Raw genomic sequence first — 72,089 nt, forward strand, 5'->3', positions numbered from 1 at the left:
ACTGTGTGTGGCACTGATGATATGGGCACTGTGTGGTACTGATGATATGGGCACTGTGTGTGGCACTGATGATATGGGTACTGTGTGGGTACTGATGATATGAGCACTGTGTGTGGCACTGATGATATGGGCACTGTGTGGTACTGATGATATGGGCACTGTGTGTGGCACTGATGATATGGGCACTGTCGTGGTACTGATGATATGGGCACTGTGTTGTGGCACTGATGATATGGGCACTGTAGTGGCACTGATGATACGGGCACTGTGTGGTACTGATGATATGAGCACTATGTGTGGCACTGATGATATGGGCACTGTGTGTGGCACTGAAGATATGGGCACTGTGTGTGGCACTGATGATATGGGCACTGTGTGGTACTGATGATATGAGCACTGTGTGGCGCTGATGATATGGGCACTGTGTGGCACTGATGATATGGGCACTGGTGGTACTGATGATATGAGCACTGTGTGGCACTGATGATATGGGCACTGTGTGTGGCACTGATGATATGGGCACTGTGTGTGGCACTGATGATATGGGCACTGTGTGTGGCACTGATGATATGGGCACTGTGTGTGGCACTGATGATATGGGCACTGTGTGGTACTGATGATATGGGCACTGTGTGGTACTGATGATATGGGCACTGTGTGGTACTGATGATATGTGCACTGTGTGGTACTGATGATATGGGCACTGTGTGGTACTGATGATATGGGCACTGTGTGGTACTGATGATATGGGCACTGTGTGTGGCACTGATGATATGGGCACTGTGTGGCACTGATGATATGGGCACTGTGTGTGTGGTACTGATGATATGGGCACTGTGTGTGGCACTGATGATATGGGCACTGTGTGGTACTGATGATATGGCACTGTGTGGCACTGATGATATGGGCACTGTGTGGTACTGATAATATGTGCACTGTGTGGTACTGATGATATGGGCACTGTGTGGCACTGATGATATGAGCACTGTGTGGTACTGATGATATGGGCACTGTGTGGCACTGATGATATGGGCACTGTGTGGCACTGATGATATGGGCACTGTGTAGCACTGATGATATAGGCACTGTGTAGTACTGATGATATGGGCACTGTGTAGTACTTATGATATGGGCACTGTGTGGCACTGATGATATGGGCACTGATGGCACTGATAATATGGGCACTGTGTAGTACTGATGATATGGGCACTGTGTGGCACTGATGATATGGGCACTGTGTGGCACTGATGATATGGGCACTGTGTAGCACTGATGATATGGGCACTGTGTAGTACTGATGATATGGGCACTTTTGGCACTGATGATATGGGCACTGGGTAGCACTGATGATATGGGCACTGTGTAGTACTTATGATATGGGCACTGTGTGGCACTGATGATATGGGCACTGTGTAGTACTGATGATATGGGCACTTTTGGCACTGATGATATGGGCACTGGGTAGCACTGATGATATGGGCACTGTGTAGTACTTATGATATGGGCACTGTGTGGCACTGATGATATGGGCACTGTGTAGTACTGATGATATGGGCACTGTGTAGCACTGATGATATGGGCACTGTGTGGCACTGATGATATGGGCACTGTGTGGCATTGATGATATGGGCACTGTGTGTGGCACTGAAGATATGGGCACTGTGTGTGGCACTGATGATATGGCCACTGTGTGGCACTGATGATATGGGCACTGTGTGGTACTGATGATATGAGCACTGTGTGGCACTGATGATATGGGCACTGTGTGGCACTGATGATATGGGCACTGTGTGGTACTGATGATATGGTCACTGTGTGGCACTGATGATATGGGCACTGTGTGTGGTACTGATGATATGGGCACTGTGTGTGGCACTGATGATATGGGCACTGTGTGGCACTGATGATATGGGCACTGTGTAGCACTGATGATATGGGCACTGTGTAGTACTGATGATATGGGCACTTTTGGCACTGATGATATGGGCACTGTGTAGCACTGATGATATGGGCACTGTGTAGTACTTATGATATGGGCACTGTGTGGCACTGATGATATGGGCACTGTGTAGTACTGATGATATGGGCACTGTGTAGCACTGATGATATGGGCACTGTGTGGCACTGATGATATGGGCACTGTGTGGTACTGATGATATGGGCACTGTGTGGCACTGATGATATGGGCACTGTGTGGCACTGATGATATGGGCACTGTGTAGTACTGATGATATGGGCACTGTGTGGCACTGATGATATGGGCACTGTGTGTGGCACTGATGATATGGGCACTGTGTGGTACTGATGATATGGGCACTGTGTGGCACTGATGATATGGGCACTGTGTGGCACTGATGATATGGGCACTGTGTGGCATTGATGATATGGGCACTGTGTGTGGCACTGAAGATATGGGCACTGTGTGTGGCACTGATGATATGGCCACTGTGTGGCACTGATGATATGGGCACTGTGTGGTACTGATGATATGAGCACTGTGTGGCACTGATGATATGGGCACTGTGTGGCACTGATGATATGGGCACTGTGTGGCATTCTGTGGTCACTTTGTAGCCCTCTCCACCCATGCACTATATGGCGCTATTACCTGCACAGTACACTATATACCATATATGTATATGTACCATATGGCAGCATTATGGGGCCAGATCAGATGAAAGGTCTGGAGAGTATTTTGGGGTCTCTATAAATAGGGGGTCCGGAATGAGGTGAGGACACAACCTGCTGCGAATAACAGAAGAAGGGGGGGGGCAGTCAGGAGCCCCCGATCTGCAGGGCTCGGGGCTGGATTACTGCTGTCTGCGGCATCTAAAGCTCCGCTCGTGACGTCACAGCGTGCAGAGTCCAGAGCCTCGGATTCCAGAGCCCCTCCCCCACCCGCACACGTGACCCCGGCGCTGCAGGGGTTAACTGGTCACCCCGAGAACTCAGATTATCAATAACGATCTATGGAGAGACGGAACCAACCCGCGCCCGAGCTCCTGCCCGGGGGGCTCATTGCCACAGACCCCTTATTACCACTCCTGTCAGATTCAGGGTATTTCTGTCACCAGTGCGGGGTCTCTGTCATTAACCGATGGGTGAGGGGCAGGAGAGGGACGAGGGGTGAGAGAGGGACGAGGGGTGAGAGAGGGACGAGGGGTGAGAGAGGGACGAGGGGTGAGAGAGGGACGAGGGGTGAGGAAGAGGGACGAGGGATGAGGAAGAGGGACGAGGGGTGAGAGAGGGACGAGGGTCAAGGGAGGGACGAGGGGTGAGGAAGAGGGACGAGGGGTGAGAGAGGGATGAGGAAGAGGGACGAGGGGTGAGAGAGGGACGAGGGGTGAGGGGCAAGAAAGGGACGAGGGGCAAGGGAGGGACGAGGGGTGAGGGGCAAGAGAGGGACGAGGGGAGAGGGATGAGGGAGAGGGACAAGGGGTGAGGGGCGAGAGAGGGACGAGGGGTGAGGGGCAGGAGAGGGACGAGGGGTGAGGGGTGAGGAAGAGGGACAAGGGGCAAGGGAGGGACGAAGGGTGAGGGGCAGGAGAGGGGACAAGGGGGTGAGGGGCAAGAGAGGGGAGAGAGAGGGACGATGTAGAGGGGAGAGGGGCGGGAGAGGGACGAGGGGCGGGAGAGGGGCGGGAGAGGGGCGAGGGGAGGGAGAGGGGCGAGGGGAGGGAGACGGGTGAGGGGCGGGAGAGAGACGAGGGGCGGGAGAGGGACGAGGGGCGGGAGAGGGACGAGGGGTGAGGGGCGCGAGAAGGACGAGGAAGAGGGGTGAGGGGCGAGAGAGGGACGAAGGGTGAGAGGTGAGAGAGGGGTGAAGGAAAAGGACGAGGGACAAGGAAGAGGGGACAGGGACGAGGGAGTAGGCAAAGGAACAAGGGGTGAGGGGCGAGTGACGAGAGACAAGAGGTGAGGGGCAACAGACGATGGGCAAGGGAGGGACAAGGGGCGAGGGAGAGGTACAAGCAACGAGGGAGAGGGACGAGTGGCAAGGGACGAGTGACGAATGACGAGGAGCAAGAGACGAGGGCAAGTGGCAAGGGGGATGGGGACGAGGGAGATGGACAAGGGGCGAATGACAAGGGTCGAGGGACAAAGACGACGAGGGGAGAGGGACAGGGATGAGTGACAAAAGGCGAAGGGACGAGGGTCGAGAGACGAGAGTGAGGGACAGGGGCGAGTGACGAGGGGCATGGGGAGGAGGGACAAAGGGAGAGGGAAAAGGGGCAAGTGACGAGGGGCGAGGACAAGAGGTGAGGGAGACGAGGGGCGAGTGACGAGGGGAAAGGATGAGGACGAGGATAGAGGGACAAGGGGTGGCGAGGGCTGAGGGACGAGGGGGGAGGAGCAAGTAACGAGGGGCGATGGGAGAGGAGGGAAGAGGGGCGAGTGACGAAGGTCGGCGAGGGATAAGGGGCAAGGGGAGAGGGACGAGGGTCGGCGAGGGCTGAGGGAAGCGGGATGAGAGACGAGAGGAGAGGGACGGGGCGAGTGACGATGGGCGAGGGATGAGGGTCGGCGAGGTACAAGGGATGAGGGATCAGGAGCGATGGGCGAGGGGAGAAGGGCGAGTGACGAGGGGTGAGTGACGAGGGGCGAGTGACGAGGGGCGAGGGGAATCAACAATTATGACCAGTTTTGAAAGTTTCTGACTCTGCAGCAGTTTTTATCCTTCTCTCTTTCTCTCTTTTTCTCTCGCTCTCTGTCTCTTGTGCTCTTTCTCACGCTCTTTCTCTCTCTCGCTTTCTGTCTCACGCTCTCGCTCTCTCTCTTGCTCTTGCTCTCTTTCTCATTTTTCTCTTTTTTCTCTCGCTCTGTCTTGCTCTTTCTGCCTCACGCTCTCTCACACTCTGTTTTTTTCTCTCTCTTTCACATTTTCTTTCTCTTTTTCTCTCTCTGTCTCGTGCTCTCTCGCTCGTGCTCTCTTTTTTTTCTATTCTTCTCTCTTGCTTGCTTTCTCGCTTTTTCTCTTTCTCTCTCACACGCTCTCTGTTTCTGTCACTTTCTTTCTCGTGTTCTCTTTCTCATTTTCTTTCTCTTTTTCTCTCGCTCTCTTCCTCCTCTCTTCCTCCTCTCTTCCTCCTCTCTTCCTCCTCTCTTCCTCCTCTCTTCCTCCTCTCTTCCTCCTCTCTTCCTCCTCTCTTCCTCCTCTCTTCCTCCTCTCTTCCTCCTCTCTTCCTCCTCTCTTCCTCCTCTCTTCCTCCTCTCTTCCTCCTCTCTTCCTCCTCTCTTCTCCTCTCTCTTCCTCCTCTCTTCCTCCTCTCTTCCTCCTCTCTTCCTCCTCTCTTCCTCCTCTCTTCCTCCTCTCTTCCTCCTCTCTTCCTCCTCTCTTCCATCCTCTCTTCCTCCTCTCTCTCTTTTTCCTTCTCTCGCTCTCTTCTCTCACTTTCTCTTACTCTTTCTTCCTTTCTCTTCCGCTCTCTTCCTCATTTTTTTCTCTCTTCCTCACTTTTTCTCTCTTCCTATTTCTTTTTCCCTCGCTCTCTTTCTCTTTCCTCCCTTGCTCTCTCTCGCTCTTTCCTTCTCTTCCTCTCTCGCTCTTTCCTTCTCTTCCTCTCTCTCGCTCTTTCCTTCTCTTCCTCTCTCTCGCTCTTTCCTTCTCTTCCGCTCTTTTTCTCTTTCCCTCTCTCTTTCTTCCTTTCTCTTCCTCTCCTCTTTTTAGTCTCTTGCTCTTTTTACCTCTCTTTTTCTCTCTTTCCCTCTCTCCATATTTCCAGCCCTGGAGCTTCTCCTGCGCCCCCCTCCCCCGGCTGCTGTTCTTCAGGTTACAGTCGCTGTCTTCTGACCTTCTCCTTCGCTCTGGAGACTGATCCGAGAGGCGGAGAATTCCCAGCTACACCCGGCGCTGGTGTATATATATATACACTGTGTGTGACCACGAGGATCAGCATCAGCTCCTCCTGCTCCAACCGCAGACGACTGCCCCAAATGTGTGACCCTGGGGTGTAGCACCCAACACATCACACAGCACCCAACACATCACACACACTGCCCAAATATCACATCACACAGCACCCAACACATCACACACTGCCAAATACCACCTCACACTCTGCCCAAACACCACCTCACACACTGCCCAAATATCACATCACACACTGCCCAAATACCACCTCACACTCTGCCCAAATACCACCTCACACTCTGCCCAAATACCACATCACACACTGCCCAAATACCACCTCACACACTGCCCAAATACCACATCACACACTGCCCAAATACCACATCACACACTGCCCAAATACCACATCACACACTGCCCAAATACCACCTCACACTCTGCCCAAATACCACCTCACACTCTGCCCAAATACCACATCACACACTGCCCAAATACCACCTCACACTCTGCCCAAATACCACATCACACTCTGCCCAAATACCACATCAGACACTGCCCAAATACCACATCACACACTGCCCAAATACCACATCACACACTGCCCAAATACCACCTCACACTCTGCCCAAATACCACCTCACACTCTGCCCAAATACCACATCACACACTGCCCAAATACCACATCACACACTGCCCAAATACCACATCACACACTGCCCAAATACCACCTCACACTCTGCCCAAATACCTCATCACACACTGCCCAAATACCACATCACACACTGCCCAAATACCACATCACACACTGCCCAAATACCACATCACACACTGCCCAAATACCACATCACACACTGCCCAAATATCACATCACACACTGCCCAAATACCACATCACACACTGCCCAAATACCACATCACACACTGCCCAAATACCACCTCACACTCTGCCCAAATACCACATCACACACTGCCCAAATACCACATCACACACTGCCCAAATACCACATCACACACTGCCCAAATACCACATCACACTCTGCCCAAATACCACCTCACACTCTGCCCAAATACCACCTCACACTCTGCCCAAATACCACCTCACACACTGCCCAAATACCACATCACACACTGCCCAAATACCACCTCACACTCTGCCCAAATACCACATCACACACTGCCCAAATACCACCTCACACTCTGCCCAAATACCACATCACACTCTGCCCAAATACCACCTCATACTCTGCCCAAATACCACATCACACACTGCCCAAATACCACCTCACACACTGCCCAAATACCACATCACACACTGCCCAAATACCACATCACACACTGCCCAAATACCACATCACACACTGCCCAAATACCACATCACACACTGCCCAAATACCACATCACACACTGCCCAAATACCACATCACACTCTGCCCAAATACCACATCACACTCTGCCCAAATACCACATCACACACTGCCCAAATACCACATCACACACTGCCCAAATACCACCTCACACTCTGCCCAAATACCACCTCACACTCTGCCCAAATACCACCTCACACTCTGCCCAAATACCACATCACACACTGCCCAAATACCACCTCACACTCTGCCCAAATACCACCTCACACTCTGCCCAAATACCACCTCACACTCTGCCCAAATACCACATCACACACTGCCCAAATATCACATCACACACTGCCCAAATATCACATCACACACTGCCCAAATACCACCTCACACTCTGCCCAAATACCACCTCACACTCTGCCCAAATACCACCTCACACTCTGCCCAAATACCACATCACACACTGCCCAAATATCACATCACACACTGCCCAAATATCACATCACACACTGCCCAAATACCACATCACACACTGCCCAAATACCACCTCACACACTGCCCAAATACCACCTCACACACTGCCCAAATACCACCTCACACACTGCCCAAATACCACCTCACACACTGCCCAAATACCACCTCACACTCTGCCCAAATACCACCTCACACACTGCCCAAATACCACCTCACACACCGCCCAAATACCACCTCACACACCGCCCAAATACCACCTCACACACTGCCCAAATACCACCTCACACTCTGCCCAAATATCACATCACACACTGCCCAAATACCACATCACACTCTGCCCAAATACCACATCACACTCTGCCCAAATACCACCTCACACTCTGCCCAAATACCACCTCACACACTGCCCAAATACCACATCACACACTGCCCAAATACCACCTCACACACTGCCCAAATACCACCTCACACTCTGCCCAAATACCACCTCACACACTGCCCAAATACCACCTCACACACCGCCCAAATACCACCTCACACACCGCCCAAATACCACCTCACACACCGCCCAAATACCACCTCACACACTGCCCAAATACCACCTCACACTCTGCCCAAATATCACATCACACACTGCCCAAATACCACATCACACTCTGCCCAAATACCACCTCACACTCTGCCCAAATACCACCTCACACTCTGCCCAAATACCACCTCACACACTGCCCAAATATCACATCACACACTGCCCAAATATCACATCACACACCGCCCAAATATCACATCACACACTGCCCAAATACCACCTCACACACTGCCCAAATACCACCTCACACACTGCCCAAATACCACCTCACACACTGCCCAAATACCACCTCACACTCTGCCCAAATACCACCTCACACTCTGCCCAAATACCACCTCACACACTGCCCAAATACCACCTCACACTCTGCCCAAATACCACCTCACACACTGCCCAAATACCACCTCACACACTGCCCAAATACCACCTCACACACTGCCCAAATACCACCTCACACTCTGCCCAAATACCACCTCACACACTGCCCAAATATCACCTCACACACTGCCCAAATATCACCTCACACACTGCCCAAATACCACCTCACACACTGCCCAAATATCACATCACACACTGCCCAAATACCACCTCACACACCGCCCAAATATCACATCACACACTGCCCAAATACCACCTCACACACCGCCCAAATATCACATCACACACCGCCCAAATATCACATCACACACTGCCCAAATACCACCTCACACTCTGCCCAAATACCACCTCACACTCTGCCCAAATACCACCTCACACTCTGCCCAAATACCACATCACACACTGCCCAAATATCACATCACACACTGCCCAAATATCACATCACACACTGCCCAAATACCACATCACACACTGCCCAAATACCACCTCACACACTGCCCAAATACCACCTCACACACTGCCCAAATACCACATCACACACTGCCCAAATACCACATCACACACTGCCCAAATACCACATCACACACTGCCCAAATATCACATCACACACTGCCCAAATATCACATCACACACTGCCCAAATACCACCTCACACTCTGCCCAAATACCACCTCACACTCTGCCCAAATACCACCTCACACTCTGCCCAAATACCACATCACACACTGCCCAAATATCACATCACACACTGCCCAAATATCACATCACACACTGCCCAAATACCACCTCACACACTGCCCAAATACCACCTCACACACTGCCCAAATACCACCTCACACACTGCCCAAATACCACATCACACACTGCCCAAATACCACATCACACACTGCCCAAATACCACCTCACACACTGCCCAAATACCACATCACACACTGCCCAAATACCACATCACACTCTGCCCAAATACCACCTCACACACCGCCCAAATACCACCTCACACACCGCCCAAATACCACCTCACACACCGCCCAAATACCACCTCACACACTGCCCAAATACCACCTCACACTCTGCCCAAATATCACATCACACACTGCCCAAATACCACATCACACTCTGCCCAAATACCACCTCACACTCTGCCCAAATACCACCTCACACTCTGCCCAAATACCACCTCACACACTGCCCAAATACCACATCACACACTGCCCAAATACCACCTCACACACTGCCCAAATACCACCTCACACTCTGCCCAAATACCACCTCACACACTGCCCAAATACCACCTCACACACCGCCCAAATACCACCTCACACACCGCCCAAATACCACCTCACACACCGCCCAAATACCACCTCACACACTGCCCAAATACCACCTCACACTCTGCCCAAATATCACATCACACACTGCCCAAATACCACATCACACTCTGCCCAAATACCACCTCACACTCTGCCCAAATACCACCTCACACTCTGCCCAAATACCACCTCACACACCGCCCAAATATCACATCACACACTGCCCAAATACCACCTCACACTCTGCCCAAATACCACATCACACACTGCCCAAATACCACATCACACACTGCCCAAATACCACATCACACACTGCCCAAATATCACATCACACACTGCCCAAATACCACCTCACACTCTGCCCAAATACCACCTCACACTCTGCCCAAATACCACCTCACACTCTGCCCAAATACCACCTCACACTCTGCCCAAATACCACATCACACACTGCCCAAATACCACATCACACACTGCCCAAATATTACATCACACACTGCCCAAATACCACCTCACACACTGCCCAAATACCACCTCACACACTGCCCAAATACCACCTCACACACTGCCCAAATACCACCTCACACACCGCCCAAATACCACATCACACACTGCCCAAATACCACATCACACACTGCCCAAATACCACATCACACACTGCCCAAATACCACATCACACACTGCCCAAATACCACATCACACACTGCCCAAATACCACCTCACACACTGCCCAAATACCACCTCACACACTGCCCAAATACCACCTCACACACTGCCCAAATACCACCTCACACTCTGCCCAAATACCACCTCACACACTGCGCAAATACCACATCACACACTGCCCAAATATTACATCACACACTGCCCAAATACCACATCACACACTGCCCAAATACCACCTCACACACTGCCCAAATATCACCTCACACACTGCCCAAATACCACATCACACACTGCCCAAGTTTCAGACGTTTTGTCTGACGTCTCCGGCTTTGTCGCCAGCAGGCGGAGGGTGATGTGCCAGTATTTAGGATGGAGCGCCCCTTCAGCCATGTTGCTTTTTCCACCAGAAATCCTCCATCAGCACCGAGATCTGCACCTGAGGAAGGGTATGCTCACTTCACCGAAACAGCACCAGATCTACACCTGAGGAGGGGTATGCTCACTGCACCAAGAATCAGCACCGAGATCTGCACCTGAGGAAGGGTATGCTCACTGCTCCAAAACAGCACCAGATCTACACCTGAGGAGAGGTATGCTCACTGCACCAAGAATCAGCACCGAGATCTGCACCTGAGGAAGGGTATGCTCACTGCACCAAGAATCAGCACCAGATCTACACCTGAGGAAGGGTATGCTCACTGCACCAAGAATCAGCACCAGATCTACACCTGAGGAAGGGTATGCTCACTGCACCAAGAATCAGCACCGAGATCTGCACCTGAGGAAGGGTATGCTCACTGCTCCAAAACAGCACCAGATCTACACCTGAGGAGAGGTATGCTCACTGCACCAAGAATCAGCACCGAGATCTGCACCTGAGGAAGGGTATGCTCACTGCACCAAGAATCAGCACCAGATCTACACCTGAGGAAGGGTATGCTCACTGCACCAAGAATCAGCACCAGATCTACACCTGAGGAAGGGTATGCTCACTGCTCCAAAACAGCACCAGATCTACACCTGAGGAGGGGTATGCTCACTGCACCAAGAATCAGCACCAGATCTACACCTGAGGAAGGGTATGCTCACTGCTCCAAAACAGCACCAGATCTACACCTGAGGAGGGGTATGCTCATAGTTACATAGTTACTTAGGTTGAAAAAAGACCTAGGTCCATCTAGTTCAACCTTCCTCCACCAGTTCTCACTCCAAAAAGCAGCACTGAGATCTGCACCTGAGGAAGGGTATGCTCACTGCACCAAAACAGCACCAGATCTGCACCTGAGGAAGGGTATGCTCACTGCTCCAAAACAGCACCAGATCTACACCTGAGGAGGGGTATGCTCACTGCTCCAAAACAGCACCAGATCTACACCTGAGGAGGGGTATGCTCACTGCTCCAAAACAGCACCAGATCTACACCTGAGGAGGGGTATGCTCACTGTTCCAAAACAGCACCAGATCTACACCTGAGGAGGGGTATGCTCACTGCTCCAAAACAGCACCAGATCTACACCTGAGGAGGGGTATGCTCACTGCTCCAAAACAGCACCAGATCTACACCTGAGGAGGGGTATGCTCACTGCACTACAAATCGCATACATTTCAATAGCAGGAATTGCTTTATTAGCAGTCCAAGGCGTAGAAACAGTCAGTAAGCAGGATGCCGGATGGATTTGGAGACAATACAATGATAAAGGATTGCTCCTGCTTTATCGTGGGAGGGCATGGAGGGGTTAATAAGAGGTCATTATTCTTCTGTCAACCAACTTGCTAATTGTTTCCAAGAGTGACACATACAGGCTGCACAGATGGAGAGTACAGATCAGGACACAGTGTAGAGCGGTCAGTGCAGTCTCTGCTGTCAGCGCTGACTGTGTGGTGACTGCGCCCCCTGGTGGTGGAGCGCAGGATAGCAGCAGAACACCGAACCGCTCATACACCGCCATACACTGCCATATACCGCCATACACTGCCATATACTGCCATACACTGCCATATACCGCCATACACTGCCATATACCGCCATATCGCGCCATACACTGCCATATACCGCCATATCGCGCCATACACTGCCATATACCGCCATACACTGCCATATACCGCCGTACACTGCCATATACCGCCATACACCGCCATATCGCGCCATACACTGCCATATACCGCCATATCGCGCCATACACTGCCATATACCGCCATACACTGCCATATACCGCCATACACCGCTCACTTACAAGAAAACCGTCTCTTTTGTTTTTTGTCTTTTTTTTCCACTTCCAGCTTGTTCTAGCAGCGACATTTTTTCCATAAGCTTTATAAAATAAATGCTTGGTGTTTTTTTAACACCTAAAAAAAAAATCTACTAATAGGAAGGAAGCATGAAAAACCTAAAAAAGCATGAAAAACACACGGAATGAATGCAGCATTTTTTATGCAGAAAGAAAAAAAAAAGCGGTGTGTGAACAGTGTGTGAGATTAGAGCGCAAGCTCCTGGGGCCAGAGTCTGATGTAAGTGGTGACGACCTTTGTGCTGCGCTGCTGAATGTGTCAGCGCTATATAAGACCTGTGTGCTGCGCTGCAGAGTGTGTCAGCGCAATATAAGACCTGTGTGCTGCGCTGGAGAGTGTGTCAGCGCTATATAAGACCTGTGTGCTGCGCTGCTGAGTGTGTCAGCGCTATATAAGACCTGTGTGCTGCGCTGCTGAGTGTGTCAGCGCAATATAAGACCTGTGTGCTGCGCTGCTGAATGTGTCAGTGCTATATAAGACCTGTGTGCTGCGCTGCTGAATGTGTCAGCGCTATATAAGACCTGTGTGCTGCGCTGCTGAATGTGTCAGTGCTATATAAGACCTGTGTGCTGCGCTGCTGAATGTGTCAGCGCTATATAAGACCTGTGTGCTGCGCTGCTGAATGTGTCAGTGCTATATAAGACCTGTGTGCTGCGCTGCTGAATGTGTCAGTGCTATATAAGACCTGTGTGCTGCGCTGCTGAATGTGTCAGCGCTATATAAGACCTCTGTGCTGCGCTGCTGAATGTGTCAGTGCTATATAAGACCTGTGTGCTGCGCTGCTGAATGTGTCAGTGCTATATAAGACCTGTGTGCTGCGCTGCTGAATGTGTCAGAGCTATATAAGACCTCTGTGCTGCGCTACTGAATGTGTCAGCGCTATGTAAGACCTGTGTGCTGCGCTGCTGAATGTGTCAGCGCTATGTAAGACCTGTGTGCTGCGCTACTGAATGTGTCAGCGCTATATAAGACCTGTGTGCTGCGCTGCTGAATGTGTCAGTGCTATATAAGACCTCTGTGCTGCGCTACTGAATGTGTCAGCGCTATATAAGACCTGTGTGCTGCGCTACTGAATGTGTCAGCGCTATATAAGATGTGTGCTGCGCTGCTGAATGTGTCAGCGCTATGTAAGACCTCTGTGCTGCGCTGCTGAATGTGTCAGCACTATATAAGACCTCTGTGCTGCGCTGCTGAATGTGTCAGCGCTATATAAGACCTGTGTGCTGCGCTGCTGAGTGTGTCAGCGCAATATAAGACCTGTGTGCTGCGCTGCTGAATGTGTCAGTGCTATATAAGACCTGTGTGCTGCGCTGCTGAATATGTCAGCGCTATATAAGACCTGTGTGCTGCGCTGCTGAATGTGTCAGTGCTATATAAGACCTGTGTGCTGCGCTGCTGAATGTGTCAGCGCTATATAAGACCTGTGTGCTGCGCTGCTGAATGTGTCAGTGCTATATAAGACCTGTGTGCTGCGCTGCTGAATGTGTCAGTGCTATATAAGACCTGTGTGCTGCGCTGCTGAATGTGTCAGCGCTATATAAGACCTCTGTGCTGCGCTGCTGAATGTGTCAGTGCTATATAAGACCTGTGTGCTGCGCTGCTGAATGTGTCAGTGCTATATAAGACCTGTGTGCTGCGCTGCTGAATGTGTCAGAGCTATATAAGACCTCTGTGCTGCGCTGCTGAATGTGTCAGTGCTATATAAGACCTCTGTGCTGCGCTGCTGAATGTGTCAGTGCTATATAAGACCTCTGTGCTGCGCTGCTGAATGTGTCAGCACTATATAAGACCTCTGTGCTGCGCTGCTGAATGTGTCGGCGCTATATAAGACCTGTGTGCTGCGCTGCTGAATGTGTCGGCGCTATATAAGATCTGTGTGCTGCGCTGCTGAATGTGTCAGCGCTATATAAGACCTCTGTGCTGCGCTGCTGAATGTGTCAGCACTATATAAGACCTCTGTGCTGCGCTGCTGAATGTGTCAGAGCTATATAAGACCTCTGTGCTGCGCTGCTGAATGTGTCAGTGCTATATAAGACCTTTGTGCTGCGCTGCTGAATGTGTCGGCGCTATATAAGACCTCTGTGCTGCGCTGCTGAATGTGTCAGCACTATATAAGACCTCTGTGCTGCGCTGCTGAATGTGTCAGCGCTATATAAGATCTGTGTGCTGCGCTGCTGAATGTGTCAGTGCTATATAAGACCTCTGTGCTGCGCTGCTGAATGTGTCGGCGCTATATAAGACCTCTGTGCTGCGCTGCTGAATGTGTCAGCGCTATGTAAGACCTGTGTGCTGCGCTGCTGAATGTGTCAGCGCTATATAAGATCTGTGTGCTGCGCTACTGAATGTGTCAGCGCTATGTAAGACCTGTGTGCTGCGCTGCTGAATGTGTCAGTGCTATATAAGACCTTTGTGCTGCGCTGCTGAATGTGTCGGCGCTATATAAGACCTCTGTGCTGCGCTGCTGAATGTGTCAGCACTATATAAGACCTCTGTGCTGCGCTGCTGAATGTGTCAGCGCTATATAAGATCTGTGTGCTGCGCTGCTGAATGTGTCAGTGCTATATAAGACCTCTGTGCTGCGCTGCTGAATGTGTCGGCGCTATATAAGACCTCTGTGCTGCGCTGCTGAATGTGTCAGCGCTATGTAAGACCTGTGTGCTGCGCTGCTGAATGTGTCAGCGCTATATAAGATCTGTGTGCTGCGCTACTGAATGTGTCAGCGCTATGTAAGACCTGTGTGCTGCGCTGCTGAATGTGTCAGTGCTATATAAGACCTTTGTGCTGCGCTGCTGAATGTGTCGGCGCTATATAAGACCTCTGTGCTGCGCTGCTGAATGTGTCAGCACTATATAAGACCTCTGTGCTGCGCTGCTGAATGTGTCAGCGCTATATAAGATCTGTGTGCTGCGCTGCTGAATGTGTCAGTGCTATATAAGACCTCTGTGCTGCGCTGCTGAATGTGTCGGCGCTATATAAGACCTCTGTGCTGCGCTGCTGAATGTGTCAGCGCTATGTAAGACCTGTGTGCTGCGCTGCTGAATGTGTCAGTGCTATATAAGACCTGTGTGCTGCGCTGCTGAATGTGTCAGTGCTATGTAAGACCTCTGTGCTGCGCTACTGAATGTGTCAGCGCTATGTAAGACCTGTGTGCTGCGCTGCTGAATGTGTCAGCGCTATGTAAGACCTGTGTGCTGCGCTACTGAATGTGTCAGCGCTATATAAGACCTGTGTGCTGCGCTGCTGAATGTGTCAGTGCTATATAAGACCTCTGTGCTGCGCTACTGAATGTGTCAGCGCTATATAAGACCTGTGTGCTGCGCTACTGAATGTGTCAGCGCTATATAAGATGTGTGCTGCGCTGCTGAATGTGTCAGCGCTATGTAAGACCTCTGTGCTGCGCTGCTGAATGTGTCAGCGCTATGTAAGATCTGTGTGCTGCGCTGCTGAATGTGTCAGCGCTATGTAAGACCTCTGTGCTGCGCTGCTGAATGTGTCAGCGCTATATAAGACCTCTGTGCTGCGCTGCTGAATGTGTCAGCGCTATAAGAGCAACAAGAAATAAATATATACGTCTGCTGGAAAGATACAGAATAATGGAGACAGAGGACACAATGTATCCATGTATTTGTGAATATTGTAACATGAGTGATAGAAGTGTCATGGCGTCCCCCTTCCCCCTCCATGTACTACAACCCCCAGCGACTTCCTCCTGGGATTCTGCGGGATGCTGGGAGTTGTAGTCTTCTCTATGAGCCGCACTCAGAACTACATTTCCCAGTGTCCACAGTTTGGAGCTTGGCTGCCTCCTGGTGGCCACGATGGTGTATTGCAGCGCTGCGCTCTTCATTCAAACGGTGACAGGTGAGTGTAGGGGGCTCTGTCCTGGGGGCTCCATCCTGGTGTCCTAGGGGCTCTGTCCTGGGGGGCTCCATCCTGGTGTCCTAGGGGCTCTGTCCTGGGGGGCTCTGTCCTGGGGGGCCGTGCGCTCTTGAAATGATAGAGCACTGTCATTGTGCTCCGTAACCTCATTCTTAGGCAGATTTAACTGTTTACTTTCCTGGTGGCTCAGCGTGGTGAGGTTGCTGGTTGTCAGCGGAGGGGTCAGGTCGCTGGGTGTCAGCGGAGGTGTCAGGTCGCTGGGTGTCAGCGGAGGTGTCAGGTCGCTGGGTGTCAGCGGAGGTGTCAGGTCGCTGGTTGTCAGCGGAGGCGTCAGGTCGCTGGTTGTCAGCGGAGGCGTCTGGTCGCTGGTTGTCAGCGGAGGCGTCAGGTCGCTGGTTGTCAGCGGAGGGGTCAGGTCGCTGGTTGTCAGCGGAGGCGTCGGGTCGCTGGTTGTCAGCGGAGGCGTCGGGTCGCTGGGTGTCAGCGGAGGTGTCAGGGAGCTGGTTGTCAGCGGAGGTGTCAGGTCGCTGGGTGTCAGCGGAGGGGTCAGGTCGCTGGTTGTCAGCGGAGGCGTCAGGTCGCTGCTGGTTGTCAGCGGAGGGGTCAGGTCGCTGGTTGTCAGCGGAGGGGTCAGGTCGCTGGTTGTCAGCGGAGGGGTCAGGTCGCTGGGTGTCAGCGGAGGTGTCAGGGAGCTGGTTGTCAGCGGAGGTGTCAGGTCACTGGGTGTCAGCGGAGACGTCAGGTCGCTGGGTGTCAGCGGAGGCGTCAGGTCGCTGGTTGTCAGCGGAGGGGTCAGGTCGCTGGTTGTCAGCGGAGGCGTCAGGTCGCTGGTTGTCAGCGGAGGGGTCAGGTCGCTGGTTGTCAGCGGAGGGGTCAGGTCGCTGGTTGTCAGCGGAGATGTCAGGGAGCTGGGTGTCAGCGGAGGCGTCAGGGAGCTGGGTGTCAGCGGAGGCGTCAGGTCGCTGGGTGTCAGCGGAGGTGTCAGGTCGCTGGTTGTCAGCGGAGGCGTCAGGTCGCTGGTTGTCAGCGGAGGCGTCTGGTCGCTGGTTGTCAGCGGAGGCGTCAGGTCGCTGGTTGTCAGCGGAGGGGTCAGGTCGCTGGTTGTCAGCGGAGGCGTCGGGTCGCTGGTTGTCAGCGGAGGCGTCGGGTCGCTGGGTGTCAGCGGAGGTGTCAGGGAGCTGGTTGTCAGCGGAGGTGTCAGGTCGCTGGGTGTCAGCGGAGGGGTCAGGTCGCTGGTTGTCAGCGGAGGCGTCAGGTCGCTGCTGGTTGTCAGCGGAGGGGTCAGGTCGCTGGTTGTCAGCGGAGGGGTCAGGTCACTGGTTGTCAGCGGAGGGGTCAGGTCGCTGGGTGTCAGCGGAGGTGTCAGGGAGCTGGTTGTCAGCGGAGGTGTCAGGTCGCTGGTTGTCAGCGGAGGCGTCAGGTCGCTGGTTGTCAGCGGAGGTGTCAGGGAGCTGGTTGTCAGCGGAGGCGTCAGGTCGCTGGTTGTCAGCGGAGGTGTCAGGTCACTGGGTGTCAGCGGAGACGTCAGGTCGCTGGGTGTCAGCGGAGGCGTCAGGTCGCTGGTTGTCAGCGGAGGGGTCAGGTCGCTGGTTGTCAGCGGAGGCGTCAGGTCGCTGGTTGTCAGCGGAGGGGTCAGGTCGCTGGTTGTCAGCGGAGGGGTCAGGTCGCTGGTTGTCAGCGGAGATGTCAGGGAGCTGGGTGTCAGCGGAGGCGTCAGGTCGCTGGGTGTCAGCGGAGGCGTCAGGTCGCTGGTTGTCAGCGGAGGCGTCAGGTCGCTGGTTGTCAGCGGAGGCGTCAGGTCGCTGGTTGTCAGCGGAGGCGTCAGGTCGCTGGTTGTCAGCGGAGGCGTCAGGTCGCTGGTTGTCAGCGGAGGCGTCAGGGAGCTGGTTGTCAGCGGAGGGGTCAGGTCGCTGGTTGTCAGTGGAGGTGTCAGGGAGCTGGTTGTCAGCGGAGGGGTCAGGTCTCTGGTTGTCAGCGGCGGTGTCAGGGAGCTGGTTGTCAGCGGAGGCGTCAGGGAGCTGGTTGTCAGCGGAGGGGTCAGGTCGCTGGTTGTCAGTGGAGGTGTCAGGGAGCTGGTTGTCAGCGGAGGGGTCAGGTCTCTGGTTGTCAGCGGCGGTGTCAGGGAGCTGGTTGTCAGTGGAGGTGTCAGGGAGCTGGTTGTCAGTGCTGAAAAAATAATCCTAATTTCTGACAAAGGTTGACCCTCTCCAATAAGTCCTGGCTGTGCTGAAATCCTCTGTGCTGCAGTGGCATATCCCCTAGTTTTGTCCCTGGGCATGTGCCGTCCCTCCGCGCGTTTCGCTGCATTTTCGGTTCCTCTCCACTTCCCACGTTCTGGTCTTGTCGCATCGTGTTCGGGTCATGGCCACATTCCTCACATTCTCTGCCGCCTGAAACCAAAATGGAGACGTCACCAAAACTTCCCAGCCGGAGATCCCCCATTATCACCACTGCCCCCAGAGCAGCAAAACACAGGAAGCATCCACATGTCTCCGAAACAGTCGACGTTTCCATTCACTGACAGCAATAAAAAAAAACGGGAAAATCGGGAGAAATTAGAACACAAAGAAAATGAAAAATATAAAGGAAAATAAAAGGTGAAAAGGAAATTAACGAGACGAAGAGTCAAAAACTGATCAAAGGTAAGACGGTGAATAAGGAGGACGAGGAAGACGAGGAGGACGAGGAGGAGGAAGACAACGAGGAGGAAGACGAGGAGGACGAGGAGGAGGACGATGAGTACGAGAAGGACGAGGAGGAGGAGGACGACGAGGAGGAAGACGAGGAGGAGGACGAGGAGGAGGACGATGAGTATGAGAAGGACGAGGACAAGGAGCGGCAGAAGAAGCAGAGGAAGAAACTCAGGAGAAAGACAAGACGTACACCCCTGCAAACTGCAGGTCCAGACAAGACAGAAGAACGGACTGATTAATCCCTACAGTGAGGAAACCAACATATAATGCTTCAATACACACTGCATCTGATACTATAATACCGCCCTACAGTGAAGGAAATAAGTATTTGATCTCTTGCTGATTTTTGTAAGTTTTGTAAGAAGACCCATGTGCAGCCGGCCCGTCTGAAGAAGACCCACGTGTAGCCGGCCCGTCTGATGAAGGCCCATGTGCAGCCGGCCCGTCTGAAGAAGACCCACGTGTAGCCGGCCCGTCTGATGAAGGCCCATGTGCGGCCGGCCCGTCTGATGAAGGCCCACGTGCGGCCGGCCCGTCTGATGAAGGCCCATGTGCAGCCGGCCCGTCTGATGAAGGCCCATGTGCAGCCGGCCCATCTGATGAAAGCCCATGTGCAGCCGGCCCGTCTGATGAAGGCCCATGTGCGGCCGGCCCGTCTGATGAAGGCCCATGTGCAGCCGGCCCGTCTGATGAAGGCCCATGTGCAGCCGGCCCGTCTGATGAAGGCCCATGTGCAGCCGGCCCGTCTGATGAAGGCCCATGTGCAGCCGGCCCGTCTGAAGAAGGCCCATGTGCAGCCGGCCCGTCTGAAGAAGGCCCACGTGCAGCCGGCCCGTCTGATGAAGGCCCATGTGCAGCCGGCCCGTCTGAAGAAGGCCCATGTGCGGCCGGCCCATCTGATGAAGGCCCATGTGCAGCCGGCCCGTCTGAAGAAGGCCCATGTGCGGCTGTCCCGTCTGATGAAGGCCCATGTGCGGCCGGCCCATCTGATGAAGGCCCATGTGCAGCCGGCCCATCTGATGAAGGCCCATGTGCAGCCGGCCCATCTGATGAAGGCCCATGTGCAGCCGGCCCATCTGATGAAGGCCCATGTGCAGCCGGCCCATCTGATGAAGGCCCATGTGCAGCCGGCCCATCTGATGAAGGCCCACGTGCAGCCGGCCCGTCTGAAGAAGGCCCACGTGCGGCCGGCCCGTCTGATGAAGGCCCACGTGCAGCCGGCCCGTCTGAAGAAGGCCCACGTGCGGCCGGCCCGTCTGAAGAAGGCCCACGTGCGGCCGGCCCGTCTGAAGAAGGCTTATGTGCAGCCGGCCCATCTGATGAATGCCCATGTGCAGCCGGCCCTTCTGATGAAGGCCCATGTGCAGCCGGCCCATCTGATGAAGGCCCATGTGCAGCCGGCCCATCTGATGAAGGCCCATGTGCGGCCGGCCCATCTGATGAATGCCCATGTGCAGCCGGCCCTTCTGATGAATGCCCATGTGCAGCCGGCCCATCTGAAGTTTGCCAATGAACACCTGGATGATTCTGAGAGTGATTGGGAGACGTTGCTGAGGGTCAGAGGAGACAAAAATTCAGCTCTTTGGCCTTAACTCAACTCGCCGTGTTTGGAGGAAGAGAAATGCTGCCTATGACCCAAAGAACACCATCCCCACTGTCATGTGTGGAGGGGGAAACATTATGTTTTGTGGGTATTTCTCTAAGGGCACAGGACTACGTCACCGCATCAATGGGACAATGGATGGAGCCATGTACTGTAAAATCCTGAGTGACCACCTCCTTCCCTTCACCAGGACATTTAAAAATGGGTTGTGGCTGGGTCTTCCAGCACAACAATGACCCAAAACATACAGCCAAGGCAACAAAGGAGTGGCTCAAGAAGAAGCACATTAAGGTCATGGAGTGGCCTAGCCAGTCTCCAGACCTTGATCCCATAAAAAACTGATGGAGGAGCTGAAGCTCCGAGCTGCCAAGCGACAGCCTTAAAATCTTAATGATTTAGAGATGATCTCCACAGAGGAGAGGAGCAAAATCCTCATCATCAACTACAAAAACGCCTGACTGCTGGGCGGCCACCAAGTATTAAATCTTGTTTGCCAGAGGGATCCAATACTTATTCCTCTCTGTAAAATGCAAATACATGTATATAATTTATATAATGTGATTTTTTGGATTTCATATTGGATGTTCTCTCACTGTTACAATTAACTGACCCTTAATATTGTAGACTGTCCATGTCTGTGTCAGTGAGCGAACTTACAAGATCAGCAAGGGATCAAATAATTATTTCCCCACTTTATGTACAAAAATATACCTACTATAATGCTGTCACTATGTACAGGAATATAACTTTTAAAACCACCACTGTGGGGTGTTCCCTGTTGTGAATACATTAGAATTAGATTCCAGTTTGGGGCTCCCTCTTGTGGTCAGTGCTGGTAATGCAGCTGACTTGCTGAGTGGGAACTGGACAGCTGAGGAGGATTGGCAATCAGGCCATTTAGTTTGGGCCTATATAACTGTGTAGCTTCCTTTTATTCCTTGCCAGTGCTCAATATTATTTCCTGTGTTTTAAGGACTTCCTGAAACCAGCCCTTTTTTTTCTGTGTCTACCAGAACTCCTCTCAGATAAGTTGGTCTTTGTACCTCTGCTTATGGTTTTCACTTTCTTGTGATTTTGCCTGTGTGGAGTTTTTGGTGGAGTTGGATCATTCCCTGCTGGGAGTATCTGTACCTTGCTCCATGTTCTGTTATGTATTGTGTTTTGTCATGCTTGGTACAATATTCAGTCCCCTCTCTATATCAATGTTTTTCTTGGATCCCAGTAACACCAGAGTACTGATATAGCAGGGAAGAGCCTGTGTAGGCTCAGTATTTTTCCATGTCAGGCGTGCTGGTATTTATTAGGGTTTTTACGGCTGCAGTCAGTGCTCCTTCCTATCCTTTTCTATGCAGATAGTTTGGGCCTCATCTTTGCTGTATCTGTTCTCTAGCTATGTATTGTGTTTTCCTATATCACTGTAATTTTTACATGTGGGGGGCTATCTATATCTTTGGGGACTACTCCGAGGCAGATTATCTTTTCTACATTTCTCTCTGTTAGAGTATTTAGTTCTCTGGCTGTGTCGAGACGACTAGGTCATCGTAGGCTCATCCTACGGCTACTTCTAGTTGTGTGTCAGGATTAGGTCTGCAGTCCGTTAAGGTTCCAGCCACTCTGGTTATTTTCTGGGTTTCCGAGTTATTGCTCTTTTTCTGATCCTCCTCGGTCACTGGATCATAACCGTTCCCTACATCATCATGTATCTCTATACAGGGAGCTCCCCCTAGTGGTGACTGCAGACAGGATCTTATCATGTATCTCTGTATACAGGGAGCTCCCCCTAGTGGTTGCAGACAGGATCTTATAATGTATCTCTGTATACAGGGAGCTCCCCCTAGTGGTGACTGCAGACAGGATCTTATCATGTATCTCTGTATACAGGGAGCTCCCCCTAGTGGTGGCTGCAGACAGGATCTTATCATGTATCTCTGTATACAGGGAGCTCCCCCTAGTGGTGGCTGCAGACAGGATCTTATCATGTATCTCTGTATACAGGGAGCTCCCCCTAGTGGTGGCTGCAGACAGGATCTTATGTATCTCTGTATACAGGGAGCTCCCCCTAGTGGTGGCTGCAGACAGGATCTTATCATGTATCTCTGTATACAGGGAGCTCCCCCTAGTGGTGGCTGCAGACAGGATCTTATCATGTATCTCTGTATACAGGGAGCTCCCCCTAGTGGTGGCTGCAGACAGGATCTTATCATGTATCTCTGTATACAGGGAGCTCACCCTAGTGGTGGCTGCAGACAGGCTCTTATCATGTATCTCTGTATACAGGGAGCTCCCCCTAGTGGTGGCTGCAGACAGGATCTTACCATGCATCTCTGTATACAGGGAGCTCCCCCTAGTGGTGGCTGCAGACAGGATCTTATCAGGTATCTCTGTATACAGGGAGCTCCCCCTAGTGGTGGCTGCAGACAGGATCTTATCATGTATCTCTGTATACAGGGAGCTCCCCCTAGTGGTGGCTGCAGACAGGATCTTATCATGTATCTCTGTATACAGGGAGCTCCCCCTAGTGGTGGCTACAGACAGGATCTTATCATGTATCTGTATACAGGGAGCTCCCCCTAGTGGTGACTGCAGACAGGATCTTATCATGTATCTCTGTATACAGGGAGCACCCCTAGTGGTGGCTGCAGACAGGATCTTATCATGTATCTCTGTATACAGGGAGCTCCCCCTAGTGGTGACTGCAGACAGGATCTTATCATGTATCTCTGTATACAGGGAGCTCCCCCTAGTGGTGACTGCAGACAGGAGCTTATCATTTATCTCTGTATACAGGGAGCTCCCCCTAGTGGTGGCTGCAGACAGGATCTTATCATGTATCTCTGTATACAGGGAGCTCCCCCTAGTGGTGGCTGCAGACAGGATCTTATCATTTATCTCTGTATACAGGGAGCTCCCCCTAGTGGTGGCTGCAGACAGGATCTTATCATGTATCTCTGTATACAGGGAGCTCCCCCTAGTGGTGGCTGCAGACAGGATCTTATCATGTATCTCTGTATACAGGGAGCTCCCCCTAGTGGTGACTGCAGACAGGATCTTATCATGTATCTCTGTATACAGGGAGCTCCCCCTAGTGGTGGCTGCAGACAGGATCTTATCATGTATCTCTGTATACAGGGAGCTCCCCTAGTGGTGGCTGCAGACAGGATCTTATCATGTATCTCTGTATACAGGGAGCTCCCCCTAGTGGTGACTACAGTCAGGATCTTATCATGTATCTCTGTATACAGAGAGCTCCCCCTAGTGGTGGCTTCAGACAGGATCTTATCATGTATCTCTGTATACAGGGAGCTCCCCCTAGTGGTGGCTGCAGACAGGATCTTATCATGTATCTCTGTATACAGGGAGCTCCCCCTAGTGGTGGCTGCAGACAGGAGCTTATCATTTATCTCTGTATACAGGGAGCTCCCCCTAGTGGTGGCTGCAGACAGGATCTTATCATGTATCTCTGTATACAGGGAGCTCCCCCTAGTGGTGGCTGCAGACAGGATCTTATCATGTATCTCTGTATACAGGGAGCTCCCCCTAGTGGTGGCTGCAGACAGGATCTTATCATGTATCTCTGTATACAGGGAGCTCCCCCTAGTGGTGGCTGCAGACAGATTTAGGTAATTAGGAGAGTGTGGGTGTAATAGTTCATAAGAGAAGACCATGTGGTGGTTATAGTTCATTATAAATAATTAGTGTGCAGTTATAGCTAAGTAGGTGGTAAGTGTGATGATTATAGTTAGAAATGGTTGGTTAGTGTGGTAGTTTTAGTTTATAAGGGAGGACAGTGTAGCAATTTTAGCTAATTAGAGCAAATCTTGTGGTGTTTAAAAATCAGAATTGAGGACCATGTGATGGTTATAGTTCATAAGGGAGGATAGTGTGTGTTTATAGCTATTTTGGGCGGTCAATGTGGTGGTTTTAGTTCTTAAAGTTGGACAGTGTGGTGACTATAGTTCATAAAGGAGGACAATGAAATTGTTATGGTTCATAAGGAAGGACAGCATGGCTGTTATAGCTAATTAGGGTGGATGTGGTGATGAGGACAGTGGTGATTATAGATATTTAGGGAGGTCAGTTTGGTGGCTATAATTATTAAAATTGGTCAGTTTGGCAGGTATAGTCTATAAGGTTGGACAGTGAGGTAGTTATAGTTTATAAGGGAGGACAGTGTGGTGGTTATATTTCATAAGGTTGGACAGTGTGGTGGTTATATTTCATAAGGGAGGACAGTGTGGTGGTTATATTTCGGAAGGGAGGACAGTGTGGTGGTTATATTTCATAAGGGAGGACAGTGTGGTGGTTATATTTCATAAGGGAGGACGGTGTGGTGGTTATATTTCATAAGGGAGGACAGTGTGGTGGTTATATTTCATAAGGTTGGACAGTGTGATGGTTATATTTCATAAGGTTGGACAGTGTGGTGGTTATATTTCATAAGGGAGGACAGTGTGGTGGTTATATTTCATAAGGGAGGACAGTGTGGTGGTTATATTTCATAAGGGAGGACAGTGTGGTGGTTATATTTCATAAGGGAGGACAGTGTGGTGGGTATATATCATAAGGGAGGACAGTGTGGTGGTTATATTTCATAAGGTTGGACAGTGTGGTGGTTATATTTCATAAGGGAGGACAGTGTGGTGGTTATATTTCATAAGGGAGGACGGTGTGGTGGTTATATTTCATAAGGGAGGACAGTGTGGTGGTTATATTTCATAAGGGAGGACAGTGTGGTGGGTATATATCATAAGGGAGGACAGTGTGGTGGTTATATTTCATAAGGGAGGACGGTGTGGTGGTTATATTTCAGAAGGGAGGACAGTGTGGTGGGTATATATCATAAGGGAGGACAGTGTGGTGGTTATATTTCATAAGGGAGGACAGTGTGGTGGTTATATTTCAGAAGGGAGGACAGTGTGGTGGTTTATATTTCATAAGGGAGGACAGTGTGGTGGTTATATTTCATAAGGGAGGACAGTGTGGTGGTTATATTTCATAAGGGAGGACAGTGTGGTGGTTATATTTCATAAGGTTGGACAGTGTGGTGGTTATATTTCATAAGGTTGGACAGTGTGGTGGTTATATTTCATAAGGGAGGACAGTGTGGTGGTTATATTTCATAAGGGAGGACGGTGTGGTGGTTTATATTTCATAAGGGAGGACAGTGTGGTGGTTATATTTCATAAGGGAGGACAGTGTGGTGGTTATATTTCATAAGGGAGGACGGTGTGGTGGTTATATTTCATAAGGGAGGACGGTGTGGTGGTTATATTTCAGAAGGGAGGACAGTGTGGTGATTATATATCATAAGGGAGGACAGTGTGGTGATTATATATCATAAGGGAGGATGGTGTGGTGGTTATATTTCATAAGGGAGGACGGTGTGGTGATTATATTTCATAAGGGAGGACGGTGTGGTGGTTATATTTCAGAAGGGAGGACAGTGTGGTGGTTATATTTCAGAAGGGAGGACAGTGTGGTGATTATATTTCATAAGGGAGGACGGTGTGGTGATTATATTTCATAAGGGAGGACGGTGTGGTGGTTATATTTCATAAGGGAGGACGGTGTGGTGGTTATATTTCATAAGGGAGGACAGTGTGGTGGTTATATATCATAAGGGAGGACAGTGCGATGGTTATATATCATAAGGGAGGACAGTGTGGTGGTTATATTTCATAAGGGAGGACAGTGTGGTGGTTATATTTCATAAGGGAGGACAGCGCGATGGTTATATTTCATAAGGGAGGACAGTGTGGTGGTTATATTTCATAAGGGAGGACAGTGCGATGGTTATATTTCATAAGGGAGGACAGTGTGGTGGTTATATTTCATAAGGGAGGACAGTGCGATGGTTATATTTCATAAGGGAGGACAGTGTGGTGGTTATATTTCATAAGGGAGGACAGTGTGGTGGTTATATTTCATAAGGGAGGACAGTGCGATGGTTATATTTCATAAGGGAGGACAGTGTGGTGGTTATATTTCATAAGGGAGGACAGTGTGGTGGTTATATTTCATAAGGGAGGACAGTGTGGTGGTTATATTTCATAAGGGAGGACAGTGTGGTGGTTATATTTCATAAGGGAGGACAGTGCGATGGTTATATTTCATAAGGGAGGACAGTGTGGTGGTTATATTTCATAAGGGAGGACAGTGTGGTGGTTATATTTCATAAGGGAGGACAGTGTGGTGGTTATATATCATAAGGGAGGACGGTGCGATGGTTATATTTCATAAGGGAGGACAGTGCGATGGTTATATTTCATAAGGGAGGACGGTGCGATGGTTATATTTCATAAGGGAGGACAGTGCGATGGTTATATTTCATAAGGGAGGACGGTGCAATGGTTATATTTCATAAGGGAGGACAGTGCGATGGTTATATATAATAAGGGAGGACAGTGTGGTGGTTATATTTCATAAGGGAGGACCGTGCGATGGTTATAGCGCATAATGATGTACAGTGCAGCAGCTGAAATTCATAAGGGCTTGTCACTTGTAGTTAATAAGGGTGGATATGATATCCATATAGGGTGGGCTGCTATAGTACATAATGTGGATGGGCACAGTATTGCAGCACTGCACTATAAGAGGGACAATGTGATGCACGGGGCTCAATGTGAACAGATATTTTAATTCAGGGGGAACTACAATGACACCATCATTTTAAGGGAACCATGTCCAGATGTGCTGCAGTAGGCTCGAGAGATGGGAGGTCTGCGACGCTGCCTATGTCCCATCAGTGCTGTGGTTCCTGTATGGTCATGAATGGTAACAACAAGCGTCTACTGACCATTGTTATGAACAAACTAAAAGTTATAGGTTTGTGCTATACAAATGTATTTGGAACTGATCTGACACTGTAATGGATCGATGTACTAAGCTTAGTGACATACTCATGTGCTGATTATGGTTCTGCTGCTGTTTATATGTATTAATGCTGATTTTGATGCTGTACTCATGTACTTATGGTGGTTCTGGTGCTGTGTTTATGATGGTTCTTGTGTTAAATTCATATATTAATAAATATTCTGGTGCTCTATCTCTGTATGGATTGTGGATCTACTGCCGTGTTCATGTACTGATGATAAATTTGGTGCCGTATTTTTCTTTTTTCTGATGATAGTGTTGCATTCATGTACTCATTGCAATTTTGGTTATGTATTTATGTACTGTTGATGATTCTGGTGATGTATTCATATACTAATGGTGGTTTTGGTACTGTTTTCTGTACTGATGTTGGTTCTGGTTATATATTCAGGTACTGATGATTGTTCTATTATTGCATTCATGATGGTGGTCCTTGAGGTATATTCATGTGTGGATGGTGGTTCTGGGCTGTATTAATTTCCTGATAGTGGTTTTGGTAAAGTAGTCATGAATTGATGGTGATTTTAGTGCTGTGTTCCTGTACTGATGGTGGATCTAGTGCTGTAATGATTTACTAATGATGGTTTTTGTTCTGTATTGATGAAACTGATAATAGGTCTGGTAATGTATTCATGTAGTTAAACGGGTTCAGGTGCTTTACTCACTTACTGATTGTGGTTCTGGTTCTGTATTCCTGCAGTAATGGTGCTGTATTTATGTACTGATCGTGGTTCTAGCATAGTATTAATAAACTGTTGGTGATCTTGGTGCTCTATTATTTACTTATGGTGGTTCTGGTCTTGAATTTATGTAGTAAGGGTATTTCTGTTGCAACATTCATATAATGATGGTGATTCTGGTGCCATATTCATGTACTGATGATGGCCCTAATGCTTTATTCATTTACTGATTGTGGTTCTGGTCCTGTATTCCTGCACTAATGGTGCTTCTGGTGCTGTATTAATGTACTGATATTTATTTTAGTGCCCTCTCTCTTCATATACTAATCATGGTTTTGGCATTGTATTCATAAAGTGTTGGTGATTCTGGTGCTCTGTTTATTTACTTATGGTGGTTCTGGTGCTGTATTCATGCACTCATGGTGCTTCTGGTGCTGTATTCATGTAATGATGGTTGGTCCGGTGCTGGTTACATTTGCCATTGGTGGTTCTGATGCTGTATTCATGCATTCCACTGTCACACATTTCTCTGGCAGCCCTGGGATTTTTCATTATGATACATCTGCTCTATCAGTTGAGACACCGTTCTCAGGAGCTGTTTTTCTTCAAACTGCAGTCATGTGACTAAGAGGTCTGGAAGTGACTGAAGGATAAGACATGATGTAATTGCCAAATAGAGACTGCAGCTCTGGAGCTGACTGGAGGATAAGACACGATGTAACAGCAGAATAGTGACTACAGCTCTGGAGATGACTGGAGGATAAGACATGATGTAACAGCAAAATACAGAGGTGACTGCAGGATAAGACACGATGTAACAGCAGAATAGTGACTGCAGCTCTGGAGGATAAGACACGATGTAACAGCAGAATAGTGACTGCAGCTCTGGAGGATAAGACATGATGTAATGGCAGAATAGTGACTGCAGCTCTGGAGGTGACTGGAGGATAAGACACGATGTAACAGCAGAATAGTGACTGCAGCTCTGGAGGTGACTGGAGGATAAGACATGATGTAACAGCAAAATACAGTAGTGACTGCAGCTCTGGAGGTGACTGCAGGATAAGACACGATGTAACAGCAGAATAGTGACTGCAGCTCTGGAGGTGACTGCAGGATAAGACACGATGTAACAGCAGAATAGTGACTGCAGCTCTGGAGGATAAGACATGATGTAACAGCAGAATAGTGACTGCAGCTCTGGAGGTGACTGGAGGATAAGACATGATGTAACAGCAGAATAGTGAGTGCAGCTCTGGAGGTGACTGGAGGATAAGACACAATGTAACAGCAGAACAGTGACTGCAGCTCTGGAGGTGATTTAAGTACAACGTATAAATGGGAAAAGTAAACGTGTTACAACTTTGCATGTGTAGTGACTATGCTGGAATATCTGATTGGACTTCTTCATGTTTATCTGATTTTTTGGCTAAAAATTAGTTTATAAGAAGGAGACGTCTCTGGTCTAGAGAGGACGATCCCCCTGACGGGGAGATAAAGGTGTGATCGATGGGGGCAGCTCCTGGGCAGGTGCGCTGTGTGCAACAGTGTCTGGGGGTGTAAATCGCCCCCATAATCCAGACCCCACCCCACCCCCAGAGCTCATGTGGATAAAGGATGAAATATACAACAATCCCCAATTATTTCTCAAAGTGTGCGCGATTCACCCCACAATGGAGGAGACAGAGGACAGGGCATAGAGAAGTCTGCACCAATAGGAACAGAGGACAAAAGACACAATAAGAGGAGAGATAAGAAATCTCTAAATAATCCCTAAACTCTGGATCTACAGAACAGAGGACAACCTGCAAGATACAATCCCCAGGTGTCTGCAAGATCCGCCCGCCCCAGAAGACGCCCCCAGAAGACGCCCCCAGATTCCTGCCGGGAAGAAGAGGTGTATATACAAGAAGAGGTGTATATACTGTACACGGCAACTGAACACTACCACTAACAGTAAGTGACCCAGGGATATATCCAACATACAGGAGTAATCCTCAGTATCTGTATTATTCTGTATATATACACTGCACAGTACCACTTCTCCTGTCCTGTATACTGGGTGTAATCCTCAGTATCTGTATTATTCTGTCTATATACACTGCACAGTACCACTCCTCCTGTCCTGTATACTGGGTGTAATCCTCAGTATCTGTATTATTCTGTATATATACACTGCACAGTACCACTTCTCCTGTCCTGTATACTGGGTGTAATCCTCAGTATCTGTATTATTCTGTATATATACACTGCACAGTACCACTTCTCCTGTCCTGTATACTGGGAGTAATCCTCAGTATCTGTATTATCCTGTATATACACTGTACAGTACCACTTCTCCTGTCCTTTATACTGGGTGTAATCCTCAGTATCTGTATTATTCTGTATATATACACTGCACAGTACCACTTCTCCTGTCCTGTATACTGGGTGTAATCCTCAGTATCTGTATTATTCTGTATATATACACTGCACAGTACCACTTCTCCTGTCCTGTATACTGGGTGTAATCCTCAGTATCTGTATTATTCTGTATATATACACTGCACAGTACCACTTCTCCTGTCCTGTATACTGGGTGTAATCCTCAGTATCTGTCTGCACAGTACCACTTCTCCTGTCCTGTATACTGGGTGTAATCCTCAGTGTCTGTATTATTCTGTATATATGCACTGCACAGTACCACTTCTCCTGTCCTGTATACTGGGTGTAATCCTCAGTATCTGTATTATTCTGTATATATACACTGCACAGTACCACTTCTCCTGTCCTGTATACTGGGTGTAATCCTCAGTATCTGTAATATTCTGTATATATGCACTGCACAGTACCACTTCTCCTGTCCTGTATACTGGGTGTAATCCTCAGTATCTGTATTATTCTGTATATATACACTGCACACTACTACTTCTCCTGTCCTGTATACTGGGTGTAATCCTCAGTACCTGTATTATTCTGTATATATACACTGCACAGTACCACTTCTCCTGTCCTGTATACTGGGTGTAATCCTCAGTATCTGTATTATTCTGTATATACACTGCACAGTACCACTTCTCCTGTCCTGTATACTGGGTGTAATCCTCAGTATCTGTATTATTCTGTATATATACACTGCACAGTACCACTTCTCCTGTCCTGTATACTGGGTGTAATCCTCAGTATCTGTATTATTCTGTATATACACTGCACAGTACCACTTCTCCTGACCTGTATACTGGGTGTAATCCTCAGTATCTGTATATATACACTGCACAGTACCACTTCTCCTGTCCTGTATACTGGGTGTAATCCTCAGTATCTGTATTATTCTGTATATACACTGCACAGTACCACTTCTCCTGTCCTGTATACTGGGTATATTCCTCAGTATCTGTATTATTCTGTATATATACACTGCACAGTACCACTCCTCCTGTCCTGTATACTGGGTGTAATCCTCAGTGTCTGTATTATTCTGTATATACACACTGCACAGTACCACTCCTCCTGTCCTGTATACTGGGTGTAATCCTCAGTATCTGTATTATTCTGTATATATACACTGCACAGTACCATTTCTCCTGTCCTGTATACTGGGTATAATCCTCAGTATCTGTATTATTCTGTATATATACACTGCACAGTACCACTTCTCCTGTCCTGTATACTGGGTGTAATCTTCAGTATCTGTATTATTCTGTATATATACACTGCACAGTACCACTTCTCCTGTCCTGTATACTGGGTGTAATCCTCAGTATCTGTATTATTCTGTATATATACACTGCACAGTACCACTTCTCCTGACCTGTATACTGGGTGTAATCCTCAGTACCTGTATTATTCTGTATATATACACTGCACAGTACCACTTCTCCTGTCCTGTATACTGGGTGTAATCCTCAGTATCTGTATTATTCTGTATATATACACTGCACAGTACCACTTCTCCTGTCCTGTATACTGGGTGTAATCCTCAGTATCTGTATTATTCTGTATATATACACTGCACAGTACCACTTCTCCTGTCCTGTATACTGGGTGTAATCCTCAATATCTGTATTATTCTGTATATATACACTGCACAGTACCACTTCTCCTGACCTGTATACTGGGTGTAATCCTCAGTACCTGTATTATTCTGTATATATACACTGCACAGTACCACTTCTCCTGTCCTGTATACTGGGTGTAATCCTCAGTATCTGTATTATTCTGTATATATACACTGCACAGTACCACTTCTCCTGTCCTGTATACTGGGTGTAATCTTCAGTATCTGTATTATTCTGTATATATACACTGCACAGTACCACTTCTCCTGTCCTGTATACTGGGTGTAATCCTCAATATCTGTATTATTCTGTATATATACACTGCACAGTACCACTTCTCCTGTCCTGTATACTGGGAGTAATCCTCAGTGTCTGTGTTATTCTGTATATATACACTGCACAGTACCACTTCTCCTGTCCTGTATACTGGGTGTAATCCTCAGTATCTGTATTATTCTGTATATATACACTGCACAGTACCACTTCTCCTGTCCTGTATACTGGGTGTAATCCTTAGTATCTGTATTATTCTGTATATATACACCGCACAGTACCACTTCTCCTGTCCTGTATACTGGGTGTACTCCTCAGTATCTGTATTATTCTGTATATATACACTGCACAGTACCGCTTCTCTTGTCCTGTATACTGGGTGTAATCCTCAGTGTCTGTATTATTCTGTATATATACACTGCACAGTACCACTCCTCCTGTCCTGTATACTGGGTGTAATCCTCAGTATCTGTATTATTATGTATATATACACTGCACAGTACCACTTCTCCTGTCCTGTATACTGGGTGTAATCCTCAGTGTCTGTATTATTCTGTATATATACACTGCACAGTACCACTTCTCCTGTCCTGTATACTGGGTGTAATCCTCAGTATCTGTATTATTCTGTATATATACACTGCGCAGTACCACTTCTCCTGTCCTGTATACTGGGTGTAATCCTCAGTATCTGTATTATTCTGTATATATATACACTGCACAGTACTACTTCTCCTGTCCTGTATACTGGGTGTAATCCTCAGTGTCTGTATTATTCTGTATATATACACTGCACAGTACCACTTCTCCTGTCCTGTATACTGGGTGTAATCCTCAGTATCTGTATTATTCTGTATATATACACTGCACAGTACCACTTCTCCTGTCCTGTATACTGGGTGTAATCCTCAGTATCTGTATTATTCTGTATATATACACTGCACAGTACCTCTTCTCCTGTCCTGTATACTGGGTGTAATGCTCAGTATCTGTATTATTCTGTATATATACACTGCACAGTACCACTTCTCCTGTCCTGTATACTGGGTGTAATCCTCAGTACCTGTATTATTCTGTATATATACACTGCACAGTACCACTTCTCCTGTCCTGTATACTGGGTGTAATCCTCAGTACCTGTATTATTCTGTATATATACACTGCACAGTACCACTTCTCCTGTCCTGTATACTGGGTGTAATCCTCAGTACCTGTATTATTCTCTATATATACACTGCACAGTACCACTTCTCCTGTCCTGTATACTGGGTGTAATCCTCAGTATCTGTATTATTCTGTATATATACACTGCACAGTACCACTTCTCCTGTCCTGTATACTGGGTGTAATCCTCAGTACCTGTATTATTCTGTATATATACACTGCACAGTACCACTTCTCCTGTCCTGTATACTGGGTGTAATCCTCAGTACCTGTATTATTCTGTATATATACACTGCACAGTACCACTTCTCCTGTCCTGTATACTGGGTGTAATCCTCAGTACCTGTATTATTCTGTATATATACACTGCACAGAACCACTTCTCCTGTCCTGTATACTGGGTGTAATCCTCAGTATCTGTATTATTCTGTATATATGCACTGCACAGTACCACTTCTCCTGTCCTGTATACTGGGTGTAATCCTCAGTATCTGTATTATTCTGTATATATACACTGCAAAGTACCACTTCTCCTGTCCTGTATACTGGGTGTAATCCGCAGTATCTGTATTATTCTGTATATATACACTGCAAAGTACCACTTCTCCTGTCCTGTATACTGGGTGTAATCCTCAGTACCTGTATTATTCTGTATATATACACTGCACAGTACCACTTCTCCTGTCCTGTATACTGGGTGTAATCCTCAGTACCTGTATTATTCTGTATATATACACTGCACAGTACCACTTCTCCTGTCCTGTATACTGGGTGTAATCCTCAGTACCTGTATTATTCTCTATATATACACTGCACAGTACCACTTCTCCTGTCCTGTATACTGGGTGTAATCCTCAGTATCTGTATTATTCTGTATATATACACTGCACAGTACCACTTCTCCTGTCCTGTATACTGGGTGTAATCCTCAGTACCTGTATTATTCTGTATATATACACTGCACAGTACCACTTCTCCTGTCCTGTATACTGGGTGTAATCCTCAGTACCTGTATTATTCTGTATATATACACTGCACAGTACCACTTCTCCTGTCCTGTATACTGGGTGTAATCCTCAGTACCTGTATTATTCTGTATATATACACTGCACAGAACCACTTCTCCTGTCCTGTATACTGGGTGTAATCCTCAGTATCTGTATTATTCTGTATATATGCACTGCACAGTACCACTTCTCCTGTCCTGTATACTGGGTGTAATCCTCAGTATCTGTATTATTCTGTATATATACACTGCACAGTACCACTTCTCCTGTCCTGTATGCTGGGTGTAATCCTCAGTATCTGTATTATTCTGTATATACACTGCACAGTACCACTTCTCCTGTCCTGTATACTGGGTGTAATCCTCAGTATCTGTATTATTCTGTATATACACTGCACAGTAGCACTTCTCCTGACCTGTATACTGGGTGTAATCCTCAGTATCTGTATATATACACTGCACAGTACCACTTCTCCTGTCCTGTATACTGGGTGTAATCCTCAGTATCTGTATTATTCTGTATATACACTGCACAGTACCACTTCTCCTGTCCTGTATACTGGGTGTATTCCTCAGTATCTGTATTATTCTGTATATATACACTGCACAGTACCACTCCTCCTGTCCTGTATACTGGGTGTAATCCTCAGTGTCTGTATTATTCTGTATATACACACTGCACAGTACCACTTCTCCTGTCCTGTATACTGGGTGTAATCCTCAGTATCTGTATTATTCTGTATATACACTGCACAGTACCACTTCTCCTGTCCTGTATACTGGGTGTAATCCTCAGTATCTGTATTATTCTGTATATATACACTGCACAGTACCATTTCTCCTGTCCTGTATACTGGGTATAATCCTCAGTATCTGTATTATTCTGTATATATACACTGCACAGTACCACTTCTCCTGTCCTGTATACTGGGTGTAATCTTCAGTATCTGTATTATTCTGTATATATACACTGCACAGTACCACTTCTCCTGTCCTGTATACTGGGTGTAATCCTCAGTACCTGTATTATTCTGTATATATACACTGCACAGTACCACTTCTCCTGTCCTGTATACTGGGTGTAATCCTCAGTACCTGTATTATTCTGTATATATACACTGCACAGTACCACTTCTCCTGTCCTGTATACTGGGTGTAATCCTCAGTATCTGTATTATTCTGTATATACACTGCACAGTACCACTTCTCCTGTCCTGTATACTGGGTGTAATCCTCAGTATCTGTATTATTCTGTATATACACTGCACAGTACCTCTTCTCCTGTCCTGTATACTGGGTGTAATCCTCAGTATCTGTATTATTCTGTATATATACACTGCACAGTACCACTTCTCCTGTCCTGTATACTGGGTGTAATCCTCAGTATCTGTATTATTCTGTATATATACACTGCACAGTACCACTTCTCCTGTCCTGTATACAGAGTGTAATCCTCAGTATCTGTATTATTCTGTATATATACACTGCACAGTACCACTTCTCCTGTCCTGTATACTGGGTGTAATCCTCAGTATCTGTATTATTCTGTATATATACACTGCACAGTACCACTTCTCCTGTCCTGTATACTGGGTGTAATCCTCAGTACCTGTATTATTCTGTATATATACACTGCACAGTACCACTTCTCCTGTCCTGTATACTGGGTGTAATCCTCAGTATCTGTATTATTCTGTATATACACTGCACAGTACCACTTCTCCTGTCCTGTATACTGGGTGTAATCCTCAGTATCTGTATTATTCTGTATATACACTGCACAGTACCTCTTCTCCTGTCCTGTATACTGGGTGTAATCCTCAGTATCTGTATTATTCTGTATATATACACTGCACAGTGCCGCTTTCCCTGTATACTGGGTGCCCTCCTCAGTCTCTGTATATACACTGCACAGTACCGCTTCCCCTGTATACTGGGTGCCCTCCTCAGTCTCTGTATATACACTGCACAGTACCGCTTCCCCTGTATACATGGTGCTGGCTCCTCGCGGTCCCCTGTGGTTTCTATGTATAGGCGGTGGAGGTTGTGGCACTGTGCGGTGAGGTCGGGCGGATGATGATAACGTTTTCCGTGTTTATGGAGACGAGGATGATGATAAATATTTACGGGATGCGCGGCCTCGTCCTCGGCTCTGACTTCTGCTTCCTCGTCCTCAGGGACTTTGCGCTCAGTGACAAGCCATGGAGGAGTCCCGGGAGTCCGGACCGGAGCGCGCCGCCGTCTCCATCGCCCTGCTGGCCGGATTGCTGGGATTGCTGTACTGGTGAGCGGCTCCGTGCGTCTGTATACCACACACAGTTATATGTATATATGTAACCACCGTGTAATCCTCTCTATTACCTCCATATCGTGTATTAGTAATACTGCTACACGGTGTTCAAAGATGACCTAATACCACCCCATAGTGACTCAGGAAAAAGCTGCTATACAACGTCCAAATAATATCATTACACAATGCTACATAATACCACCAGATGGTTTACTAATAATGCTGTAATACAGCGCCCATGTAATACCGCACATAAAATCCACATAAAATAAACAGTACTGAGATACTATCACCATAAAGGAAGAACCATATAGTGCCGCCACATAGTGTCCAAATATTACTGCCCTCAAAATACACTTACAAACAGATCAGTGGCCAAAGATTTCAGCCATAAAGCAGCTGTGACGCTAGATATGGGAACGGCGAAAAGGGAGGAGGGGGAAGATGGACACCCCGTGTCTAGGGGAGGGGGAGATGGTGACCCCTGACCAAACCTTCCACTGGCCCCTGCCTCCCCTGATGTCTATAGATAGGGTCTGCACCTATGCGCCGAGCAGGATACCTGAGCCTGAACAGGGCTCTAGGTAATGAATGGGAGGGATGAGCGCTAGTCAACCCCACGAAGCTCTGAGGAGCACACACAGGGGGAAGCAGATAAACAGCAGCAGCTGAAAGGAAAAGATCTCAGCAGGGTCCTAAAGGGGAAAAGAGTAAACCCTAACAGAGGAGACTCACAAACCTCCGTTCACACCACAGATGAAAGGATGGAAAATCAAGGAGCTGTTTGTGCAGCAAAACGCAGCGACCATCTGCAGCCGGGCACCAAAGGGCTGTCTGTCAACCGTGACAGCAGCTACATGATACCCCCATAGCATGTCTAAATAACAGCACTATACAGCGCCTACATAATAGTGACTGCGTCATATTATTAGCAGCATACAGAGGCCACTGCCCACACAAAAAAGACTCCAAAAATACTGTTATACAGCGCCCACATGATATTGCCATGGAGTGTCTAAAGGTTACTACCAAAAACTTTACATAAGTCACATAGTGTAACATACATCCAATTTTTTACCTCTACATAATACCGCGCAAATGCAAATAATAACATTCAGAATGCACATAATACTGCCACATGGTGTAACATATAGCACAATAATACTGCCACATAGTGTAACATAAAGCACAATAATACTGCTACGTACTGTACTTCAATATATAACACAATAATAACAGAATAATACTGCCACATAGTGTAACAAAGAACACAGTAATACAGCCACATAGTATTACATATCGCACAGTAATACTGCCACATAGTGTAATATATAACAAAATAATACTGTCCCATAGTGTAACATATTGCACAATAATACTGCCTGATAGTGTAATGTATAGCACAAAAATACTGCCACATAGTGTAACATATAACACAATAATACTGCCACACAGTGTAACATATAGCACAATAGTACACACTAATACTGTCTCATAATGTAACGTATAGCACAATAATACTGCCCGATAATGTAACGTATAGCACAATAATACTGCCCGATAGTGTAACGTATAGCACAAAAATACTGCCACATAGTGTAACATATAACACAATAATGTGTATGTATATCCCAATCATGGCCCTATCCTGGTATATTGCTATATATGGCCCGATCCTGTCCCCATCCTGGTATATTTGGCCCGGTCATGTCCCCATCCTGGTATATATGGCCCCATCATGTCCCCATCCTGGTATATAGCCCCATCCTAGTATATGTTCCCATCCTGGTCACATACTGGTATATAGCCTCATCCTGGTATATATCCCATTCATGTCCCCATCCTGATATATAGCTTCATCATGTCCCCATCCTGGTATAGATGGCCCCATCATGTCTCCATCCTGAAATATAGCCTCATCCTAGTATATGTCCCCATTCTGGCTGCATACTGGTATATAGCCCCATTTTGGTATATGTTCTCATCATGGCCGCATCCTGGTATTTAGCACCATCCTGGTATATATCCTCATCATAGCCCCATCCTGGTATATAGCCCCATTATGCCCCATCCTGATATATGTTCCAATAATGTCACAATCCTAGTTTATAGCCTCATCCTGGTGTATGTCCCCATCCTGGCTGCATCCTGGTATATAGCCTCATCCTGGTGTATGTCCCCATCCTGGCTGCATCCTGGTATATAGCCTCATCCTGGTAATTATGATCCCCAGCATGCAGTGGCTGCAATGTATTTCAGCTGGAAGCACACCCACATCCAGCTAAAGCAAGTGCTGGGGTCGATGGGCTCCCTGCACCCCCGGGCCTGTTTGTGGTCGCAATCCCTGTGACCATGATTGTTACACCCCTGCTGATGTGGTAGCCTTGTTGGGACACGGTGGTCGTCCACCAACCATCCATTACTCCATCCATCTGAACCATCCAGGGTAGCCGACACTCATCAGTAAAGACTGTAGAATTAGTCCTCATGTCTGTCTGGGCACATGGCCACCGTTTCTGCTTATGATCCCTTTTAGGAGCGGCCGTATAGTAGGTTCATGCACATCTGCAGCCTCTGGACGTTCCTTCACCTTGAGATTCGTGGATTTGAGGCGCCAGCCACTTCAGATACCTGTTTGCTGCTTTGTAATGAGATTTTAGCTGCTGCTCTCTTAATCCGATTAATTTGTCTGGTAGAAACCTTCCTCATTATACTTTTATCTGCACTGTCTTCACAGTACTATAAGGCTCACTCTGAAGTTTTTGTGAAATATGTAATGTTTTCATACCTTTAAGGGGCACCCCATTGTTACAGGGATTGATTCTGTCTCTCATCACTGTGTCTGGATAAAATCTTTCGCATCTATCTTACATCTCCATCTTATATCCAAAATACTGGGCATCTCTAACATAAACTTGAGGGGATCACACTAGAGGAGCGGGTTATTATGGCCTCCATTGATGGATATAGCAGTTTCCCTTATGATTTTCTTAATACCAGAAGTGTTCATATCAGGAGACTTGATTATTGAATCACTTGAATAAATCTTGAAACCTAGTTACGTTAATAGGAAGTATTACCTCCAGCTCTGGGGTACGTCAATGGGGACCCACGGTGCCCTCACTCATGTGAGTTTGCTCCTGAGCTGGTAGGAAATATTACCTCCAGCTCTGGGGTACCGCAATGGGGACCCACGGTGCCCTCACTCATGTGAGTTTGCTCCTGAGCTGGTAGAAAATATTACCTCCAGCTCTGGGGTACCGCAATGGGGACCCACGGTGCCCCCACTTATTTGAGTTTGCTTCTGAGCTGGTAGGAAGTATTACCTCTAGCTCTGGGGTACCGCAATGGGGACCCACGGTGCCCCCACTTATTCGAGTTTGCTTCTGAGCTGGTAGGAAGTATTACCTCCAGCCCTGGGGTACTGCAATGGGGACCCATGGTGCCCCCACTTATTCGATTTTGCTTCTGAGCTGGTAGGAAGTATTACCTCCAGCCCTGGGGTACCGCAATGGGGACCCACGCTGCCCCCACTTATTTGAGTTTGCTTCTGAGCTGGTAGGAAGTATTACCTCCAGCCCTGGGGTACCGCAATGGGGACCCACGTTGCCCCCACTTATGCGAGTTTGCTCCTGAGCTGGTGGGAAGACATCTGATTGTTCCTTGAGGATGACCATGAATGGTTCCCCCATGTAACCTTCTGGGGGCGAGACATTGATGATATCTTTATCTTATAGTCAGAAACTCCTGATAGTTTTATTGACTTTGAGTCCAATGGGTTAAGAGTCACTTGTGAATTGGGAGGTGACAGATTACCCTTCCAGGAGATTCTTTTCCAAAGAGGAACAAATGATCAATTATTAACTAACACTTTCTGAAAAACAAGCTGGACTAATGACTAAGTTGTTGAGATTGAAAAGTTATCACCCTCCAAATTTAAAGAAAGGGATCGCAAAAGGCCAATTTAACACGATGTAAGATGTAAATGTTCTACGCTATCTGCTTTACAAAAACACAAGAAAAAGACTTGAGAAATAGATTTCTTAAGAGAGGACACCGTACCCCATAATCGGGGCTTATAGACATGCGCTTGGTCCATGGAGACTCTGAATGGTCACAGCTTTTTCTCCAGCGGCCACATAGGGGCAGTTACCCCAATCTGTGCTGATAATATCCCCATATACATTATTGTGCTATATGTAGAGATGTTCGGGGCCAGGGAGCGTTTTTAAATGTTTGTGATAAAGTTTTTTTTAGGTTATTTTCTATTCTATTTTTTACATTAAGTTCCCACTAGCTATATTTTTCAGCCATTTCTTCTTCTAAAAATACTGCCATACAGCATCCACATAGTGTAACATCAATTCATATTTCAACTCTACATAATACCGCCACATGAAATACAAATATCGCTATACAGCATGCATGTAATACTGCACATAGTGTTTTAATAGCGCCACAAAGTGTAGAAATAATACCACCGTACAGCACATATATAATACCGCCACAAAGTGTAGAAATAATACCACCGTACAGCACCTATGTAATACCGCCACATAGTGTAGACATAATACCACCGTACAGCACATATATAATACTGCCACATAGTGTAGAAATAATACCACCGTACAGCACATACATAATACTGCCACATAATGTAGAAATAATACCATACATGTAGCACGATACAGCATTCACGTAATACTGCTGCATAGTGTAATATATGTACACTAAGTAATAATTCTATAGAGTATAGCAATGCAAGTATACTTCACTGTGTAATAACACCATATTGTACAAATAAGACCGTTATACAGCACCAATGTAATACCGCCACATAGTATACAAATAATACCATTATACAGCACCTATGTAATACTGCCACATAGTGTACAAATAATACTGTTATACAACAACTATGTAATACCACCACATAATGTACAAATAATTCCGCGATACAGCGCCTATGTAATACTGCCACATAGTGTACAAATAATACCGTTATACAACACCTATGTAATACCGCCACAAAGTGTAGAAATAATACCACCGTACAGCACATATATAATACCGCCACATAGTGTTGAAATAATACCATACATATAGCACCATACAGCATTCATGTAATACCGCCACCTAGTGTAATATATAGTACTCCGGTCAGATGGGTAATGGCGGCTTCTCCTGCAGGTATTCTATCTCGGCTTTCTCCCAGCTGCAGAGGATGGGGATCAGACACCCGCGGCCGGCGCCGTTTATCGGGAATGTGCTGCTGTTTCAGAAGGTGGGATGTTGCGATGGTGGGATGCTGCGATGGTGGGATGCTGCGATGGTGGGATTCTGAGATGGTGGGATTCTGAGATGGTGGGATGCTGGGAGTTGTAGTTGTTGCCGTCGGGATGCTGGGAGTTGTAGTTGTTGCCGTCGGGATGCTGGGAGTTGTAGTTGTTGCCGTCGGGATGCTGGGAGTTGCAGTTGTTGCCGTCGGGATGCTGGGAGTTGTAGTTGTTGCCGTCGGAATGCTGGGAGTTGTAGTTGTTGCCGTTGTCCGTCCTTCGCTGTGAGCGGTAATTTTTATTTGCATTGTCAGGGATTCTGGGAAGGAGCCGATCGGATCCTGAAGACGTACGGGCCGATCTCGGGGTGAGTGGTTTCTTCTCTCAGCTGTCGCCCCCTGCTGGGGCATTGTGGGAGATGTAGTGCTCTCACCTGGCGGTGCCTCTCCCATCATGCACTGCAGCTGGTCTATCACATGCAGGTATTACATGGGGCGCCGGCCGATGGTTCTCCTGGCCGATCCCGAGGCCGTGAAGCAGGTTCTGCAGAAAGACTTCTCCAACTTCACCAACAGGCTGGTACGTGCAGCGCCCGAGACCGCACAGACCTCGTCCAGCTCACAGCTGAGGGTTTGCTACAATTGTATCCAGTAATCGCCCCATAGATGGGCATCCCGGGAGGCGCCGCTTATCATCTACCCTCATCTCTGCAGAAAATGAACCTGGTGACCAAGCCGATGAGTGACAGCCTCCTGTGCCTCCGCGACGAGCAGTGGAAGCGCGTGCGCAGCGTCCTGACCCCGTCCTTCAGCGCGGCGCGCATGAAAGAGGTGAATCCATCAGCGGGGGCTACCCAGGGGGAGGATGCCCGCCGCCAAAGTCTATGGGGGTCAAGATTTCTTCCGTCTGTCCAATGATTGGCGCTTCTGAATATCACTTTGCACCCGCATGTTTTGTAGAACATAATAGGCTGCTGTCCTCTGCATAGGCAGCAACTAGAATGACAGAAGAACTTAGAAAATGTTAGGCTCCGTCCCTAATTCTAAGCTAGGATTCGGTTTTGGGTGTGAACTAGTGCTTCTGTTAGGGCTAGGGTGAGGGTCTCAGTTAGGTTTATGACTAGGCTTAGAGTTATGGCTAGTGCAAAGATTAGGGCTACTTTTAGGACTAAAGCTAGGCTTATGGCTATGCTTAGCGTTAAGGTTACGGCTAGTGTTAGGATTTGGGTTAGGTTGTGGAAGGTTTATGGCTAGGCTTAGAGTTCTGGTTAGGGCTATTTTCCAGACTAGGGTTAGGGTCTCAGATAGGTTTATGGCTATGGTTAAACTTAGCGCTAAGGTTAGAGCTAGTCTTAGAACTACAGTTTGACTCGCTAATGTTAGGCTTAGTGTTAGGATTTGGATTAGGCTAAGGGATATGGCTAGAGTTAGGATCTGGATTAGCTTTATCTTTACACTTAAAGTTATGGTTAAAGCTAATGTTAGGGCTAGTTTAGGAGTTGGTTTAGTCTTATGACTATGGTTAGGCTAAGTGCTTCGGTTAGAGCTACTCTTAGGTCTTGAGTTAGAATTAGTGCTAATTTTAGGTTTAGTGTTAGCGTTTAAGTTAGGCTTAGTGTTAAGGTTAGCGTTGGGACTTGGGTTAAGCTTAGGGATATGGCTAGAGTTAGGATTTGGCCAAGGAATGATGTTATGATGTTAGGGCTAGGATCTGAGTTAGTCTTATGCTTAGGCTTAAGACTAAGGTTAGGGCTAGTAATGGGACTAGGGTTAGGATTTGGTTTAGGGCTATAGCTATGGTTAGGCTTAGTGTTAAGCTTAGGGTTAGTGTTAGGATCTGGTCTAGATATATGTCTAGGCTGAGTTATGGTTAATTCTAAGGTTAGGGAAAGTTATAGGGCTAGGCTTAGTTTTAAGGTTAGAGTTAGGGCTAAAGTTAGACTTGGTGCTAGTGGTAGGTTTGGTCTTAAGATTTGGATTAGGCTTCGTGATAGGGCTAGAATTAGGATTTGGGTTAGGCTTAGGGCTAGAGTTAGGATTTGGGCTAGGGATGGTGTTAAGGCTAGGATCTAGGTTAGCTTTATGCTTAGGCTTAGTTATGGGACTTGGGTTAGGATTTGGTTTAAGCTTATGTCTGTGGTTAGGGTTAAGGTTAGTGTTAGGTATATGGCTAGGCTTATGGTTAGTTCTAAGGTTAGAGCTAGTGTTAGGATTAGGGTTAGACTTAGTGCTAGCGGCAGGCTTAGTGTTAGAACTATATAAGGGCTAGGATATTATACAGCTGCGGTGCAATCCTGGGCTGACAGCGGGGTCTCCGCAGCGCTGGCGGTCCTTGGGGTAAGGGGCAGCAGTCATGCGTCTTGCCCCGCCCACTGGACTTGTTCTGGGTGCAGCATTCGGTCACAGAGCTGCACAGTAATAGTGATTGGAGCTGACAACCTGCGGCGTCGTCCTGTTGGTTGTCGCAGCCCCTCCCCCATATTTCTGTCTCTGTCCCCTAGATGTGCCCCCTCATACACCAGGGATGCGATGTGCTGATCAGAAACTTACAGAGATTCGCAGACTCCGGAGAATCCTGCAACATCCAAAGGTAACAACACATACACAACGCTTTGCTGATAACAGAGAGCAGCAGCTTATCTTTGGTTTTGGTAACTCCGGTTTCTCGCCACCGCAGATGTTACGCCTGTTACACCATGGACATCGTGGCCAGCGTGGCGTTTGGCACCAACGTGGATTCCCAGAAAGATCCGGATCATCCGATGGTGCAGAACAGCAAGAAGTTTCTGGAACTGTTCACCCCCCTGAAGCCCCTCGTTCTGCTGACGTGTAAGGAGGGGGGGGGGGCGGCCGGAGGGGGATGGGTGGGGCAGGACCTCAGTTTACCTGCCTGGCATCCAATCAGAATGACAATGAGCCAAGATGTGCTCATTAACATGGGTTCATTATTATTCAGGATGGATCATTAATATGCAATTAGCTCATTAATATGCAGGGTTCATTACTATGCATGTGAGCTCATTATTATTCAGGAGGGGAAGCTCATTAATATGCATATATGCTCATTAGTATTAAGGATGAATCATTAATATGCAGTTATCTCATTAATATGCATATGGAATCATTATTATTCAGAAGAGGTAATAATATGCATATATGCTCATTATTATTCACAATGATCATTATTATGTAATGGCTCATTAATATGCATAATGGATCATTATTATTCAGGGTGGATAATTAATATGCAGTTAGCTCATTAATATGCAAATGAGCTCACTATTATTCAGGCAGACTCATTAATATGTAGCACAGATTCATTAATAAGTGGAAAGGTTGTTATAAGGGGAGCATTTTAGTATGCGGGGAGCTCACTAATGTCCACAAGCTCATTAATAATCAGCAGGGCTCTTTAAAATGTGGGCGGGATTATCAATGTTCAAGACTCATTATTATGCATGAAGTCATTAATATTAATTAGGGCTCATTAATATTCAGAAGGGTCGATATCTAGCACTTGCTGATATTTAGCTGCAGATCTGTCACTCAGGACTGTGGGAAAGTTGGGTGACCTCCTGGGGTGACAGTCGCCACTTTACTTTTCGTGTCTTTTCCCGCCAGTGGCTTTTCCATCCATCGTGGTCCCCATCGCTCGTCGCCTTCCCAATAAGAACCGCGACCAGATAAACCGCTTCTTCCGCAAAGTCATCAAGGAGATGATCGGTCATCGCGATGAGCAGCCGGCCAGCGAGGTAGACCGCGCCTCCACTGCCTCCGCCGCTCCCGGTAATACCAGTCCATTCGGGGTTAATCATGTATTTTGTCACAGCGGCGCCGGGATTTCCTGCAGCTCATGCTGGACGCCAGGACGACGACCGCCAACGTCTCCGTGGAGCATTTCGATATTGTGAACCAGGCGGATCTGGCGGCCCCCGTGAGGGAGGAACCTAGAAAGAAGACCACCAAGACGCTGAATGAGGACGAGATCCTGGGCCAGGCCTTCATCTTCCTCATCGCCGGCTACGAGACCACCAGCAGCCTCCTGTCATTCACCACCTACCTGCTGGCCACTCACCCTGAGTGCCAAGAGGAGCTACTGAGGGAGGTGGACGGGTTTGCCGAGGACCATGTGAGTGACTCGGGGAGGAGGTAGATGAGGGGTGCTGGTCAGGAACCCCAATCCCCGCTGAGGGGAGCAGGACATAATGGTGGTGAATGTCTCTCATTGTAGGACGGCGCCAACTACAACACGGTGCACGACCTGCCCTACATGGACATGGTGATCTCCGAGTCCCTGCGCATGTACCCGCCCGCCTTCCGGTAGGTGCCATCCTCCAGTATCGTGTGTATGACTCTAGTCACCTCCAGAGCTGCACTGACCTGTGTGTGCATCGTCGTATACAGTCACCGCCAAAACCTCTGAGACCGACACGAGGCTTTGGCTCTCAACTTTGCTTTGTGACCGGGTCTCCATCATGGGGGAACAAGGTCTTCCAGGAGGATTAGATCCCATTATTTATTCACTACCATGCTCTTAGGTAAAATAGTGAGTGACCCCTCCATGGATGAGAAGCCCCCACACATTGTGAGTGACCCCCTCCATGGATGAGAAGCCACCACACATTGTGAGTGACCCCCTCCATGGATAAGAAGCCCCCACACATTGTGAGTGACCCCCTCCATGGATGAGAAGCCCCCACACATTGTGAGTGACCCCCTCCATGGATGAGAAGCCCCCACACATTGTGAGTGACCCCCTCCATGGATGAGAAGCCCCCACACATTGTGAGTGACCCCCTCCATGGATAAGAAGCCACCACACATTGTGAGTGACCCCCCTCCATGGATGAGAAGCCACCACACATTGTGAGTGACCTCCTCCATGGATGAGAAGCCTCCACACATTGTGAGTGACCCCCTCCATGGATGAGAAGCCCCCACACATTGTGAGTGATCCCCTCCATGGATGAGAAGCCTCCACACATTGTGAGTGAGCCCCTCCATGGATGAGAAGCCACCACACATTGTGAGTGACCCCCTCCATGGATGAGAAGCCACCACACATTGTGAGTGACCCCCTCCATGGATGAGAAGCCCCCACACATTGTGAGTGACTCCCTCCATGGATGAGAAGCCCCCACACATTGTGAGTGACCCACTCCATGGATGAGAAGCCCCCACACATTGTGAGTGACCCCCTCCATGGATGAGAAGCCCCCACACATTGTGAGTGACCCCCTCCATGGATGAGAAGCCTCCACACATTGTGAGTGACCCCTCCATGGATGAGAAGCCTCCACACATTGTGAGTGACCCCCTCCATGGATGAGAAGCCCCCACATATTGTGAGTGACCCCCTCCATGGATGAGAAGCCCCCACACATTGTGAGTGACCCCCTCCATGGATGAGAAGCCCCCACACATTGTGAGTGACCCCCTCCATGGATGAGAAGCCCCCACATATTGTGAGTAACCTCCACCATAGATGAGAAGCCTCCACACATTGTGAGTGACCCCCCTCCATGGATGAGAAGCCTCCACACATTGTGAGTGACCCCCTCCATGGATGAGAAGGCCCCACAAATTGTGAGTGACCCCCTCCATGGATGAGAAGCCCCCACACATTGTGAGTGCCCCCTCCATGGATGAGAAGCCCCCACACATTGTGAGTGACCCCCTCCATGGATGAGAAGCCCCCACACATTGTGAGTGACCCCCTCCATGGATAAGAAGCCCCCACACATTGTGAGTGACCCCCTCCATGGATAAGAAGCCACCACACATTGTGAGTGACCTCCTCCACGGATGAGAAGCCCCCACACATTGTGAGTGACCCCCTCCATGGATGAGAAGCCCCCACACATTGTGAGTGACCCCCTCCATGGATGAGAAGCCCCTACACATTGTGAGTGACCCCCTCCATGGATGAGAAGCCCCCACACATTGTGAGTGACTCTCTCCATGGATGAGAACCCCCCACACATTGTGAGTGACCCCTCCATGGATGAGAAGCCTCCACACATTGTGAGTGACCCCCTCCATGGATCAGAAGCCCCCACACATTGTAACTGAGCCCCCTCCATGGAAAAGAAGCCCCTGCACTTGAATGGTCTCAGGAGGCATTACCACCATCAGACACAGGACTCGAGGCAGCGTCTCCTTCTCTTCTCCATACAGGTAATCTTCCAGGCGTCCCTCTGAAGGGGCTCCATCAGAGAAAATAACTCCCTCCACCCTCTGCAGCCCTATCTCTGTACTTCCTGCAGAATGTCCATCTTTGCTTGATGTTTTTTGTGAAGCCTTCACTTCACCGTGCGTGCAGATGACAGCTGCCTGCTGCCATTCCTGAGCAAGCTCTGCACTGCTGCTGACCAGATTCCATAGCTGAATCCTCTGTAGGAGATGGTTCTGGCCATTGCTGGACTTTCTTGAGCACTGGACACTTTCTCCTCAGTTTTTCAATCTCTGTCTTTGAAGTATCTTGATGATCCCACAAATGGCTGATTTAGGGGCAATCTTACAAGCAGCAATGTCCTTGCATGTAAAGCTTTTTTGATGCAAAGCAATAATGAGCCCACGTTTCCTTGGATAACAGAAGAAGACAATGATCTTCAGAGGCAGCCCCACAAGAAAATGACAAAGTGACATCCGCTGCCTTGTCCGGTAGATATTTGCTACCTCATGCACAACTTTGCTGCTACATCATATTTTGCAGCCTGGGAGTCATCAGCAGAATAGTGAATGCAGCTCTGGGTGTGACTGGAGGATAGAGCAGATACGTATATAGTGTTTGGTGCCTTTTGCTTCTAGGTTTGCCCGGGAAGCGGCTGCTGATTGCACAGTGATGGGGTGTAAGATCCCGGCGGGGACGGTGCTGGAGATCCCTATTGGCTGCATGCAGAATGATCCCCGGTACTGGGAGGAGCCCGAGCGCTTCAGACCCGAGAGGTAACGGTATGGCCACATTTGCACAGTGTGGCGGATCGGCCTGGCGCCATTAATCGGACTCTTCCTGCAGATTCACAGCAGAAGAGAAGCAGAAGCGTCACCCCTTCCTCTATTTGCCGTTTGGCGCCGGACCCCGCAGCTGCATCGGGATGCGACTCGCCATCTTGGAAGCCAAAATCACCTTGTACCGGATCCTGCGGAGGTTTCGCTTTGAGACTTGTCCTCGTACTCAGGTGAGGAAGACCCTTGGTTTCTCTTACACAGCGCGGTGGTCTTCAGTCTGCGGTGCTGGGACTTGTAGTGTTCAAGCATCTGAAGGTTCACAGATTGGACACCATTGACATAGTACAATGAGCAAAAGTGATGTCTACGGGACATAGCGGGCATTACACAGAATATTAACCCTTTGCATCTTTCTTGCAGATTCCGCTACAGGTCACCGCAGTGTCCACTCTCAGGCCGAAGGACGGGGTGTATGTCAGAGTTGTAGCTCGCTAGCGCCACCTGTAGATAACAACATTGCACTGACCACCTGCCCCATCATTTACCTGTGAAGTGTCCGGAATGTTCTAAATGTAAACAATAAAAGTTGCCCCCTAGTCCCATTATCGTTTACATATTAAACCCCTAAATAGCCCCAAAGTTGGGGTCCTCCTTACATTATCACTGCCCCAAACCACTCTATATAACCTCAGAATTACATGGCAGAGAATGTGAGAACCTGCAGCCACCACTAGAGGGAGATCCCTGTATACAGAGATAGATGATAAGATCCTGTCTGCAGCCACCACTAGGGGGAGCTCCCTGTATACAGAGATACATGATAAGATCCTGTCTGCAGCCACCACTAGGGGGAGCTCCCTGTATACAGAGATACATGATAAGATCCTGTCTGCAGCCACCACTAGGGAGAGCTCCCTGTGTACAGAGATACATGATAAGATCCTGTCTGCAGTCACCACTAAAGGGAGCTCCCTGTATACAGAGATACATGATAAGATGCTGTTTGCAGCCACCACTAGGGAGAGCTCCCTGTGTACAGAGATACATGATAAGATCCTGTCTGCAGCCACCACTAGGGGGAGCTCCCTGTATACAGAGATACATGATAAGATCCTGTCTGCAGTCACCACTAGGGGGAGCTCCCTGTATACAGAGATCCATGATAAGATCCTGTCTGCAGCCACCACTAGGGGGAGCTCCCTGTATACAGAGATACATGATAAGATCCTGTCTGCAGCCACCACTAGAGGGAGCTCCCTGTATACAGAGATACATGATAAGATCCTGTCTGCAGACACCACTAGAGGGAACTCCCTATATACAGAGATACATGATAAGATCCTGTCTGCAGTCACCACTAGAGGGAGCTGCCTGTATACAGAGATACATAAGATCCTGTCTGCAGCCACCACTAGGGGGAGCTCCCTGTATACAGAGATACATGATAAGATGCTGTCTGCAGCCACCACTAGGGGGAGCTCCCTGTATACAGATATACATGATAAGATCCTGTCTGCAGCCACCACTAGGGGGAGCTCCCTGTATACAGAGATACATGATAAGATCCTGTCTGCAGTCACCACTAGGGGGAGCTCCCTGTATACAGAGATACATTATAAGATCCTGTCTGCAGCCACCACTAGGGGGAGCTCCCTGTATACAGAGATATATGATAAGATCCTGTCTGCAGTCACCACTAGAGGGAGCTCCCTGTATACAGAGATACATGATAAGATCCTGTCTGCAGCCACCACTAGGAGGAGCTCCCAGTATACAGAGATACATGATAAGATCCTGTCTGCAGCCACCACTAGGGGGAGCTCCCTGTATACAGAGATACATGATAAGATCCTGTCTGCAGCCACCACTAGGGGGAGCTCCCAGTATACAGAGATACATGATAAGATCCTGTCTGCAGTCACCACTAGGGGGAGCTCCCTGTATACAGAGATACATGATAAGATCCTGTCTGCAGCCACCACTAGGGGGAGCTCCCTGTATACAGAGATACATGATAAGATCCTGTCTGCAGCCACCACTAGAGGGAGCTCCCTGTATACAGAGATACATGATAAGATCCTGTCTGCAGCCACCACTAGAGGGAGCTCCCTGTATACAGAGACACATGATAAGATGCTGTCTGCAGCCACCACTAGGGGGAGCTCCCTGTATACAGAGACACATGATAAGATGCTGTCTGCAGCCACCACTAGGGGGAGCTCCCTGTATACAGAGATACATGATAAGATCCTGTCTGCAGCCACCACTAGGGGGAGCTCCCTGTATACAGAGATACATTATAATATCCTGTCTGCAGCCACCACTAGGGGGAGCTCCCTGTATACAGAGATACATAAGATCCTGTCTGCAGCCACCACTAGGGGGAGCTCCCTGTATACAGAGATACATAAGATCCTGTCTGCAGCCACCACTAGGGGGAGCTCCCTGTATACAGAGATACATGATAAGATCCTGTCTGCAGCCACCACTAGAGGGAGCTCCCTGTATACAGAGATACATGATAAGATCCTGTCTGCAGCCACCACTAGGGGGAGCTCCCTGTATACAGAGATACATAAGATCCTGTCTGCAGCCACCACTAGAGGGAGCTCCCTGTATACAGAGATACATAAGATCCTGTCTGCAGCCACCACTAGGGGGAGCTCCCTGTATACAGAGATACATAAGATCCTGTCTGCAGCCACCACTAGAGGGAGCTCCCTGTATACAGAGATACATAAGATCCTGTCTGCAGCCACCACTAGGGGGAGCTCCCTGTATACAGAGATACATGATAAGATCCTGTCTGCAGCCACCACTAGAGGGAGCTCCCTGTATACAGAGATACATGATAAGATCCTGTCTGCAGCCACCACTAGGGGGAGCTCCCTGTATACAGAGATACATAAGATCCTGTCTGCAGCCACCACTAGAGGGAGCTCCCTGTATACAGAGATACATAAGATCCTGTCTGCAGCCACCACTAGGGGGAGCTCCCTGTATACAGAGATACATAAGATCCTGTCTGCAGCCACCACTAGAGGGAGCTCCCTGTATACAGAGATACATAAGATCCTGTCTGCAGCCACCACTAGGGGGAGCTCCCTGTATACAGAGATACATGATAAGATCCTGTCTGCAGCCACCACTAGGGGGAGCTCCCTGTATACAGAGTCAATGTTTTTTTTACCTTGCTGTGGGATGTGCCCCCTGGTGTCCGGTCAGTATTACTGCTAGTGTGGTTGGGCTGATTTCACGGCTGAAGGTTTGTTTTGTTGGTTCACATATGTGCTCTCAGCATGAAGGGTCCACACTCCAGACTGTGACATTGCACCTGCACTGACACATTGTAACAAACCATCAGGCAGATCAGTGCTGTGGGTGGTGACTCCCAGGTTGTTGCTCACAGTCATACGCCCCTCGGCTGGCAGAAGTGACGGGTTATCCATTTCTGGCTCTGCACACGTCTGTTCACAGATAGCAGATCTTGAAAATTTGAATTAATACAAATGTATCAGTGCGGCTGCCGCTGTCCATTTAGTGATGGTGAAGCTTTATTTACAGGACACCGGCCCTTTAATTACGATGGTGGTGGAGGCTGTTGCCCGCTCTTCTTGGTGGGGGAGGGTCCGTCGTCTCCAGATATTTTCCATTGGTTTCATATAAATCTATTTTTGAAATAAATTTGCAGTTTGTGTTGTCTTTTACGTTCGGTGTCGTCAGATTGTGATGATCCGGCGCGGTGTCCGCTCTGCTGGGATTTCTACAAGACTTTGGAGGCGTCCATGGGAATTTCATCCACAAAAAGCCTTTGTGAGGTCAGACTCTGAGCGGAGGCGGCTGAGCTCACAGTCTCCATTAAAGGAGGGGGCTGGGGTCCGGGATCACAGTCTCCATTATAGGAGGGGGCTGGGGTCCGGGCTCACAGTCTCCATTAAAGGAGGGGGCTGGGGTCCGGGATCACAGTCTCCATTATAGGAGGGGGCTGGGGTCCGGGCTCACAGTCTCCATTATAGGATGGGGCTGGGGTCCGGGCTCACAGTCTCCATTATAGGAGAGGGCTGGGGGCCGGGCTCACAGTTTCCATTATAGGATGGGGCTGTGGTCCGGGCTCACAGTTTCCATTATAGGATGGGGATGGTGTCTGGGCTAACAGTCTCCATTATAGGATGGGGCTGAGGTCTGGGCTCACAGTCTCCATTATAGGATGGGGCTGAGGTCTGGGCTCACAGTCTCCATTATAGGAGGGGGAAGGGTCTGGGCTCACAGTCTCCATTATAGGATGGGGCTGAGGTCTGGGCTCACAGTCTCCATTATAGGATGGGGCTGTGGTCCGGGCTCACAGTTTCCATTATAGGATGGGGCTGGGGTCCGAGCTCACAGTTTCCATTATAGGATGGGGCTGAGGTCTGGGCTCACAGTCTCCATTATAGGATGGGGCTGGGGTCCGGGCTCACAGTCTCCATTATAGGATGGGGCTGAGGTCTGGGCTCACAGTCTCCATTATAGGATGGGGCTGGGGTCCGGGCTCACAGTATTTATTATAGGATGGGGCTGTGGTCATGTGTTTCCAGTAACCGGGGCCCCTCTTGGTGAACAATATCTGGTCCAACTCCCGCAGGACATTCATGCTGAAGACTACAGGCACACCTCCGAAGGGCTCTGGGGCCAACAGGATTCCTTTGGTCCCCACTTCCTGTCCACAGATGCAAACCTTCATCCATACGATCCCGCTGACTTGGATTGGCTATTGATTGGTGGCTGTCCCTCGGATCAAGGTTTCTCATTCGGGTTTGGCCATGGTTGGAAATGTTGATTGAGGAAAGCTACCGGCATAGTCGTCACTTGCGACCCAGTATCACCCAAGCAGTCCACAGGGATGCCTTCAGTGTCAGCACGCAGGATGGGGCTTCCTGCTACAAGATGCTCATTCTCATAAGGGGTGGTTTTTCTCCACAGTGTGCTGCTCTACTGCGGGTGTTGGTAGTTTAACGACGGCTCTTGCTTGGCTGGTGGTCTCTTCCAACAGTTTTGAGCCCAGTGGCCCCATCTTCTGTACCGCCTACAGACAACGTCTGCACTTCTCCAGACCCTATTCTGCCTTTGGGGTGTGCTCTGTACCTATTGTCGGGGAGGGTTATACGACCACATAGGACCTGGATTGTGCGGCTCCATGGCCGGATGCGGTGGGTAAGTCTAATAGGGGTAGTGTGGAACCAGAGAGGGGACTTCAGAGACAGAGGGCTTTCTCATCTCCTGTTCCATCACAGTCAGTTTTTCCTGCATGTTGTTCAGGAAGTTCTGCAGATTCTGTACGAGGACTGCTTCCTGAGTGGCACTTCCACTGGAGCTGGCGGAGTGGTCACGTACTACCACGGAGGCATAGGCCTCCTCCTTACTTTGAGTCACTGCCTCTGCCAGAATCTTCTGGAATGAGAGAGTCAAGTCCACCCGGACATGTTCGACAGGTCTCGACGTAAGGAGGTGTTATGAAGTCCCAGTATGAACTGTTCTCGGAGTATCCGGCTGACGGACCTGAATCCAGAAGCCCCATCTTCTTTTTTTCTTCTGTATCTCGGGTATCACCCCTTGTAGCGCCTTCACATACTAGGAGACATCTTCTCCCTCGTGCTGCAGCCTATAGAAAACCTTCGTCTGGAGGTGCCCCGTGCTTGCGGTGTCTGCATAGATCTCTTCTAAGAAGGTCACTAATTCCTTTACAGTACTTTGCGTACTTTCCGGTTGCAGGCAGACACGTCTACGGGCTTCCTGTTCTAGGGCGGTCAATGCGATTTCTACCTCCAGATGAGGGCCAATACTATAGATTTTCAGTATGCCTTAGAGGCGGGATACCCAATCTGACATCAGCATGTTTTTACCGTCAAACTTGGGTACGACACTAAATACAGTGCCAATCGGAAGGGTGCTTGCCGGGGTTCCACCATGGCCCACAGCAGCTTCAACAAGATTAGCATCAGCATTAACTACAACATTTCCTCCACAGCTATCTGCAGCCTCCATCTTGATAACTGTAACCCTGCTCGCACTTCCACTTGAAGCGATGACCGAGGGACCACCGCGGTTTAGAGTAAGTGAGTACCGGGCGAGTTTATTGCAGGGGATAACATGTGAGGGCTGCTAGGCCGCAGGGAACAAGGGTATTCTGGAACAGGCAATAATACACAATTGAGCTATGTAGCTGGAGCGAACTACAACTGTCGCCTCAACTATCACAATAGATAACAATACAAACAAGTACAGAAAATACACACTTATACGACCCTGCGTTCTAACCTAAGTTGCCTCCGCTTATGGGACCGTGCAGACACCGTACCCGAACTACGGAGGCCTGCACTAAACCTTAACCAGTACGAACTCATGGTACCATCCGGGGAAGCGGTCCTCTCTGTCCGTTGGTGCGCATTTCTCTGCGCTCGAATATTCTTCTCTTGGGTCACAGGGCCGCGGGGCTCATCCGGGCGACGTCTTCTCCTGTGTCGGGTACTGACTGAGCAATCCTTTGGGTTTTTTCTCCTCAGGCAGCGTCCCGCTTTTCTCTCCACACCTGAGGCACAACCAATTCCTGAATCTCCCTCAGACGTCTCTCTCCTCACAGAAAAAGTGCGGGGGAAAGTGTCTGTCTGGGTTAAACCAAACACCGTCTCCAGGAGGGGAGGCGTCAGCCAGTCCAACTCACACCTGGAACAGGGGCCATTGTTGCCTTAGTAACCAACAGTCTCCATTTCTGTGCTTCCACACCTGCATATTACTCTTCCTGCAAACCTTCCCTCTGTTCCAATACATATGACACAGTACATGTATGACGCGCAGAGCTCCGTGGTCCCAAACGTACATTATGCAATACACTTTACTACAATACTTATTGGGAATGGGAGTCTCCTATACTCCTTCGGTGGTCTGTTCCCCGGCCCCCCCCACAGACAGGAGTAATTGATCGGTTGTGGTGGTCCTGGCTGGGTGTGTGGTCTTTTTGTGCGCAGGCCATACCTGTGATTACGCCCTCGTACAGACCAGGATTAATCCGCTGAGGAGTCACAGACACAGATACTGATTTCTTCCTTAACAGTCTTTTACTCAACATAAAACACAGCACTTCCAGCACACTCTGCGGGCACACCGACACTTTGGGCACACCGACTCTGCGGGCACACTGACACTGTAGACACACCGGCTCTGCGGGCACACCGGCTCTGCGGGCACACAACACTGTGGGCACACCGGCTCTGCGGGCACACCGGCACTATGGGCACACCGGCTCTGCGGGCACACCGGCACTATGGGCACATGACACTGTAGGCACTGCGGGCACACCGGCACTATGGGCACACGACACTGTAGGCACATCGGCACTGCGGGCACACCGGCACTATGGGCACAACACTAAAGCAAGTCTTTCACAGTACAATCGACTTATCGTTCCTGGTACTGTTACTGCTGTTTGTTGCTCTCTCCTCACTGTCTGGCACCACGGTTTCGCACAGTCACGGAGCCCCCGCATGGCCCTGGTCTCCTCCCACCCGCAGGGACCAGTTCTGTAGAACGGTTTTGACTGCCATTAGACAAAGTTCATCAAACTGCACTCGTGGTGCTGCCTGTTCGCTCAGGTCTATGTCAAGCCTCCATGTGAAAAATAGTACCGCTGAGGTCCGTTTACTGACCGGGAAACCTCTCTAGAGTTCGGGCCTGGTACGCACGACTATGATGGAGGTGACCCTCTGCCCGTCCTGACTGGAGACCTTCCCGCGTGCTTTATTCCCGGTTTGACCCTGAGGGTCTGTAAGAGCGTGAAAGTGAGACAGTATTATTATTTATTATAGCACCATTTATTCCATGGCGCTTTACAAGTTAAAGGGGTATATATAAAGTATATATAAAAAAAGTACAACAATCATGAACATTACAAAAACAGACTGGTACAGGAGAAGAGAGGACCCTGCCCGCGAGGGCTCACAGTCTACAGGAGGAGAGAGGACCCTGCCCGCGAGGGCTCACAGTCTACAGGAGGAGAGAGGACCCTGCCCGCGAGGGCTCACAGTCTACAGGAGAAGAGAGGACTCTGCCCGCGAGGGCTCACAGTCTACAGGAGAAGAGAGGACCCTGCCCGCGAGGGCTCACAGTCTACAGGAGGAGAGAGGACCCTGCCCGCGAGGGCTCACAGTCTACAGGAGGGAGGACCCTGCCCGCGAGGGCTCACAGTCTACAGGAGGAGAGAGGACCCTGCCCGCGAGGGCTCACAGTCTACAGGAGAAGAGAGGACCCTGCCCGCGAGGGCTCACAGTCTACAGGAGGAGAGAGGACCCTGCCCACAAGGGCTCACAGTCTACAGGAGGAGAGAGGACCCTGCCCACGAGGGCTCACAGTCTACAGGAGAAGAGAGGACCCTGCCCGCGAGGGCTCACAGTCTACAGGAGAAGAGAGGACTCTGCCCGCGAGGGCTCACAGTCTACAGGAGAAGAGAGGACCCTGCCCGCGAGGGCTCACAGTCTACAGGAGAAGAGAGGACCCTGCCCGCGAGGGCTCACAGTCTACAGGAGGAGAGAGGACTCTGCCCACAAGGGCTCACAGTCTACAGGAGGAGAGAGGACCCTGCCCACAAGGGCTCACAGTCTACAGGAGGAGAGAGGACCCTGCCCACAAGGGCTCACAGTCTACAGGAGAAGAGAGGACCCTGCCCGCGAGGGCTCACAGTCTACAGGAGAAGAGAGGACTCTGCCCGCGAGGGCTCACAGTCTACAGGAGAAGAGAGGACTCTGCCCGCGAGGGCTCACAGTCTACAGGAGAAGAGAGGACTCTGCCCGCGAGGGCTCACAGTCTACAGGAGGAGAGAGGACTCTGCCCACAAGGGCTCACAGTCTACAGGAGAAGAGAGGACCCTGCCCGCGAGGGCTCACAGTCTACAGGAGAAGAGAGGACTCTGCCCGCGAGGGCTCACAGTCTACAGGAGAAGAGAGGACTCTGCCCGCGAGGGCTCACAGTCTACAGGAGAAGAGAGGACTCTGCCCGCGAGGGCTCACAGTCTACAGGAGGAGAGAGGACCCTGCCGTGAGGGCTCACAGTCTACAGGAGGAGAGAGGACCCTGCCCGCGAGGGCTCACAGTCTACAGAAGGAGAGAGGACCCTGCCCACGAGGGCTCACAGTCTACAGGAGGAGAGAGGACCCTGCCCGTGAGGGATCACAGTCTACCGGAGGAGAGAGGACCCTGCTCCCGAGGGCTCACAGTCTACAGGAGGAGAGAGGACCCTGCTCCCGAGGGCTCACAGTCTACAGGAGGAGAGAGGACCCTGCCCGCGAGGGCTCACAGTCTACAGGAGGAGAGAGGACCCTGCCCACGAGGGCTCACAGTCTACAGGAGGAGAGATGACCCTGCCCGTGAGGGCTCACAATCTACAGGAGGAGAAAGGACCCTGCCCGCGAGGGCTCACAATCTACAGGAGGAGAAAGGACCCTGCCCGCGAGGGCTCACAGTTTACAGGAGGAGAGAGGACCCTGCCCGTGAGGCTCACAGTCTACAGGGGGAGAGAGGACCCTGCTTGCGAGGACTCACAGGCTACAGTAAATAGTTAAGTGCTGTGGGAGGCCCACAGGGAGAGGAGCCAGCTGCAGGGTACAGCCGGGCTCCATCCAAGGTTTAGTCAGTGAGAAGTAGACAGTAGAGAAGTTGTATCTGTGGGAGGTATAGTGAGAAGGAGAAGTGTGCATGCCAGCTAGATACCTGAGGCCGAAGAAAGTGGGTGCCTCTGGAAAAGTCAATTCTACCTGACCCTCAGGGTCACCCCTGGGTATACGGAACATGTGGGAAGGACTCCAGTTGAGGGTCACCCCCTTGCTCGCAGTAGTGATTACAGGGTCCGGACTCTAGATTCCCGGGATGTGACTGACTCCAGTGATACTAGACCTACAGCATTGGTCTGGCATAGACTTGGGCGAGCAGGTCGACTCATAATCACCGGTAGACGAGCTTTGTCTGATGGTGGACAAAACCGTTAATAGTATTGGTCCCTGTGGGTGGGACAAGACCATGGCCATGTGAGACTCTATGACTATTGAGTGAATCCGGGGTGTCAGACAGTGAAGAGGACGACGGGCAAAAAGCAGCATCAGGAACTGTGGAGCAGCCGGCAGTAAAGAGTGTAATCAAATGTACCGCACCTACAATGTCCAAGTGTTGTGCCCACTGTACTGACGTGACCGAGATTCTGCGCAAAATTATTAGTAGGAGACCGTGAAAAAAGAAACCGGAATCTGTGTCCGTGACTCCCCGGCGGAAAAAACCTAGTCTGCACAAGGGCCTAAACACAGGTATGGCTTGTACACACAGAGACCCCACACCCCTCCAGAACCACTGCGAACTACCCTTTTCCCCCTGTGCTTAGGGGATAGCCGTGGTGGGTATATGTAAGGCTAAGGACACCGGGCATTTATCATCAGATGTGATATGCTAATGACCCCCACCTCCTGCTCTGCTGCGAGTGTGATCCGAGTGTCATTATACAGTGATCCTGCGATCAGATCACAGCTGCGGAGAAGAGGGAGGCACTAATCTCCCCATCTCCTCCATTATCAGCTGCTGCGTATATCACACTGCACTCCGGTGTAATGCGACTGCAACGCGATGTTTCTCTCACAGCCATAGACTTGAATGAAAACTAATAGGATTCCACCCGCAGCATGCTGCCATTGTTTTCTCGGTCGATTAAGGCTGAGAAAAAAAAACATAGTCACTTATATGTTTTCTTTTGTGTATTTGTAATAATTGGACTTAGAAAATATTATTAAAAGGTATATTTTAAATATGTGGATATGGTATGGCGGTAGTATTTGCCCGCTATATTGCAGTATTCCTGGTAATAATTGCTACACTGGTTTTGTTAATGATCAGTATGGTGGGATTTTTTTGCTCGCTATGCGGTTGTAATCTGTGGTCATGGTCTGGCGGTATTATTATTAGGGAATTGGTGGGCATGGGCCTGTTTGCTGACAAATGCCTTCTGAATTTCTTCTATTTTTCGAGCTGTCCCTTTAAGTAAAGCACGAATGCACCTGAACGGGTCTGACCTATGGGGGCAGAGGACAGCGTCTATAGAAAACATGCCCCGGGGCCTCAGAGCACATAACGGGCCTGTGAGCACAGTGATAGCAGAGGAGGGGGCACCCGAGGGGCGAGACCCCCGCCCAGAACTACAGGAAGCCGAGCCACACAACGAGACCAAATGTGGTGACCGCTGGAGCCTCTGACCCTGAACCTGTCACCGACAGCAGGTAACATCCCCAACTACTGCCCCCGCCCCAACGTCCCCAACTACTGCCCACCGCCCCAACGTCCCCAACTACTGCCCCCCGCCCCAACATCCCCAACTACTGCCCCCCGCCTCAACGTCCCCAACTACTGCCCCCCGCCCCAACGTCCCCAACTACTGCCCCCCGCCCCAACGTCCCCAACTACTGCCCCCGCCCCAACGTCCCCAACTACTGCCCCCCGCCCCAACGTCCCCAACTACTGCCCCCCGCCGCCGGGAGGACGATGGGGGAAACCGGACGCCAGAACTGATCATTGCCACGTAACCTGCAGAGAGCGCCCCTGTATACAGCGTCTGCAGAGAGAGCCTCCGTATACAGCGTCTGCAGAGAGCACCCCCGTATACAGCATCTGCAGAGAGCGCCCCCATATACAGCGTCTGCAGAGAGAGCCCCCGTATACAGCGTCTGCAGAGAACGCCCCCCCGTATACAGCGTCTGCAGAGAGCACCCCCGTATACAGCGTCTGCAGAGAGCACCCCCGTATACAGCGTCTGAAGAGAGTGCCCCCGTATACAGCGTCTGCAGAGAGTGCCCCCGTATACAGCGTCTGCAGAGAGTGCCCCCGTATACAGCGTCTGCAGAGAGTGCCCCCGTATACAGCGTCTGCAGAGAACGCCCCTGTATACAGCGCCTGCAGAGAGAGCCTCCGTATACAGCGTCTGCAGTGAAGTGACTGTCAGTGTTTCTATAAATAGTGCCGCCATATATAGTTTCTGATGATGAGTGCCTCAGTATATATATAGTGCCCCATATACAGTGTCGGTGATTGCCCCCATACTCAGGGCCCCCGCACGTCCCCCTCCTCCCCCGTTGGGTGGTATGATACGTTATCAGACTGTCACAGACTCTTCTCTCCGCAGGGCACTACCACCCCCACCCTCCACCGCTGCGGGAGCCAAAGGAAATGGAGAAGGACGAATAACTCCACATACTAGAAAATACCGTGAGCGGCGGCCGGACCCCAGACCATGGCGGAAGGTGAGAAGCGACGTCTGATCCATCGGGTCTGATAAATGTGAGCGTGATGAATAATGACATTGTTGTATACGACTTTATATCAAATCCTGCCATATATTACCCACAACAGACCGTATTGTGCCCACACGGAGCCAGATCCTCTCCACAACAGACCGTACTGTGCCCACACGGTGCCAGATCCTCTCCACAACAGACCGTACTGTGCCCACACGGTGCCAGATCCTCTCCACATACAGCCATACTGTGCCCACACGGTGCCAGATCCTCTCCACAACAGACCGTACTGTGCCCACACGGTGCCAGATCCTCTCCACATATGGCCGTACTGTGCCCACACGGTGCCAGATACTCTCCACAACAGACCGTACTGTGCCCACACGGTGCCAGATCCTCTCCACAACAGACCGTACTGTGCCCACACGGTGCCAGATCCTCTCCACATACGGCCGCACTGTGCCCACACGGCGCCAGATCCTCTCCACATACAGCCGTACTGTGCCCACACGGTGCCAGATACTCTCCACAACAGACCGTACTGTGCCCACACGGTGCCAGATCCTCTCCACAACAGACCGTACTGTGCCCACACGGTGCCAGATCCTCTCCACATACAGCCGTACTGTGCCCACACGGAGCCAGATCCTCTCCACATACGGCCGTACTGTGCCCACACGGTGCCAGATCCTCTCCACAACAGACCGTACTGTGCCCACACGGAGCCAGATCCTCTCCACATATGGCCGTACTGTGCCCACACGGAGCCAGATGCCATCCACAACAGACCGTACTGTGCCCACACAGTGTCAGATCCTCTCCACATACGGCCGCACTGTGCCCACACGGTGCCAGATCCTCTCCACATACGGCCGTACTGTGTCCACACGGTGCCAGATCCTCTCCACATACGGCCGCACTGTGCCCACACGGTGCCAGATCCTCTCCACAACAGACCGTACTGTGCCCACACGGTGCCAGATCCTCTCCACATACAGCCGTACTGTGCCCACACGGAGCCAGATCCTCTCCACATACGGCCGTACTGTGCCCACACAGTGCCAGATCCTCTCCACAACAGACCGTACTGTGCCCACACGGAGCCAGATCCTCTCCACATATGGGCGTACTGTGCCCACACGGAGCCAGATGCCATCCACAACAGACCGTACTGTGCCCACACAGTGTCAGATCCTCTCCACATACGGCTGTACTGTGTCCACACGGTGCCAGATCCTCTCCACATACGGCCATACTGTGCCCACACGGTGCCAGATCCTCTCCACATACGGCTGTACTGTGTCCACACGGTGCCAGATCCTCTCCACATACGGCTGTACTGTGCCCACACGGTGCCAGATCCTCTCCACATACGGCTGTACTGTGCCCACACGGTGCCAGATCCTCTCCACATACGGCTGTACTGTGTCCACACGGTGCCAGATCCTCTCCACATATGGCTGTACTGTGTCCACACGGTGCCAGATACTCTCCACAACAGACCGTACTGTGCCCACACAGTGTCAGATCCTCTCCACATACGGCCGCACTGTGCCCACACGGTGCCAGATCCTCTCCACATACGGCTGTACTGTGCCCACACGGTGCCAGATCCTCTCCACATATGGCCGTACTGTGTCCACACGGTGCCAGATCCTCTCCACATATGGCCGTACTGTGCCCACACGGAGCCAGATCCCATCCACAACAGACCGTACTGTGCCCACACAGTGTCAGATCCTCTCCATATACGGCCGCACTGTGCCCACACGGTGCCAGATCCTCTCCACATACGGCCGTACTGTGCCCACACGGTGCCAGATCCTCTCCACATACGGCTGTACTGTGCCCACACAGTGTCAGATCCTCTCCACATACAGCCGTACTGTGCCCACACGGTGCCAGATCCTCTCCACATATACGGCCATACTGTGCCCACACGGTGCCACATCACCTCCACATACAGCCGCATTGTGCCCACACAGTGCCATATCCTCTCCACATACGACCGTACTGTGCCCACACAGTGCCATATCCTCTCCACATACGACCGTACTGTGCCCACACGGTGCCAGATCTTCTCCGCATACGGCCGTACAGTGTCCACACGGTGCCAGATCCTCTCCACATACGGCCGTACTGTGCCCACACGGTGCCAGATCCTCTCCACATACGGCAGTACTGTGTCCACACGGTGCCAGATCCTCTCCAGATACGGCAGTACTGTGTCCACACGGTGCCAGATCCTCTCCAGATACGGCAGTACTGTGTCCACACGGTGCCAGATCCTCTCCACATATGGCAGTACTGTGTCCACACAGTGCCAGATTCTCTCCACATATGGCCGTACTGTCTCCACACGGTGCCAGATCCCCTCCACATACGGCCATACTGTGCCCACACGGTGCCAAATCACATCCACATACGGCCGTACTGTGCCCACACAGTGCCAGATCCCCTCCACATACAGCCGTACTGTGCCCACACTGTGCCAGATCCTCTCCACATACGGCCGTACTGTGCCCACACGGTGCCAAATCACATCCACATACGGCCGTACTGTGCCCACACAGTGCCAGATCCCCTTCACATACGGCAGTACTGCACCCACACGGTGCCAGATCCTGACCTCAATAAATCAATGAAACAAGAAGGGTATAAATATTTGAACAAGACTCTCCATCCAAATTCACCACCAAATGCCCCCTTTACTGACTCCTGCAGTCTCACCATTATTCACCCTCTTCATGTCTGGTGTCTTCCATACCCCTCTGGCTGTTATAACCTGCTGCAGATATTATGTATAACCAGGCATTGACTTCTGGCAGCGTTCCTGTGGCATCTGAGCCCAGTGCTCATGAGCAGCATCCTCCGGTCACTAATAATGTGGGATCATTGTACAAACAAGAAGGATACAAGATACAGCGGGGAGCGGAGGGGCACCGGCTGTACTACCTGGATGTGCCAGGAGAGGCAGTCACCGGCTGTGACCGGGCTCCTGAGATCTGGTGGTAGCCGGCACTGAGGAACCAGTTTACACACTAGGAAGAATAACAAACACTGAAGGTCCAAAACCAATCAGGGGAATGTCTGGAGGAGGATGAAGGAAGGAAGCACTGAAAAGGGCACCCTGAATACAGTGAAGCATGACGGAGGCTCGGTGATGTCTACAGTGAAGCATGGAGGAGGCTCAGTGGTGTCTACAGTGAAGCACAGCGGGGGCCACTATACCCCAGGAACGCTGTCAGAAGCTGGTGTCTGGAGATGCATCAGGTCTGAAGCAGGTTATAACAGCCGGGAGGGTCAAAGATATTGTCGTGAAGGGGTGAATAATTCCGAAGTGTCATTTTGTGTAGAATTTGGGGAAAGCACTGGTTGTATTAGTTGTGATCAGACATCTACCGTATTTTTCGGACGGTAAGAAGCTACCTACATAAGACGCACCTTAGGTTTAGACAGCAGAAAATAGAAAAAAAACAATTTTCCTATTAATTAAAACTTCCCTGGAGGTAAAGTAGAGGGGTCATTAGTAGTGATGAGTGAATAAACTCGCCACTATTCGTTACTCGCACAAATATTGCGGTATTCGCGATATCCCGATACCCGACGAACATTTTGGTCCTCGTCTTGTGAGCTTTCAGTTTCCTCCACGCCTGTTTGGTGCCTGATTTCAGCCAATAAACATGTGGGAATTGTTTGCCAATCATGGCAATACCGTAGCTATCTTACCTACTGGCATTACTGTGATTGGCTGGCCAGATTGCACCATTGAGTCTATATAAGGCCCGCTGACGCCATCTTAGAGAGTTTGTGGAGTCGGCTACAGAGTGTTTACCAGGCATTTAGGCAGGGTTGATTGCGGTACATTACCTGCTGCAACATCAAACACCCCTTAAAGGGTTAATTCCAAAACATTCTATTCTGTAATAAGCGTTTGTTTAGCTGCGTTCCTAATTAAAAACGCACAAATCCTCCGTAAAGGGATGGGGACGAGGTGCTATCGGTGGTGGACGCCGGGATCATGTGACAGGGCACCCTGTGCCTGCGTCTGCGGGAGCACCCCAAACCTCACTTCCACTTCCTCGTCTCTTAACGCAGGACCTTTTAAGAAGGTACGTGGCTAAGTGAACTTGTGATTGTGGAATATGGTAGGTTTTGTATCATTTTGTGTAGGTTCGTATTTTAGGTGTGATGCTCTGTCCATTCTATGTATTATTTGTCCTGTCTGCAGGGTTATAAGCCCCTGCAGTGCTTCTGTCCCTAGGTCTGAAGGAGGGGCCTGGAATCCACCCAAACTCTCTGTTTACCTGGCAGATTATTCAGTCTGTCTGAGAACTTCAAGAGAGAAGCAGGAAGATTGATCCTCTGGGGGAGAAGCTGAATCTCCCCAGAGAGACCTGGACATTTATCGCTTACTGGACTATATCCGTGTTTCTGGACTATTTTACCCTCTGTTTGGACCGTCTGACTTTGCATGGAATAAATGTTCTTTGGATTGTTCATCCATCTCTTGCTCTGTTGATTGTGTGATATTGGAGAGGCACCCCGTGACAGAACTCATTACAGAATAGAATGTATTGGAATTAACCCTTTATGGGACTGTTTGATCTTGCAGCAGGTAGTGTACCACAATCAACCCTGCCTAAATACTGGTAAAATAGTCTTTATCTCTACTCCAGAACTTTCAGTGCACTAACAAGGACATATTTTGTGAATACAGTATTGTAAATTACCCCTTTAAAAGGGTTGTGATATTTTGTAGCAGCAGATAGTGTACTGCAATCAACCCTGCCTAAATGCCTGGTAAGCACCTTGCTCCACAACCTCGCTCTGCACTACACCCTGTTGCAGTGGTCTTGTGATATAGCCCTGGTTTGTTGCTTGAATCTTCCAGCCAGTCCTCATACGCACTAACACTGTCCCTTCTCCAGCAGCCGCTCTCCCTACCCTCGCTCCAGATTAAATGCACCTAAGATGGCGTCAGCGGGTCTTGCATAGACTCAATGACTCGATCCGGCCCAGCAATCACAGAAATGCCACTAGCAAAGATGGCTACTACATTACCGTGAATGGCAAGCAATCCCAGCATGTTCAGTGGTTGAAAAACAGGCTCTAAAAATGTAAGGAGGAGACAAGTCTCACGAGGTGAGGAGCAAAATGCTCGTCAAGTAACGAATAATGGTGAATATATTCACTCATCACTACTCATTAACACTAATTTTAATGTACTAGGGTAGAATAGTGAAGTAATACATCTATTGTTAGTGTCTCTTTACAGTGTGCATTATACACACACGGCTCTACTACATGCAAACTACATGCAGATATAGACACACACAGCTCCACTACATGCAAACTACATGCAGATATAGAAACATAACACGTAGCACTACTACATTGACATAGACCCACACAGCTCTGCCAAATGGAAACTATGTGTACATATAACACCAAAACCACAATATTAGTATGGATGGCCCTATTGCACAAATCTCTATAAATACACCAAAAAATATATGCAAGACAAGTTCTGTAATCAACCCAAGTGACGGATGGAATAAATGAGGAAAGCCTGGCACCTGTAATCAATAATGCTGGACCTATGTATATTGGTAACAAAATATATTTTTCCCAAAGAACCAATCTAAGCCCATATGCATCAAAAATCCCTATCTGTAATAATAAGTATGTAATATATTCATATCTGTAGGGGGATTATATCTACATTACCATCATGCATAGCAATATTACCGATGGTCCAAGTACGTAATGGTGCCGCGGCCTCCCACAAACACACTGACGCTCGTTTCGCAACTACCGTGCTTCGTCCAGGAGTAAGCACGGTAGTTGCGAAACGAGCGTCAGTGTGTTTGTGGGAGGCCGCGGCACCATTACGTACTTGGACCATCGGTAATATTGCTATGCATGATGGTAATGTGGATATAATCCCCCTACAGATATGAATATATTACATACTACTTATTATTATAGATAGGGATATTTGATGCATATGGTCTTAGATTGGTTCTTTGGGAGCAATATATTTTGTTACCAATATACATAGGTCCAGCATTATTGATTACAGGTGCCAGGCTTTCCTCATTTATTCCATCCGTCACTTGGGTTGATCCATTCGATTTTATGTATTTTAATGAATAATAAAGATGTTGATAAATGAATTACATAACTTGGCTTGCATATATTTTTTGGTGTATTTATGTGTACATATAGTCACACAGCTCTGCTATATGCACATATATAGACACACACAGCTTTTCTACATGCACATACAGTGCCTACAAGTAGTCTTCAACCCCCTGCAGATTTAGCAGGTTTGATAGGATGCAAATAAGTTAGAGCCTGCAAACTTCAAACAAGAGCAGGATTTATTAACAGATGCATAAATCTTACAAACCAACAAGTTTTGTTGCTCAGTTAAATTTTAATAAATTTTCAACATAAAAGTGTGGGTCAATTATTATTCAACCCCTAGGTTTAATATTTTGTGGAATAACCCTTGTTTGCAATTACAGCTAATAATCGTCTTTTATAAGACCTGATCAGGCCGGCACAGGTCTCTGGAGTTATCTTGGCCCACTCCTCCATGCAGATCTTCTCCAAGTTATCTAGGTTCTTTGGGTGTCTCATGTGGACTTTAATCTTGAGCTCCTTCCACAAGTTTTCAATTGGGTTAAGGTCAGGAGACTGACTAGGCCACTGCAACACCTTGATTTTTCCCTCTTGAACCAGGCCTTGGTTTTCTTGGCTGTGTGCTTTGGGTCGTTGTCTTGTTGGAAGATGAAATGACGACCCATCTTAAGATCCTTGATGGAGGAGCGGAGGTTCTTGGCCAAAATCTCCAGGTAGGCCGTGCTATCCATCTTCCCATGGATGCGGACCAGATGGCCAGGCCCCTTGGCTGAGAAACAGCCCCACAGCATGATGCTGCCACCACCATGCTTGACTGTAGGGATGGTATTCTTGGGGTCGTATGCAGTGCCATCCAGTCTCCAAACGTCACGTGTGTGGTTGGCACCAAAGATCTCGATCTTGGTCTCATCAGACCAGAGAACCTTGAACCAGTCTGTCTCAGAGTCCTCCAAGTGATCATGAGCAAACTGTAGACGAGCCTTGACATGACGCTTTGAAAGTAAAGGTACCTTACGGGCTCGTCTGGAACGGAGACCATTGCGGTGGAGTACGTTACTTATGGTATTGACTGAAACCAATGTCCCCACTGCCATGAGATCTTCCCGGAGCTCCTTCCTTGTTGTCCTTGGGTTAGCCTTGACTCTTCGGACAAGCCTGGCCTCGGCACGGGTGGAAACTTTCAAAGGCTGTCCAAGCCGTGGAAGGCTAACAGTAGTTCCATAAGCCTTCCACTTCCGGATGATGCTCCCAACAGTGGAGACAGGTAGGCCCAACTCCTTGGAAAGGGTTTTGTACCCCTTGCCAGTCTTGTGACCCTCCATGATCTTGTCTCTGATGGCCTTGGAATGCTCCTTTGTCTTTCCCATGTTGACCATGTATGAGTGCTGTTCACAAGTTTGGGGAGGGTCTTAATTAGTCAGAAAAGGCTGGAAAAAGAGATAATTAATCCAAACATGTGAAGCTCATTGTTCTTTGTGCCTGAAATACTTCTTAATACTTTAGGGGAACCAAACAGAATTCTGGTGGTTTGAGGGGTTGAATAATAAATGACCCTCTGAATAAACGTTTCACAATTTAAAAAAAAAAAAAAAAGAAATAACATTCTTTTTTGCTGCATTTCACACTTCCAGGCTGATCTACAGTCCAAATGTCACAATGCCAAGTTATTCCGAATGTGTAAACCTGCTAAATCTGCAGGGGGTTGAATACTACTTGTAGGCACTGTATATAGCCACACACAGCTTTTCTACATGCACATATATAGACACACACAGCTCTTCTACATGCACATATATAGACACATACAGCTCTTCTACATGCACATATATAGCTACACACAGCTTTTCTACATGCACATATATAGACACACACATCTCTGCTACATGCACATATATAGACACACACAGCTCTTCTACATGCACATATATAGACACACACATCTCTGCTACATGCGCATATATAGACACAATCAGCTTTGCTACATGCAAACTACCTGCACATACATCAGACAAATTGATGGAAGATTCAAGAATATTAATTAACAAGGAAAAATGTTGTGTTAATTGAAGTTTTGTTTACTTGAACTTCCTGAGACTCACACTAAAACATAAGTACAGAAAAGAAAGAATAAAGAACCGTCCTAATATCTCAAAAAAACAAGTTCATTATGTGATATAAACCACAATAATGTCTGTAATTTATCACAGAAAATCTTTGTAAAAAAAAAATTTGGACTGTTATGTGACATTATTGTGGTTTATCTCACATAATGTACTCGTATTTTTGAGATATTAGGACTGTCTTCTTTATTCCTTTTTGTTCTGTACTAATGTTTTAGTGTGAATCTGAGGAAGGTCAAGTGACCAAAACGTCATTTTGCACAACATTTTTGCTTCTTAATTAATATTCTTGAATCTTCTATCAATTTTTGGCCGGGTTTGAATATTTTTGAGTTATGGGGTTCGACCCTATCTGACCACCAAAGATGAATTTATTCCAGGAGTGCCTTTCTTTCGAGTGGTGGACTATACTTGCACATACAAACACACAAGCAGCTCTGCTACATGTGCATATAAACACACACACACACACACACACACACACACACACACAGCTATATTACATGCACAAAGTCACAAACAGCACTTCTACATGCACATATATACAAATGCAGCTCTGCTACATGCACACAGACACACATACATCTCTGCTACATGCACATATATACACACACAGCTATGTTACATGCACAAAGTCACACACAGCACTTCCACATGTACATATATACAAATACAGCTCTGCTACATGCACGCAGACACACATACAGGTCTGCTACATGTGCATATAGACACAAACATAGATATGTTACATGCGCATATAGACACACACACAGCTATGCTACATGTACAAAGTCACACATAGCTCTTCCACATGCACATATATAGAAATACAGCTCTGCTACATGCACACAGACACACATACAGCTCTGCTACATGCATACAGACACACATACAGGTCTGCTACATGCGCATATAGACACACACACTGCTGTTACATGCGCATCTAGACACACACACAACTATGTTACATGTACAAAGTCACACACAGCTCTTCCACATGCACATATATAGAAATACAGCTCTGCTTTATGCACACAGACACACATACAGCTCTGCTACATGCACGCAGACACACATACAGCTCTGCTACATGCACGCAGACACACATACAGCTCTGCTACATGCACGCAGACACACATACAGCTCTGCTACATGCACGCAGACACACATACAGCTCTGCTACATGCACGCAGACACACATACAGCTCTGCTACATGCACGCAGACACACATACAGCTCTGCTACATGCACACAGACCAGCTCTGCTACATGCACACAGACACACACTTTACATTACTACATCTTGCAGTTTCTGATCAGGATCTCAATGGAGGCTGCAATAACCAAAGGACCCTCCACACAATTAACTCTAGGACCTTTTCTGTGATCAGTCACACAACATGAAAGGTCCTGGAGGTAAACAATGAGAAGGTCCTTCAGCTGCTCGGCTCCTGCAGCCGCCGTCTGTTCGGGTCCTGGCCACTTCCTCTCCTGCTCTGCACCGATCACATAGATGAGTGTGCGGCAGGAGGATGGATGGAGGGCAGCTCTCTGATCGGGGAGGACACGGTCAGCGTTCTCTTCCATCACTGAAGCTGTCTCCGCACTATAAGACACGCACACACTTTTTAGCAGCAGTTTTTCTTGTTAAAAAGAGCGTCTTATTGTCCGAAAAACACGGTACATTATTATTCTTGTTTCATTGTTTTATTGGAAATAGCAGAAAGTTAGTAAATGTTGACAGCAGTAGAGGGTCCCTTCGTTTGTCCATGATGGAGACCCTCAGTGAGGCCCCTGTGTCTGACATTTCATTAATTGGTCTTTCAATGTGTCATCCCAACAGGACACGCCCTGGACGAGAACATCAGCCGCCTCATCCAGGCCATCACTATG

At 49.0% G+C, this 72,089-nt stretch overlaps 2 protein-coding genes across 4 annotated transcripts in view; both read left to right on the forward strand.

Annotated features, from left to right (window-relative positions):
• Nucleotides 1–16,724: 16,724 nt before the first annotated feature.
• Nucleotides 16,725–51,249, forward strand: LOC142302469 (thromboxane-A synthase-like). Its single transcript, XM_075343537.1, has 15 exons — nt 16,725–16,771; nt 30,431–30,594; nt 37,296–37,402; nt 42,599–42,692; nt 42,999–43,051; nt 43,167–43,263; nt 43,398–43,514; nt 45,185–45,273; nt 45,361–45,512; nt 46,305–46,435; nt 46,513–46,812; nt 46,915–47,003; nt 49,494–49,631; nt 49,702–49,864; nt 50,055–51,249. Exons 3-15 carry the CDS (start codon nt 37,320–37,322, stop codon nt 50,127–50,129), a joined length of 1,581 nt encoding a protein of 526 aa, XP_075199652.1. The 5' UTR covers nt 16,725–16,771; nt 30,431–30,594; nt 37,296–37,319; the 3' UTR covers nt 50,130–51,249.
• Nucleotides 51,250–61,802: 10,553 nt separating this feature from the next.
• Nucleotides 61,803–72,089, forward strand: part of LOC142300925 (uncharacterized) — a 12,009-nt gene continuing 1,722 nt past the window's right edge. Inside the window, exons 1-2 of one of the 3 annotated variants that reach the window (XM_075341934.1) lie at nt 61,803–61,969; nt 72,040–72,089. The exon at nt 72,040–72,089 is cut by the window's right edge and continues 1,722 nt beyond it. In XM_075341934.1, the coding sequence (XP_075198049.1) occupies nt 72,087–72,089 (3 nt within the window). In that variant the 5' untranslated portion in view covers nt 61,803–61,969; nt 72,040–72,086. Of the gene's footprint in view, nt 61,970–66,996; nt 67,072–72,039 lie in introns of those variants that run through there. The other 2 variants (XM_075341933.1, XM_075341935.1) reach the window with 2 other exon arrangements.

Source organism: Anomaloglossus baeobatrachus, chromosome 4 (assembly GCF_048569485.1).
Source record: "Anomaloglossus baeobatrachus isolate aAnoBae1 chromosome 4, aAnoBae1.hap1, whole genome shotgun sequence".
Classification (NCBI taxonomy): Eukaryota; Metazoa; Chordata; class Amphibia; order Anura; family Aromobatidae; genus Anomaloglossus; species Anomaloglossus baeobatrachus.

Coding starts and splice junctions, on each gene's coding strand:
- LOC142302469 (XM_075343537.1), top strand. CDS start 37,320: ATGGAGGAGTCCCGGGAGTCCGGACCGGAGCGCGCCGCCGTCTCCATC. Junction 45,274..45,360: donor GAATCCTGCAACATCCAAAG/GTAACAACACAT, acceptor TCGCCACCGCAG/ATGTTACGCCTGTTACACCA. Junction 46,813..46,914: donor ACGGGTTTGCCGAGGACCAT/GTGAGTGACTCG, acceptor CTCTCATTGTAG/GACGGCGCCAACTACAACAC.